Genomic DNA, 68,805 nt, shown 5'->3' on the forward strand with positions numbered 1-68,805 from the left:
CGAGATATAAGAACAGTAGGAGGAACAATTTATGCTATGTATAGAGATGCATGCTTCACCCTTGGCCTCTTGCAAGATGACAAAGAATTCATTGATGCAATTAAAAAAGCAAGCTCATGGGCCTCAGGATCATATGTTAGGAGGTTATTTGTCATTCTATTAATATCCAACAATATCTCAAGACCAGAACATGTCTGGGATAGATGTTGGTATGAACTCTCAGATGATATTTTGTATCGACAGAGAGCTGTGATGAACATGAGGGGTGAGTTTTTATTAATTACAATGATAAAAGTTCTTCCTTATTGATCATTTTTAGTTTGATTGAATTTTTACAGTATCGTATAATATGCAGAATTAACAATGTCAGATGATGAGATTAAGCAGTTGTGCTTAATGGATATAGACAAGATCTTACATTCCTATGGTAAAATCTTGAAAGACTATCCTCCAATGCCTTTAGCAACTGAAGTTGATAGTTCTTTGTTAACCGAAAGGGTTATTAGGGAAGAGCTAAACTTTAACAGGGATAATTTAAAGAAAAATGCCTCAGACATGTTAGCCATCACAACAATTGAGCGGAGATATGCATTCGATAAAATTGTTACAGCTGTGTATTGTGATGAAGGGGAGTTTTTTCTTTGTGTATGGTCATGGGGGTACTGGAAAAATATTTCTCTGGAACCTTATGTCTGCTGAGATTCGCTCAAGGGGTGATATAGTGTTAAACGTTGCTTCGAGTGGTATTGCATCTTTACTTCTTCCCAATAGAAGAACGGCACACTCAAGGTTCAAAATACCGCAACTGAGGATTCTGTATGTAACATCAAACCTGGTTCCCCTCAAGCAATGTTGTTGTTGAAAGCCAAACTTATAATTTGGGATGAGACTCTAATGGTTAGTAGGTACTGCTATGAAGTGCCTGATAAATGCTTGGGTGATATCATGAGGTGTTCTCCAACATATAGCAAAGATTTGCCCTTTGGAGGAAAAGTGGTTGTACTAGGTGGAGACTTTAGACAAATTCTTCCTGTCATTCCACGAGGATCGAGACAAGATATCGTTCATTCAACCGTGAATTCGTCTTACCTTTGGAAGTTTTGTCAGGTGCTCAAACTAACAAAAAACATGAGACTCTCTGTAGAGACGACTGCTTCAGATCAAGATGAGATAGAGCAATTTGGTGAGTGGTTATTGAAAGTTGGTGATGGTCTAATAGGTGACAATATGGATGGTGAATATGAGATATGTCTTCCAGGAGATATTTTTATTCCTTCTTCGGACCAGGCATTTGATGAGTTGGTTTATTTTTCTTATCCAAATATTTTGGAAAACATGTCCTCAAAGGATTCTTTCAAAGTAAGAACTATACTGGCTCCCACAATAGACATCGTTGAAGAGGTCAAAAACCATCTGATGGCTATCATTCCTGGAGGGGAAAAATTATATCTTAGTTCGGATTCCATTTGTATGGATGAAGGAAATATGGAGTAGAGTCAACTAGATCTCTATGGTCCTGAATTACTGAATAGCATAAATTGCTCTGGTTTGCCTCCACATAAATTAATACTCAAGATTGGTGTTCCGATGATGTTACTGAGGAATATTGACCAATTCAGTGGTCTTTGTAATGGTACAAGGCTACAAGTTAGGAAGTTTGGAAATCATGTCATAGAATGTGAGGTCTTAACGGGTAACAATGTTGGTCATATTGCTTTGATTCCAAGAATGAATATGGTACCAACAAATGAAACCGTCCCAGTTAGATTCCAACGAAGACAGTTTCCTATAATAGTATCGTTTGCTATGACAATTAACAAGTCTCAGGGACAAACTTTATCTCATGTTGGATTGTGCTTGTCCAAACCAGTTTTTACACTTGACCAATTATATGTGGCACTTTCAAGAGTTAAGAGTAAGAGAGGTTTAAAAGTTTTACTTATGAATCACGTAGGAATATCTGCAAATTCAATCATCAATGTTGTTTACAGAGAAGTCTTTGAAAAAAATAGTATTCTAATGTAAATATTTTAATTTTATTTTAAATTCTGTATCAGTGTATAATTATTTGACCTTAAAAAATATAAAATAATTATTACTCACTTTTTTTAAGTTAAACTTTGATTTTAATAATAATTATTTTGTACTTTTATTTTAAATATCGAAGCATATAATTTTTTTTTACTTTTATAAATTTTTCCGTGCTGAGCACGGGGTCATACACTAGTTTGATCAAAAATCTATTTTCAAGAAATATTCTACATTAAAACTTGGGAAGCACAACAAAATAAAATATCAATCAAAAAAGAAATAATTTTTCATCAAAATATTTTAAAAATATAATTTATTTAAAATATTATATATGATACATGAAAATATTAACCTTTTTTATTTTTTAAATTTTTTTAGAAAAACGAAATAAAAATAATATAATTCTAAATACATGCCTATCACATTATATATTTATTTATATTAGTAAGGCCTAAACTAATCAAACTTACATAATTAAAAATATAAAACATATAAATACAAAAAAATAAATTTTTTTATTTATTAAAATTAACATTTAAATTTTTATATATATATAATATTTTAAAATTATATATTTATAATAAGATCATTTTTTATTTTTATTATTTTCAAGTATTTTTTATTGTTTTAATTAAATTTTTTATTCTCTAACTCGACCAAATATATATATATATATATATGAAAAATTAGTGTAAATGTCATAATATTTTCAAAATATTTTTATTTTTTTTGTATTTATATGTTTTATATTTTTAATTACGTAAACTTTTTTAGTTTAGATCTTACTAATATAAGTAAATATGTAATATGATAGGCATGTTTTTAGAATTATATTATTTATTCTGTTTTTAAAAAAAATTGAAAAAAATAAAAAGGTTAATATTTTTATGTATTATATATAATATTTTAAATAAATTATATTTTTGAAATATTTTGATGAAAAATTATATTATAGAATAATATCTTTAATAAAATTAGTTAGATAATAAATTTTGAATATAATAATCTAATTATTTGTCAAGTAATATAAAATAAAATTTTAATTATTTTATATTTTTATGTTACAGTTTAAAATTTTATTTAATATAATTGTTTAATATCATAAAAATTTCTTGCATAATAATTAATCTTATTAAATAAAAAATATTTATATTTTTGTATTTATATGTTTTATATTTAATTTTTTAAGAATAAAAGATTTTGTTATCCTTTAAAGTATTGTGTATTAAAGTATTACCATTTAAAGCATTTATTTATGTACTAAGATATTCTGTATTTATTAGAGTCCATCAATACTCTTCTTTCATATTAGCCTTTGATTTTCATCTAATCAAATCTAATAATTTATATAAATATAGCGCATCCGATAAGCACATAATTATTGTGCTCGTTATACCCCTTCAAACAATTTATTTTGGTAACTTGTCCTTTTACGTATCCTTTTCCTAAAGGAGAATGAATTTAATGTGTGATTCTAAAAGAGACAATTTTTTTGGAACTCATCAAATATGTAGGAATTAGAACTGAAAGCTCCACATATAATTAAAATTCTCATTAACCCACTTGATTAAATTATGAGAGTATGTCTAAAATGAGCACAACAATTATGTGCTAATTGGATATGCCACATTTATATAGACCATTAGATTATGTTAGATAGAAATTAAAGGTTAATATAAAAGAAGAACATTGATAGACTCTAATAAATACAGAATACTCTAGTACATAATTAAATGCTTTAAATGACAATATTTTAATACATAATATTTTAAATAGCAACACAATCTTTTATTTTAAATAATTAAATATAAAATATATAAATATAAAATATATGAGTATTTTTTATTCATTATGATTAATTATTATGCAAAACATTTTTATAACATCAAAAAATTATATTAAAATAATATTTTAAACTGTAACATAAAAATATAAAATAATTAAAATTTTATTTTATATTATTTGACAAATAATTAGATTATTATATTCAAAATTTATTAATTAACTACTTTTGTTAAAGATATTATTATATAATATAATTTTTCATTAAAATATTTTAAAAATATAATTTATTTAAAATATTATATATAATACATAAAAATATTTATTTTTTTATTTTTTTCAATTCTTTTTAAAAAAATAGAATAAATGATATAATTTTAAACATATGCCTATCACATTATATATTTGAAAAATTATCAGGTATGTATTTTCTGATAAAAAGCAGAACATGATATTCTATGATACTATCAAGTTACCCAGAGTACTTTTGTCTTATAGTGAATTATGAAATGACGAAAGTGTCCATCATTGTACAAATGTATTAGCGTAATTAATCCATTGAAACATAATTAAACGGCTAAATACAAATTTAACACAAAATAATATTAGAATAATTTGTGACTAAATAAAAATATTGAAAAAAAAGTACATTTATCTATTTTTTAAATATAATAATTGTATAAATGAACAAAAAAAAATATTTTTTGAAGTATACTTCCATATCTGACAAATTTTGTATTCATAATTTAGTTAATTTTAGAGTATTGATGATTAATTGCTAGTTGTTTGAGAGATTTTGTACAGAAAAAAAAAGTATTACAAAAAAATTTTAGTTATTATGCTTTTTTAATACGCTGAATTTGTATCAAATTTAAGAGTAAAATAATATTAAACTTGTTTAAAAAATTTTTTGAACTAAAATAAAATATTTAAAATATTAGATATCAAATTAAAATTTAGCCTAAATATTAAGACTAAAATAATAATAAAAAAAGATAGAAGACAGAAGGGACCAAGAAAAATTGATACATATACTCAGGATAAAAATTTTTAAATAATTATGATTGATGATATTTTTTTAAAGGGTAATTATTAAATTATTTTTTAATAAATTTTTATGTGTTAAATTATTAAAAATTAAATTAAAAGGGTATATTGTCACTTCTATTTTCTTATTTTTTACAAATTATGCTAACATATAATAGAAAAATTCATATATCACATTATAAGAAAATTACTACTAATATATATTATTTAAATATATATTTTAAAAACAATAAAAATAAAATAAAATTATATGAATAGAGTCTAATTCAGATTAAAATCAAATTTGTACTGGTCTTATTTGACTTTTCTTCCTATAAAAAGATAAATAATTTTTTTATTAATAAAATTGTCATATTTTATTTTTAAAATATTTCTTATTTATTTATTTATATTATGACAAAATTTGCCAATTACGACATTATATAAACACTGAGAGAGTGATAAATGATATTCTTATTAAATTACCATAAATAAGATTCTTTTAATGTATTCATGATCACTAAAAAAAATTTTCTTGCATGCATATAAAAAATGGCTAACCCAACAAAATAATTTGGCTTTAAAGGTTACTCCTTCAAGCAGCTACCTTTCATTGCACATGAAAATATTACACGTTTTTTCAAATATTATATAATAATTAATTTTATTAGAATAATATTATATATATTATTTTAAATAAAATGTATGGTTATAAATATTTGAATAAAAATTTATATTATATAATAATATATTTTTAATAAATTTAACTATTAATAAATATTTTTTAATAAATAATCTAATTATTTTTTAATAATATAAAATAATTTAATTATTTTCAAGTAATATAAAATAATTTAATTTTTTATATTATGTAATTAAAAATAGTATTATATAATAATTAATTTTAATAAATAAAAAATATTTTTATATGTATTTATATGTTTTATATTTATTTTAAAGTAAAAAATTATACTTGCCATTTTTAAAATAATCCGTATTAAAATGTATTTATGTATGTATGTACTAATATATTCTATATTTATAAAGTCTATCAATACTTCTCTTTCATAACATCTTTTAATTTTTATTTAATAAAATCTAATGGTTCATAAAAGATGATGCATCTAATACACACAAAATGGTTGAGCTGATTTTAGACATACCCAAATTATGATATTATATACTAGTATTTAAAAAAAATACTTTATTAAAATGAGACAAACAGTTGGAATATGTTATGAAATACCTAAATAAGAAAGATAAAATAAAGAAATATAAATGAAAGACTCTAATATTAATATTCACTAATATTAATATCATCCTATTATAATAACTATGATTTATATATTAATATTATATTTGTAATATGAAGAGAAAGAAAAGCTTCGTAGAGAGAGAAGAAATGCTTTTATTGATGTGTGTATTTGCCTGAGGCTTAGGGTCCTATTTATATGCATACAGGAAGGTAACTTTTTCAACCTTATTAAATACATTCTCTCTTGAGAATGTGAGCTTCACATGAGAATGGGCATCCACGTCTCATTCTTATCATAATACTCCCCCTTGGATGCCCATTTAGGATAATTGCCTCGTTAAAACCTTACTAAAGAAAAATCCAGTGGAAAAAAAACCTTAGTGAAGGAAAAAGAGTACAATATCCTTTGTGATGGGGACTGCCTCATTAAAAACCTTGTCAAGAAAAACCCAATGGAAAAAAAACCTGACCAAGGGAAAAAGAGTACAGTCTCCCCCTCATGTCGACATCATTTAATGTCTCGAAATCGGCACATCCCAATCTCATGTACCAATCTTTCAAATGAGGATTTTGGGAGTGACTTTGTAAATAAATCTGCCAAATTATCACTTGAGCGGATCTGTTGGATATCAATTGTCCCTTGATTTTGAAGATCATGAGTGCTTAAGAATTTGAGAGAAATATGCTTTGTTCTATCACCTTTGATGTATCCGCCTTTAAGTTAAGCAATGCATGCTGTATTATCTTCAAACAGGACAGTTGGAGCTATCTTATGATCAATCAGTCCACATGATAACAAAATATATTGAATCAGACTCCTCAGCCAAAAACACTCGCGACTAGCTTCATGAATCGCCAGTATTTCAGCATGATTAGAGGAGGTTGCTGCTATCATCTGTTTCGTGGACCTCCATGATATAGCTGTACCACCATATGTGAACAGGTATCCTGTTTGAGATCTCATTTTATGTGGACCAGACAAGTATCTGGCATCTGTATAGCCAACTAGTTGTGACTTGGATCCATAGGGATAAAACAATCCCATATCAACCGTTCCATGAAGATATCGAAAAATTTGTTTGATTCCACTCCAATATCTTCTGGTTGGAGAGGAACTATATCTTGCTAGTAAATTCACCGCGAATGATATGTCAGGTCGCGTATTATTAGCAAGGTACATTAGCGCTCCAATGGCACTAAGATATGGTACTTCAGGACCAAGGATATCTTCATTCTCTTCTTTAGGACGGAATCGATCCTTTTCCACATCCAAAGATCTTACGATCATTGGGGTACTTAATGGATGTGAATTATCCATATAAAATCTCTTCAAGATATTTTCTGTGTATGTTGTTTGATGAATAAAGATCCCACCTTTTATATGCTCGATCTGCAGGCCGAGACAAAACTTAGTCTTTCCAAGATCTTTCATCTCAAAATCTTCTTTTAGAGTTTTTATAATTGTTGGAATCTCTTCAGGAGTCCCAATGATATTTAAATCATCAACATACACAGCAATTATAATGAATCCAGATGCGGTTTTCTTTATGAAAACACATGGACAGATATCATCATTCTTGAATTCATTTTTGGCCAGATACTCAATAAGACGATTATACCACATTCGTCCAGATTGCTTTAAACCATATAAAGATCTTTGCAATTTAACTGAGTATAACCCTTGTGAATATTCACTGGATGGTTTAGATATCTTTAGTCCTTCAGAGACTTTCATATAGATATCCCGATCTAATGAGCCGTATAAATAGGCTGTTACCACATTCATTAAATGTATATGCAGTTTATGATATGCAGATAAACTGACCAAATAACGCAATATTATCGCATCCACTACTGGAGAATATGTTTCTTCATAATCTATACCGGGCCTTTGTGAAAAATCTTGTGCCACAAGTCAGGCTTTGTAGTGCACAACTTCATTTTTCTCATTTCGTTTTCTCACAAATACCCATTGATATCCAACAGGTTTTACATCTTCAGGTGTACGGACTACAGGTCCGAAGACTTCACGTTTTGCAAGTGAGTCTAATTCAGCCTTCATGGCTTCTTTCCATTTTTGGCCAATCATTCCTTTGTCGACATTCTTCGACTGATCTTGGCTCAAGATCCTTACTTTCATGCATGATATTTAATGCCACATTATATGCAAATATTTCATTGACAATTGTCTTATTTCGGTCCCATTTCTCTCCTGTAAAGACATAACTTATCGAGATCTCATCATTTTCATAATTTTCAGGTACCTGAACGTCTTCTGGCGTTATATCAGAATTTTGGACAACTGCAGGTGTCTTTACAATGTCTTTTTCAACAGGAATCGTATTTATCTCTTTTCTCTTTCGAGGATTTTTATTTTTGGAACCGACAGGTCTGCCACGCTTCTGGCGTGTATTTGCTTCAGTGGCTATTTGTCCTATTAGGATATCAATTCGAATTGGGGCATTTTCCGCCCTGCCACGCTTATGGCGTGAATTTGCTTCAGTGGCTACTTGTCCTACTGGGACATCAATTCGAATTGGGGTATTTTCCGCTGGTATATAAGATTTGGTTATCCTCTTTGTATCAGAAAATGCATCAGGCAATTCATTTGCTATTCTTTGCAAATGTATAATCTTTTGAACTTCTAGTTCACATTGCCCTGATCGAGGATCTAAATGCATCAACGATGATGCATTCCAATTAAGTTCCTTTTCAGGAAGCTTATTCTCTCCCCCTAATGTTGGAAATTTTGATTCATCAAAATGACAATCCACAAACCGGGATTTAAATACATCTCCCGTTTGTATCTCAAGACACCTCACTATAGAGGGAGAATCATATCCAACATATATCCCCAATTTTTTTTTTTGGGTCCCATTTTGGTGCGATTAGGTGGTGCAATGGGAACATATATCGCACACCCAAATATTCTTAAATTGGAGACATTTGGCTGCTGGCCAAAAGCTAGTTGCATAGGAGAGAACTGATGGTAACTCGTTGGCCTCAAACGAATAAGTGCTGCGGCATGTAAAATAGCATGCCCCCAAATCGAGGTTGGGAGATTTGTTCTCATAAGCAAGGGTCTAGCAATTAATTGGAGGCGTTTAATAAGTGATTCTGCTAACCTATTTTGTGTGTGAACATAAGCTACTGGATGTTCAACACTTATTCCATTAGCCATACAATAAGCATCAAAAGCTTGGGAAGTAAATTCATCAGCATTATCAAGACAAATTGCTTTAATTGGATTTTCTGGAAATTGTGCGTTTAATCGAATAATTTGAGCTAGTAATCTCGCAAACGCCAGGTTGCGAGAAGATAATAAGCACACATGAGACCATCTCGAAGATGCGTCTATCAGGACCATAAAATATCTAAAAGATCCACATGATGGATGAATAGGTCCACATATATCACCTTGAATCCTTTCTAGGAATTCAGGGGACTCAAATCCAATATTTATTGGTGATGGGCTTAAAATTAACTTCCCTTGAGAACATGCAGCACAACAAAATTCACTAGATTTAAGAATCTTCTGGTTCTTTAGTGAATGTCCATGAGAGTTTTCAATAATTCTCCTCATCATGGTTGTTCCCGGATGACCCAATCTATCATGCCAAGTTATGAATTCATTTGGGTTAGTAAACTTCTGGTTTACAATGGCATGTGATTCAATTGCACTAATCTTTGTATAATATAACCCATATGAAAGTGAGGGCAACTTTTCTAATATAACTTTCTCATTTGAATCATGAGTTGTGATACATAAGTACTCATAATTTCCCTCATTCATAGTCTCAACATGATATCCGTTTCGGCGAATATCTTTTAAACTCAACAAGTTTCTCAGGGACTTGGTAGATAATAGTGCATTATTTATTATAAATTTTGTTCCTCCAGAAAACAAAATTATAGCTCTTCCGGAGCCTTCTATCACATTGCCCGAGCCAATAATAGTATTAACATATTCATCTTTTGGCACAAGATGGATAAAATATATATTACTTTTAAGAATAGTGTTCGAACTTGCACTATCCGCAAGGCAAATATCTTCAGAATATGTCCTTACCATTTTTCTTCAAAAACAAATGATAATTATAAAATGAGTAGAAGTACATGCACAGTAAAATTATTCATATGAATAGTTAGCAAACACACATATTAAACTATTCCATCATTGATCAAATAGCCAATATTTTTTTTAGAATCCTTAAAGAAATTAGATACATCATAATGAGTAGTGAAATTTTCATTATTTGAAACAAAAATTGTTTTCTTTCCTTTGTCATCCGGATGCTTGATAAAGATCAACTAGGTGCCTTGGGGTACGACAGGTACGTGACCAATAGCCCTTTCCACCACGACGGAAGCATTTATCCTCAATTGATTTACTTTACCCATTATTTCTTTCTTTATCCCACTTCTGGTGAGATCCTTTCTTGTGAACATAATTTCTTTTCCTTCCATAATTTTTCTTGTTATCAAAATCTTGCCATTTACCTCTTCTGAGGTTATAATTTGCCGCATTTGCTTCAGGAAATGGGGCGGCGCCAACTGGGCGCGCTTCATGATTTCTTAAGAGCACCTCATTGTTGCGTTCGGCAACAAGAAAGTAAGAGCTCAAAAAAATTTTAAATTCTTTTTCTCGATACTGCTGCTGCAGGAGTACATTCGAGGCATGGAAGGTCGAGAAAATTTTCCCTAACATATCGGACTCGAGGAAGTATCACATGATTGTAACTTTCTTCAAGGTCTTTCCACAGATCTGCAGGATCTTTTAATGTGGGATATTCATTTTTCAATCATACTTCAAGATGATGACGAAGGAAAATCATGGATTTGACTTTATCCTTCTGTGATGTATTATTTTCAACCTTAATGGTATCTTCAAGATCCATTGAATCAAGATGGATTTTAGCATATAGTATCCAGATATATCAAAAGCATTATATTCAAGATGAAAGAGCTTCGATATAATAAAAATTTGTTACCTGGAGTCTTCCTAAAATTTCGTTAGAGCTTCGTGCTAATAACGTGTTATGAAATAACTAAATAAAAAAGATAAAATAAAGAAATATAAATGAAAGACTCTAGTATTAATATTCACTAATATTAATATCATCCTACCATAATAACTATGATTTATATATTAATACTATATTTGTAATATGAAGAGAAAGAAAAGCTCGTAGAGAGAAGAAATGCTTTTATTGATGTGTGTATTTATCTGAGGCTTAGGGTCCTATTTATATGCATACAAGAAGGTAATTTTTTCAACCTTATTAAAATACATTCTCTCTTGAGAATGTGAGCTTCACATGGGAATGGACATCCACATCCCATTCTTATCGCAACATAATACTACTCACTAGCACATCACAAAAAAATTATAAAAAGTAAAATTAAAATATAATATTCTATTTGTTAAAACAAATTAATTTTTATCTTTTAATATTTACCTCGTAAGAATATCAGTTTATTGTATTTATTTCTATTAATAAAATTTTGTTATAAATGTTTCATGAAATAATTTTAAATTTTATAATTCATTTAAAAGTGATTACGAGTGCAGAACTCTGAATCACTCCCCTTTCTCGAACCCTAGCTGTTGCCCCCGCCGGTCCGTCGATCGACTGCCGCCGTCCGTCCGTGTAGCCACTGCCCCCAAGTCTCCAACTCCTGCTCTCTTCTTCAGCGAACTCTCGGCCCATCCGTCATCTTCATCTTCTCGCCGTCGTCTGCATCTCGTCTGGTTGGCTTCGTCCGTCAATCAACGGTCTGTCGGCGTCGTCTTCAAAGGTCAGTGGCTCGGTCGCTTGTTCTTCACTTTGTTCTTTGCTTCTTTTTTTTTTTTTATTTACTTTTATATGCTCTGTGGTTCGAAGCTTGTGTTTTTAATTTTTGGTGAACGATTACTTGCTTATTGATTAGCTTTGGTTCTGCTACGCTGCTGTTTTGGGTGTCACTGTTGTGATTTTATTATTTTAATTTACTGATTATGATCATTGAATGTGTTGTGATTATTGATTAGCTTTGGTTCTGTTATGCTACTGTTTTGTGTGTCACTGTGTTGCTGATTATAATACCTCAGTCAGTGCTCAGTGTTTGTTCTTGGTTGATTGGCTTTGCTCACTGCTTGATGATAAATTTTTTATTTTGATGACTCTGTTACTGGGTTTCTGCTTGATGATAAGTTGCATTGCCTGTATTATTGATTCACTGCTCATTCTTGCTCTTCTATTCCCATAACTACAGTAATTTATCACTTTCACAAAAACTGTTTTCTAAATAGAAATTATTCTAGACAAGAAGAATGATTTTTTGAAGAGCAATAATCATAAGAAGCTGCTGAAGTGCTAACTATTGCATATGTGAGATAAGTTTCATTGTGGCAAAAATATGGAGGTAATTTGGAGGACATAAATAACTTTAGTGAATTCTTATTTGATTTCTGAAGATATGTTGGAATTAATTCCAATCTTTGACAATAAATCTATATATGCTTATAAATACATGGACCACAATAAATTAAAACTTTGTAAAGATGAATTATGGCATGATGCTGATCAATATGGATTATCTTGGTTTAATGTTGCTGAATCAAAATTGTGTTGTTTTACTAAGATTTTGAGGATCACGCTCTAATAATTGACCTTGCATATTAGTAAACTGAGTTTTTAATAGAATTTATAGGTGCTGAAATTTGGGTTGGCAGGGTTAGAAATTAGAATTTACCTGTAACTTTGTTTTGTGTTTCGAGCTCTGTTCAATAGCAAAGTAGACAAGTGTAGGGTCAAAAGAACCTAAGTTCAGATTGTGGATCTGTCACTGTGATATTCAGGAAATGCATATGTAGGGAAGTAGTAGTTTTGTGTATTTAAAAGAACTATATTTTAAGTTGAAAATTAACTCCAAGTAAGTTTGTGCATTATAATATGAGTAAGTTTGTGTATTTATAAATGACAACTTTAGGCACCAGTTTTATAGATTTCCTTGTTTTTTGCAAGTTTTTCAAATTGTTTTAGATATATAAGGAGAGATGGTCGATGACATAGTTTCGAAGTCTGAATCAAGACTTCAACTCTTGTCATTTCCGTTCTAAGTTGGAGTATATTATCATTTATCAATATCAACAAGCTTAACAAAGGTTATGTTTTAGTATATTTATTTATTATTTTATTATAAAACAGTTATTTCGGTTGAACTACGATTGAATCGGTTGAACCAATAAACCAGTAACTAGAGTGGTTCGATGACCGGTCCGGTTTTCAGAACCTTGGTTTAAAGAATTATTACCTATTCTTATTCCTAAACACACTAAGTGTTCATACTCTCCCAAAAACCCTCTCACAACTGACAAGCCATTGCGTGTTCATACTCTTCCAATCGATGCTCACAATCGCTGTTTCCTTTGAAATCAAGAATGAAAAAACTATTCTCCATCACAATCTCTTCCTCTCTATTTCTCTGGATCGTGATTTATTCTCCTTCGAACCTTTCTCAGTCAATCTAATTCCAGGGTTTGATTATTCTCAATTTTGATTGTTTCTTTTTCGTTTCATGCTTGTTCCAATTTCGTTTTAATTTTGTTCCAAAATATTGCCTGCACAAGAAGAGTAGCATTATTCAATCTGATCGTAGTGTGCGTGAGTGATTGAATCGAAACTGCAATGAGAAGGGGGAAACTCAAGAGCAAGCCCACCGGTTGCCACCAGTTCTCCACGCCGGAAGATCTCTGTAAGCACAAATCTCAAATCCTCTTATTCTTTTGATCTGTTTCCTGTTATTGCTGTTATTACCGTTTGTTCACAAAATCATTTAAATCCTATTCAGCTGGTTGCAAATTGTAATTTTAAGCTATGTTTTTGTTCAACTGATTTATTGATTCAGAGTTCAAAAGCAAGGTATTTCTTAATACAAATGTTTATTGAAAAACTTCGTTTATGGAAGATAGCTTTAGTTATGTTAGGTATTATAACTTATTATCATTATGTTTCTTAGCTTGTTATAACTTATTACTACTCTTTTCCACCAGGTTGTGTCACTAAGCTATGGGATTCTCATCTATGATGATCTATGTCAGCTAAGGTTCACACTTTTTTTTTTGGCATACATTAGAAAATAATGGCTAAAAAGGGACAGCACCTATTTGCTCAAATATATAGCAGTTGTTATGAGGTCTACTACTACAATGTAAGTTTATTTTATAAAGAGTAGTATTAATTGAAACAATATTGACTCACATCTTTCCAATCTTGTAAACTAGATTTCCATTCTCTTCTTTCTTGTTTTCTTCAATTTGGGAGTTTAGGTCCTTTCGAGTAAGCAAGTTGATTCTGCTGTTATTTATTACTGGAAATTGAAACAATTTTGACACATCTTTCACCTACGGCACTATTTTGACCTACTGAAACCTAAAACAAGCAATTCAATTCTTATGTTCTTTTTTGGACATTTTAGATCATGTTTTTTTCTAATTAATGCTGATTTTACATTAAATCCTGCATCGGACTGATATATATAATTCAGCTTATAGAAATCCAGGTCTTCAAAACCATACATGCTTGAGACTAATGTATGAATGTTCATTTGATTTCTAGTTCCGATGAAGACAGTGTAGTGGTGAGTAATGAGTTGTCAGAAAAAAGAGAAAGCCACTCTTTAGGTATCACTCCTGGCTGACTATTGTTTGAGAATCAGTTGGTATTTGCTGAGTTTAGATTGTTTCAAATATGTGTAAGTAATATTCATGTGACAAATCTTTTTATTGCTTAACTGTTAATTGTAAAGTCGAGCCACTTTTCTCATTTATTTTCAAATTATGATGGTGCTATTTCAATGTTTTTGGAGTTTCATTAGATATACTGTTCTGTCTCAAGATTTATATACTCTTGTTTTCTGATATTCAAGTTTTGCAGTCAATCATGCTGGAGTCTTATTTTTCATTACCATTTAATGTATTTTTCTATGCTTAATTCAACTTTTTATCTTGTGTATAAATAACCATATTGTCTTGTTAGCATGAAAGTCTTTTGACTTCTAATCACATTCCTGCTAGATTGCAGTTGCCCTGGCAGTTGCAGCGATTCCTGAAGGGCTCCCAGCTGTTGTTACAACGTGAGTCTAGGTCTTTTCTTTATTATTTCTATTAGCAATGCTATCTTTCAGATGTTTTAATTTTGATTTCTATAGACTTTTTTCATGGGATTTCTTATTAAATTTAGTAGGAGAATGCTGTTGTGTGTTTTGTCATAGAATTCTCCTTATATATTTGAACTAGTGGAATTACTTGGTAACTGAAGGGCTATCCTTAATCTGAGATGCTATGCTATCCTTTTGGAACAAGATTTACAAATTAAAAAAATCCGCAGAGTAACTTTCTTCTATTCAAAATCTATTTATCCTTAGCTGTTTGGAACTTTTCTTAATTAAGCATGCAAAAAAATAAGCATGCATTTCCTAATTAATTTCATTTCATTCTAATTAATTTCTTAATTTATATATTTCTTTTCTTATTGTTTCGTTTTGCTAATGTCAGGTTATTTGAAGTTCAAATAATAACTGTCTCGTTTTAGTTGCTACTTGAGCTGGATTTGGAGGTATTGTCATCTGGAAATCATTAGGAATAAATGTACCTAAGCAAGAAGTTTGCTTTGCTTTGCTGCTTAGACTTCGCTGTTCTATGTTCTGAACTAGTATTTAACTATTTTTGGGAGTTTTGAGGTTGATTAGGGGACAATATTCCGAGACAATATAAATTAGTTACTTCTTTACAATTCCTTTTTCAGCTTCATTTTATTATGAGCGAGTAGAATATTGGTTTTATTTACATTGAAACACTATCTTTTGTTGGATTTAAAACCATATGATTTGCTTCATAAAAGCCTTTTTGCAGAAGTAGTTTATGATAGCTATTATATCTTCATTTGATCTTCTTCAATTAGTTTATCAAGTTATTCATATTTATCACATCCAATTAGTTTATGATAGCAAAGATGGATAATGTAAAAGAGATTCAGCTACCTTTCTTCACCATAGCTCTTTTGTCCCCTTCTGAAGAGAGATTAGGACTATGGGCAATTGGGAATGAACATATGATCCTCTTTAAAACCTAGTGAGGGCTTATATTTTTTCTCTTGTTTTTCATTTCATAACTTAGATATGATAGATTACTGAAAAATCAAGTAAAAACATCTGTTTTTCCATCAAAGTAGACTACATATATGTAGAAAATATAAATGTATATTAATTAAGGTATTATAATGCCTCCATCATTCATCAAGTAATAAACACGTACGCAAAACGAAGACAAATAATAATGTTCCACAAACATAGAAATGCTCCTCGAATGCTATGGCTATCTCCAAGCAACATCATCTGGAAAAAAAGGGAAATGATAGAAAGAAGCGAGGTAAGAAAATTCAGCAGGAAATGGTACTTATATGATGATGATGATGATCTGCAAATTAAAGTAACCACAAGCCACAGCTCCCAGGTCAAACACAACAAATAAGCAAACCATCGATAGTTTACACAACAGCTAATAAATAACCATCAAATAAATCAAAAACTGCATGTATGTCTAGATATGATAATGTGCTATATATATGTACCTTTACCACAAACTTGATGCATGCATTTTATTTTTTAAAATACCTTTTGTTATATACCTTTGATGATGACCATGCGTCCATGTGATGCTTTCATATATACATTAAAGCAAACAAGGTAGAAGCCAAATATCTTGTGGGTATAGTCGTCCACTCTAGGCCATGTGTTAAAATTATTCTAGTAGGAATTAAATTTTTTCAACAAATATTAAAAAAAATATTAGAAATTTAATTTGATATATTCGATGATCTTAAACGTACATATAAACATTTAAACTAAACTCGTATCTATGATAAAATTATATATATTCTAATCACTTTCTCGAGTCACCAAAAAAAAATTATATCACTTCTCGGAATTTATTAAGGAACAAGATAAGATCATCAAAAGAAATTAATAAAGGCATGCATCTTAGAACTAAGTACATTATTAGGATAATAATAAATCCAACACCAGTCATAAGAATCGGCAGTCTTACCTTCAATTTCATCTTCAATAGTTGGTATATATGTGTGGTGTGTGTCCTCATTGCCATTTAGTAAAGTACGAAATCTGTGAAGGAAATTTTCACAACTTGGGACAAATCCCTTGTTCACTAAAAGTATTAGCTCTCCTTGATAACTATAGGATTGTTTCTCAAGTAAATGGTTAAAATTGAACAACCTTAGCATCTCCCTCATTGAATGTTCCGTGACTTTCTCATTATGCTGTTTGAAAAAGGCCAACAATTCAGTCGGATTCTCCCGATAATATTGTTCAAAGCACTGTTGAATTTTGGACGCTTGTTCTTTGAGCCAACCATCTTTCTTAGTTAATTCAAATCCAAATTCGTAAGCCTTCTTTAATATGTAGTTAACATTAGCCATGATAGACACTCCTTGCAATTCATAAATGTAGGTCTTCTTCAACGTGGACTCTAAGGAGGCCTCAAGTTTGTTGATATTCCAATCTATATAGTGTGAAATCAAAGACCATTCCTCCCGAACTTGAACTTTGGAATTGGGGTATGTTTTGAGGAGTGGTTCAATGATGTCCCTGTCTTTGAAAGCAATATCGAGGCGGTTCAATACTTGGATGGTAATTGGATGAGGCTCACAGGAATGAGAGTTTTCAATTTCGGGAGGAAAGTCGTCATCCCTGAAATAGTAATCTCTCGTTGCTTCTCCTAGTTTTTTTGTGAGATCAATCATTTCGATGGTCATGGATAGATTATGAGGAAACAGTGAATGGAACTCTGGAACAATTAAGTCACGTACTATTCTGAACAGCAGGGCAATTTCAGGAGAACTCATCAGTTCAGGGATACCTTGAATGAAACTGAGCAAATCTTGTTTGACTTGTGAGCAAAACTGCTCAAAACACTTGTTGGAGATGGGAGAGAATTCGCCAAAGACTTGTTGACAGAGTACCCGTTCGTTGGGAATTAGTATCTTTAATACTATGTTGCAATATTTAATCCACTTCTTGATCCTACTCACCTGGGCCGTCGAGTTGTCCGATTTCAGCTCGGATTCGCATGTCAGCAGGAATTGTTTTCGACTTCTAATGTACACCATCACCAACCAATTGTCCATTTCAAAATGGTCCCTTGATGTCATCTGATTCACTATTAAGTGAAGAGTCTCAACTTCGCGCCGAATCCTGTCCTTAATGAAGTTTTGGTCTTGCATTATTCCCTCCGGAATCTGGTCACTCCAATCATTGATGTAGCCAATCAAATGACGCCGTAAATTTTGGGAAAGTTCCAAATCCTTCTTGTTAAGATTTAGTAGCGCAAGGGTGAAGAGATCTTGAGTTGGACGTACAGTAGACAAAGAATCCGTTCTAATATCTAGGAGGAGAGTAGTGTTGTTGTCAATTGGATCTTGATGCACATCTCCTTCGGCATGTTTCTCTTTACATGAATGGAGAATGATGAGGAGAAAACTGAAGAGAGCTCCAAAGAAGCCGTACCACCATCTTATCTTTATGAGCTCCACCATAAGTTCTTCTAAAAAGAATTTCATAAGTTCTCCAACAAATCCATAGTTAGTTTGTATTGATAGAGCAAAAGCCATCACAACAAAACCAACAAGGGATACTATACCAGCAACTTGTACGTTATTTGGTGTATCATTGTGTCCTTTCCGTTGTTGTTCTTGTTCTTCCCCTCTTCTGGAAAAGGTGTAGATAAAGATCACCAACAGGGCCAGGAATACACCACACGCTTTGAATTGGCGACGATAAGGTAACACCTTGGCTGGACCTTTCAACCGATGAAGGACAACTGCAAAAACAACAACGGAGACACAGAAAAGAGTGTACCCAACGTTTTTCCATGGTTTTGGGTCTCCCAATAGATGCTTTAAGTTGGAGCTTAGACCAAAACCTATTAATCCGACAACAGCTCCAACAATAGAAACTATCCACCAGAAAATTGGGCGCTGCAACACTCTACTTTGAACCCATATTTCAAACGTATTGGGTTTATTGCGGTCACCGGAGGTCAGGAAGGCGTCAACGGTTTCCATAGAGAGAGCTATATGCGAAGTTTGATAGTGGCGGCAAACTGATATTTTCAAGTGAAAAGCACTTCAATTTGTCTCGTGTTCTACCGTCTCCATCACACCAAGTTTTAAAGGAAGACTTTTCTATCAAAGACTTAATAAAGGTCTAATTTTGAGTTAATTGCTTTCTAATATTTAGGATATAATAGAAAATAAGTAAAAATAAGTAATTTTAATTGTCATTTATTTTATTTAAGTAATTTGTCCTTTATTTAATATTTTTTAATTATTATTAAAAAAATTGAATAATATTAGATATAATAAATATATCATTATAAATATTACATGCATTAAATTATAAATGTTAGGTGAAATAGAATAACTTTAGCATATTTTCTTTCTAACATTACCAATTAGTTAAGATCAAATTTTAAAAAGACTTACTAAATGTATTAGCTATATTAGTTAAATGCATAAAATTATTTATTAAAAATTAAATAGATATTCATTTTTAAGTAAAATATCTTTATTAGAATTTAATTAATTTTTATTTTTAAAATTATCTTTTTGAAAAATAAAAAATATAAATTCAATTTTTTAATATATTAACTATGTATTTATTAAAACTTTACTATTAAAAATCTTAATACATATTTTTAAAACACGTATGAATTACAAAGGTTTATAACTTTATATTTATATTTTTAATTATTATTTTATTTTTTATCTTTAATATTTATATCTTCTAAAGGTGGCACGCGCACCGAGTTATTATGAGATAATCTAAAAGTAAAATAAAAAATCTAATTAATTTATGCTAAATAAGCTAAAGTAATTTTATTTTAAACACCCTCGTTAATTAATAACGTTCCATTATAATTTTTTCGCGTGCACCTTTCACCTGCTCCCGTAGGCCCACAACATGAAAATTATGTATTATATTGCAAGGTTAGAGAATAGAGACTATCTCGGTCTGTTTGTCTGTTACTACCTTCACAGTGTTTTCTTCATTGATTTTCTTTACACGCTGTTTGCTGAAGTTGGTCAATCTAAAGGGTTTTTGCAGATCCGTGTTTTCCAACAATCTTGCCACAATTTATGATCCACATTGTGTCCCACCACACGACGGGGGAAGTAGTCTGGAAAAAGCGTTGCATGAGATTTTCTAGAATGTAAATGATATCTTGCCTAGTGGGTTTACTTACTCCAAGAAGACGAGGTTGCTAAGAGCCCTTCCTGTATGAGTTATGACAATTTTGCCCCTGCTTCTCGTACCCGGGTCGAGGGGTATCCGCATTGTCCCTTCTTTTGTGGGGTTACTTTTGTCAATGCAAATGTCTCCATTACCGAGACGGGCTCCCAACTCTGCGATCAAACCTATATGGCTATATGTCAATCAACTTGTCCAGTCGTCGTACTCAGTATTGGAATAGCACTAGTGCGGGAAATGGTGCGAATTCCCCGTTCGGAGTCGCGCGTCAACCATAAACCCCAATTCGACATTGTTTTGTCCATTGTACCGCGTCAATCATGAGTATTCACCTGATTTCTAATCTAACCTATAGACGTTGACGAAACTACATGATATTTCCATAAAATTTTCCCAAAACGACATAGCCTTAACCATTACACATGTGACTATGTGTCTGTGAGCCACCTCCAATGACTTAGACCGAATGGATGCGAGACTTCCCTGATCCTACTAAAATAATTAACAAATCGAATATAATTTTCTATTATGAATAAAACCCCATGCCAGTCTTCCATCTTTTGGTTTGTGTATTTTTAATCATTTGTTCATGTTTTTTGTATTGTTCAGAAACTTAGTGGCACCCTATTAATGAAAGTATTTATTTCTCTCTTACTACGAATAAGATTTACATTTAGAATCCGTCTAGAATAAATCAATGACTAATTTTTCAGGAGCTCGTAGGGTTAAAATTATTTCTTTTTTATTCTTCATTCTTCATACTATGAACCTTATTTCCATAGACAATATAAAAAGTAGGTAAATATTATTATAAAGATTTTATAATTGTCTTTATATAAAGATGTATATTTTTTATTATTAGATGATAAATTGTAGAATTTGATTTGATATGCTATAAAAGTATTATTATTTTTAAAGTGTGGTCAAACAAACAAAATACATTGTTAACATAAAGCTCTTCATAAGAAGATATTTTTATCATCTTTATTTGAATAAGTGCCTAAAAAATATAGGTATCTCAATATCGTAATTATAACATCAATAGAAATTTAAAAAAATGAAATTAACAGATAAACAAAAAAATGTGAGGTATTGGAGACAAAATAAATGGTAGAAATTAAAAGGGATAAGTACTGTTTTGGTCCCTAACGTTGAGGGTCAGAATCGAAACTATCCCTGATGTAATTTTCGACTTAAAAATGTCCTTAATGTTGCATTTCATTTTAAAATCGTCATTTCTAATAAAATTTTTTAATTTATTCCAAATTTACTCTTACTTTAATAAAAAAATATAAAATTAAAAAAAAAAGAAAACGCGTTTTGTGAGGGGGGGAGGCAAAGGGTATACGAAGGGGGAGGGGAGGGGGAAGGGGAAGGAGGGGAGAAGGGACGCCGCCAGCGGCGAAGCTTGGAGGGGAAGGGGAAAGGACGTGGGGTTCGGGGTTGGGGGAAGGGGAAAGGCGGAGGGGGGAGGGGGAAGGGGAAAGGGGGGAGGGGACGGCGGTTGTCGCTGTCGCCTCAGCTCCCACCGCCGCTGGATCCGTCGCCCTCGTCGTTTCCCTTAGAGCCGTCGTCATCGAGGGCTAGCAGAGAGAGAAACGCGAGAGTCAGGGTCACCACCTCGCCGCCTCTGCCTCGCCGCCTCTGCCTCGCCGCCTCTGCCTCTGCCTCGCCTCTACCTCTGCCTCGCCGCCTCTGCCTCACCGCCTCGCTGGCCCCACCGCCGTCCGCCGCTTCTTCTTCTTCTTCTTCTTTCCGCCACCGCACCGCCGCCCGTTTCTTATTATTGTTGCTGATTTGTTGCTGATTTGTGGAATATTATTGTTGCTTTTTGTTTTTGATTTGTTGATTTTCGATTTCTGCTTCTCTGTGTGGACGGGTGGGGACGCGGGGTGGGGGGAAGGGGGAGACAGGGAGGGGGAGGGGACGAGTGGGGACGCGAGGTAGGGGGAAGGGGATAACGATGATGTTGTTGATTTTCTGAGTTTTGGTTGGTGTGATGCAGATGGTGATGGAGTGGCAGTGGGTGGGGGTGGTGTTGGTGTTGGTGTTGGTGGTGGTGGTGGTGGTGGTGCTGGTGCTGGTTGTGGCGGTGGTGTTGGTGTTGGTGGCAGTGGTGGTGGAGGAGGTAATTATGTTGGTAGTGGTGAGGGTATTTTTGTCCAAAAAAAATTAAAAGGACGATTTTAATACGAAAAAAAACGTTAAGGACGATTTTAAATCCAAAATTAGAAGAGGGACGAAATCGATTCTGGCGCTCAACGTTAGGGACCAAAACAGTACTTATCCCAAATTAAAACAAACAGAAAATTAAAGAGATGATGAAGAAGAAAAGATAAATGTTAAAGAGGAGAACAGGAATAAAGTAAAAAAATTTTACTAATAAAAATTAGAAAAAAGCAAATTATAAGTATTTAAGTTTAAATAAATTACTTAATATTTCTAATTTTTACTCTATGATGTCAAAGAGCAGAGAGTGTTTTATTAAATGACGGTTACACTTCATACATTATTGATACATAATTTTTTTAAAATCACAACTTGGCAAGTGTACTGAATTGTATTAAGTAATACCACGGTAAGTGGGTTATCATCCCCACAAGAATTAATGGACTAAGCAACAATGGTTAATTGATATTCTAATTATACAAATCAAAATAGAGGAATGAGGAATCACATTCAAACAGAGGACAATAAAAAGGCAAAGTAATGAATAAAAACAATGATGATGAGAATGTTAAGGTTTTAGAGATGTTTACTCTCTAGGACAATACTTCTTATGTTCATTTATTTGAGGCATGCAGAGATCAATCATGACAAAATCATATATAATTGAATGACAACCTAATTTCTTCTTAATTAGTTAATCGTCAATTCCTTAGTCAATTAATTAAGAAAAGAGGTTAAGCACAAATCTGATTTAGTTTCAAATAGGGTTAAGTATTTTTTTCATCTCTAAGGTCTTGGGTCAAAATCAAAATCGTCACTGACATTTTTTTCTTATTAAAATCATCCTCAACGTTATAAAATATTATAAAATCATCCTTTTGTCCATAAACAATATTTTTCAAAAAAATTTGCCCTTAAACAAAAATGAAAAAACCTTTCCCACCTTACCACTAACCTCTGCATCATCATCACCATGGCTACGCATCTCTCTCTCCATTTCCTGCCTTGCCGGCTGCACCTTTCGACGTCGGTGCTGGCTTATGGACACTATCGTACGACGTGATGGCGAAGATAGCGGCGTCGGCGGTGTGCCGGTCATGGTGGGAGGCGTGTGGCCACTAAGGGAGGCGATGATGTTGCTCCGATGGAGAAGAAGTTCAAGCATGGAAGCCCATGGGTGAAGCAAAACACATAAAAGGCACTCAAGTCGTTCGAGAAGGTGGCAGCGTGTGGGTCTGCACTCGTCATGGTGGATGCCGGGATCATATATTGAGAGAGAGGGGAGAAAAGCAGAGAGCCCTCGATTTGTTCCTGAAATTTGTGGAGCTCAGAAACGATGTCACACAGTGCAATTTAGAGATTTCGTATTTGCAAGGTATTTCTTTTCTAAACTAATTTCAAGGTTGAGTTTCTAATTGTGGATATTGGATAAATCATATTTGTGTTGTTCATAGTGTGTTGACTTTAACTCAAACTAGATTAGTTCATATTCAATGACTTAGAATACACCAGAAAGAACACGGGAATAAACGCAAGAAGGTTGGGAATTGCATTATTTCTGGATTTGGGTATGGTGCACGAAACTGGCTCCACACGTTTCGCACAGATAGACCAGCAAGTATATTGGGTCGTCCAAGTAATACCTCAGGTGAGTGAGGGTCGATCCCACAGAGATTGTTTGTTTGAGCAAGCAGTGGTTATCTTGCAGATCTTAGTTAGGTGGATAGAAATTATAGTTTGTCACGAAAAATGTATAAAATAGATAAAATAAATAAAATGTTACTAGATAGGTGGAAAATCAATGGTATGAGAACGGTTGAGACTTCGGAGATGCTTTGTCTTTTCGGATTAACTTTTCTTACTGTCTTCTTCAATAACTTTCTGATTCCTTCAATGGCAGCCGTAAGTGATTAACTCATGTCCTCTAATCAAGTTAACCTCCTCCACTACAACAGTCCACCATGTTGTAAGTGACTCATGTCCTCTCATCAAGCCACCTCTAGGTTTCTCACTATAGTAGAAGATGAAGTTCTAAGCAATCCACTCCCTTTCACGATCCTACTCAAGGTGCCACAGACAAGGCAGATCTTTCGGATTAGGGAATGCTGCTTCTCAGACTCTAGCCTTAGCGCCACAGAGACCTCACTTACCCACGGTCAACGGAATTTCATGTCACATATCCAAAGTTGCCCAGGTACTCTATTGGAATCCACAATGTAATCTCTAGTTTTGGTTCAACGCTATCTGGGTCAGGACTCGCATGGAGCCCATGTAGAACAAGGATGGTTGTCACAGGTCATCCTCAATTCATAAGGTGAAGAACGAGAATGCATAAGAAAATAGAATCAGACATATTGAACTAGAACAGTAATATTATTAATCCATAAAACTCAGCAGAGCTCCTAACCTTAACCTTAGGAGGTTAGTAACTCATAATATTCGAAAATACAAAATGGGGGAGGGAGAATAATGGTCGAGCCCTAAACAAGGGTGATCTTCTCCTATAAAGACTAATATGCTAACTAAGAATTACAGAAATAAGATAAACTAAGTTGATAGTGCAAAAATCCACTTCTGGGGTCCACTTGGTGAGTGTTTGGGCTGAGCTTGAGTGAAATTCACGAGCTAGTACCCCTTAGGGGCATTGAACGCTGGCTTGGGACTCCCTTTTGGGCGTTGGACGCCAGCTGCTCCCCTGTGGGCGCTGGACGCCAGGAATGGGGTTGCTGGCTGGCATTGAACACCAGTTTTAGGCCTTCATTTTCAAAGCAAAGTATAAACTATTATATATTTCTGGAAAGCCCTGGATGTTAGCTTTCCATAGCCATTGAGAGCGTGCCATTTGGATCTCTGTAGCTCCAGAAAAGATCCTTTGAGTGCACAGAGGTCAGATCTTAACAGCATCTGTAGTCCTTTCTCTGTCTCTGAATTAGACTTTTGCTCAAGCTCCTCAATTTCAGCCAGAAAATACCTGCAATTACCATAAAACATACAAACTCAAAGTAGAATCCAAAAATGTGAATTTTTCACTAAAACCTATGAAACATAATAAAACTTAAACAAAACATAATAAAAACTAGATGAAAATGATGCCAAAAAGCGTATAAAATATCCGCTCATCAGGGTACATTATCATTATCATTTTAGGCTTTTGCTATGGAACAAACCATTGAACACGTAATTCAGCTCACAGGTGCCTTTGTTTGCTTGACCAAAAGGTATTTGGTTCAGCTGTTCAAGGCTTGGTCAGATATGAAGCTATGTTAAAACTTGGAAGGCGAGGTCGGCGTCAATGGAGGAAGGGTTGAGGTTGGTGATGGAGAGGGAGAAGAAGGTGGAGAAGGAAGCGGGGGCAGAGGTGGTGGGGTGGCGAAAAGGGAGAGAATAGAAGAGTAAGAAATGGTTTGTTTAAGGGCAAAATTGTCCAAAAAATATCATTAAATGGACAAAAGAATGATTTTATAACATTTTGTAATATTGAAGATAATTTTAATAAGAAAAAAAGGTTAGGGACGATTTTGATTTTAGGGACAAAAAAAGTATTTAACCCTTTCAAATAAGATTCAAAAGTAGTTCTTAGGTTGAATTATATCTCACGTACTCAACTAGTTTTAGATAATCAAAACTTACAAGAAAGAATAATTTTCAAAAGTTTTCTAATCCGAATTATGTCACTTATTTAAATTAGAGCAATTGAAAATCATAAAGTGTCTCACACTCTTTGAAACACTATTCCTAGTTAAATAAAAAAGTCGTGAGAAAGTTTTCTAGCTAATTCCAATATTAAATTTTTCAAAATAATATTAGAATCCAAAATAGAGTTAGAATATTTTCCAATAGTTCTAATCCTTAGAGATGAAGAGTAAAAACTCAATCATGAAATAGATCAAAGAATAAACCTCAAATAAAGTAAAACACTTAGATTAAGAATCCATAAAAGAGATAAACAGATCTCCTAACCTTAACAAAGGAGATTAGTTACTCATGGTGTGGAGAAAACAATAACGATGAATTGAAATGGCTTCTGAAAGAGTGTTCACGTGTGTGTTTCTTATTCCTTATATATGCTAACCCTAAACCTAAGATTTAGAAATCAAAACTAAATCAAAAGAAAACAGAATCAAATCATGGGCTCGTGCAAGTTAAGCTAGAGGTGATTCTTTTCATAATTAACAACTAAAACTTGATATCATGGGCTTGTGCTTAACCTTGGATAATCAAATTAATTACTTGAAGTTTAGAGAGATTAGTGAAGGATTATGAAGACCATGGAGCTGGCCCATAAGTTGCGTTAAACGCATAGCTTGTCCGTTGAACATAGGGCCCAAAATTTAGGATCCTTTAGTCTCTATGTATGGTACGTTGGACGCATGAAGAGCCACGTTGAACGCATGAAAGATGAGTAGTCCCTGGAGGTACAATTGAAGGGTGCGTTGAACGTACAGGGGGCCATGTTGAACGCATGGCTCTGGCACGTTGGACGCATGCCCTGGCACATGGGATGCATGCTTTGGTGTGTTAGACGCACCATGAAGGTTGTGTTGGCTGGGCTGTGTTGGACACAGGGGCTGTGCGTTAGGCGCATGGTGAAGTGGAGGGAGGCTGCGTTAGACACAAGTGGTGGTGCGTTCAACACAGGGGGGTGCTTGGTCGTTGTCCTTGAGCTGGATACCTGGGCTGCGTTATACGCAGAGAATGGTGCGTTGAACGCACGAGTTGCTGTTTGGTCCAAGAGCCTCTTTGCTAGGTCCAGGAATCTCTCTGTTTGGTCCAGGAACCTCTCTGTTTGGTCCAAAAATCTCTATTTGTCTCTCTTAATCTTTGCTCTTGCTTAAAATCTTTCACAATTTTCTACACATACCAAAACTCAAAGCAACTCCAAGAAATATTTATTAAAGCATGAAAATCTCAATTATAATAAGGAAATCACTAACTTTATTCAAATAATTAATAAAGAAAATAACTAAAGATGCTCACACATTACAATATCAAACTTAAGATCTTGCTGTCCCCGAGAAAGAAAACAACTATGCACAAAAGATTCTCTTAATTGGAGTGGGTTGAAGAATTGCTTGTGATATTTCAGTGAGTGAAGTGATCAGCGGGATAAACTCCAAATTATGTGATCATGTATGGATTCCTGGGCTTCCTAAGCCTACAATTGAAAGTCTCAGAACTTAGGAATTTTATTCGAATGATATTATAGAGGTCTCTTTATAAGTTTTCACCTTGAAAATAGCTTTTCCCTTTCTTTCTCTTGTTGTGCTCATTATTTTCTTTTCTCAGCTATTTTTTTGGGTAATTGTACTTAGTTTTGACTCTAAATGTTCTATCTTAAGGCGACTTTTTAAGATGAGTTTTCAATCGACACTCTCGAACTAGTTGGTTCAAGGTATCGGGTGTTGAAGCACCCCTCGGATTTACTTACTCAAGCCTCTCTCATTGACACAGCAACACCACAAGCACTTAACTAGGAAAACAACTCTTTGAGTTTTGTTTTTTTTTAACCTTCCTAGTCATTGGTACTCAGAGCCTTGAGCCTTGCTCTTTGTTTTTCTTTCTCTTTTCTTTTCTTGCTGCTTATTGGTTTTATAAATTTTTGAGAACCTCCACAATATTTCTTTAAACTTCATTCTATGTCTTAGAGCTTCCATGCAGGTTTTCACAAACATGTAACCATATTACACAATCATATTTTCAGACCTCCACTTTTTTTAATCTTACTTGTCCCAAAATTAAAAAACAAAATTTCTTCAACATTTTCTATTCAAAAGCTCTTTGTTGAATGCTTAAAGATATTGGATACAAGTAATTTCAAAAGTAAGGTGAAATGAAGAGGAATGAATCATGATTATCAGCTAAGAAAAACAGATGTAAGATATAAGAAATAAAAGCTCAAAGATAGAGTTACTTCCTTCTTCATCATATTCTAGGCTTTGTTCTACATAGCCTCCAACACCTAACTTAGAGTAATTTTTTGTCCCCAAGCACAAGGAAAAACAGTGGTGATAGAATTATGAATAATCATGATTATCAAGTGAAAGCAAATAAGTGATACAAATTCTTATTCAAATAAACAAACAAAATTAAAGACAAAATAAAAGGTTACCATGGTTGGATTGCCTCCCAACAAACACTATTTTAATGTCACTAGCTTGATGGTTGGTACTTGCTAAGTTGGAGGTTGATCGTGATGCTTCAACTCCTCCCCCCTCACTGTGAATCTTCTCCCTTTTTCTTCATCTATAAGCTCAATGTGTTCAAAGGAGAGAATCTTGTTTACCGTGTAAGGGCCGTCACTTTTTGTTGAGTTCCCATGGAAGTAGTGGATATGAATGTAGCACCCTTTGTCCCCGTGAGAAGTCTCTTATGGGTATTTTCCTGTTCTTCCAATCTTTGGTCTTCTTCCTATGAACTTTCTTTCCTATATTTGATGATGCACACTCAACACCAAACTTAGGTTTGATATCAGGGGAAGTCTCGTTGATTTCCACAAAGGGAAGCTTGGGTTACAAACTCTTGTTAGCTTCTTTTGTGTCTTCAATTTGTTGCACCACTTCTGTTTCTTCTTTTTCCTTCAACCATGGAGGTGAAACTTCTAGAGGCATGTTAGTAGGAGATTCCTTCACATTTTGATCAATTGAATTAACCCTCATGCAATTCTCCTTTTCACTTGAATGATGCATGGTTTTGAAAACATGAAAAACTAAGTGTTCATCATGCACCTTCAACATTGATTCACCCTTTTTCACATCTATCAAGGCTTTTTCAGTAGCTAGAAATGACCTTTTTAGGATTATGGATGTATTTTTATCTTTTTCCATGTCAAGGATCACAAAATCTGCTGGGAGAAAAAACTTTTCCACCTTTATCAAGACATTCTCAACTACTTCATGTGCATATTTCATTGATTTGTCTGTCATTCGTAGAGCTATCTTTGTTGGTTTTACCTCCTTTATTTGTAGCCTCTTTACCTCAGACAAAGGCATTAGATTGATACTTTCTCGTAAATCACATAATGCTCTCTCAAAGGTGGTGCTCCCAATAGTGCATGGAATTCGACAACTCCCTGGATCCTTCATCTTTATTGAAAAATCTCTTTGAATTATGGCACTACATTTTTTGTTCATCACCATGGTTTCATTCCCTTTTAAAGACCCCTTTTTGGACAAAATCTCCTTTATAAATTTAGCATAAAGTGGCATTTGTTCTAAAGCTTCTATGAATGGAATGTTGATATGAAGCTTCTTGAACACCTCCAATAAGTTGGAGTATTGTCCATCAAGGTGTTGTTTCTTTAGCATTTGAGAGAAATAAATTCTTGGTTGATAAGATTTCACTGTTTTCTTCTCTGTTGGGGCAATAATTGGTACATGAGCCTCTTTTTATTTTCTTTCTCCTTCTTTGTAGCTCCTTCATCATGTACTTCATGGCTTGTGGCTTCTTTTCTCACGACTTTTCCACTTCTCAACATAATGGTCTTGCACTCCTCTCTTGGATTGAGTATTGTATCACTTGAAAAAGTGTTAGGTGGCCTCTCTGTGAGATGCTTAGCAATTTGTCCCATTTGTACTTCTAGATTTCTAATGGAGGCACCTTGATTTTGGAAGTTGGTTCTTGTCTCATCCATGAAGCTTTTAGTTTGTTGCATGAATGTGGAGGTGAATTGGGCTAGTGTGATAGTGGATTGGAATAGTTTTTCAATGGTGATTTCAAGGGAAGAAAATTTGATTTCAAGAGAAGAAAGCCTTTGGTAAATTTGTGGTTGTATGGGATGAGATTGTTGTTGACGAGGTGCATTGAATTTCTTTAGCTCTTGATTGCTCCAACCAAAATTTAGGTGGTTCTTTCATCCAGGATTATAAGTTTTTGAGAAGGAGTCATTATGTGGTGGCTTTGAGAAGTTTCCCATGTAATTTACTTGCTCCATGGATGCTTGTTCTTCGTTAAACAACCCATATTCTTCATTCCTGTGAGCTCCTCCACACAAGTTACAGACAACAACTTGTGTTTCCACTACAAATACTTGCATGCACTCTAATTGCTTTGTAAGCGAGGAGATTTGTTGGGAAATCATCTTATTTTGTGTCAAAAATGAATCCATGGTGCTCAACTCCATTACTCCTCTTTTCATGGTTCTCTCGGTGGAATATATATATTGGTTGTTAGCCACTATATCAATAAACTCAAGAGCTTCTTGTGGTGTTTTAAGATGCAAAGATTCCCCTGCTTAGTTGTCAAGTGAGTTCTTTGAGGCATAGGAGATTCCATCATAAAATGTTTGAAGTTAAAACCAATCGAAAAACATGTCATGAGAACACTTTCTCAACATCTCCTTGTATCTTTTCCAAGTTTCATAGAGGGACTCTCCATTCCTTTGGGTAAAGATTTAGATATCATGTCTCAATTTGACTATCTTTTGTAGTGGAAAGAATTTGGTCAAAAACTTATTAACCAAATTCACTTACGTTGCTATGCTTTCCAAGGGTTAAGTTTGAATCCATTGTTTAACTCTATCCCTTACAGATAATGAAAGAAGCCTCAACTTGATGGCTTCAGGAAAGATTCCATTGCTTTTAATAATATCACATATCAATAGAAAACTAGATATGAGTAAGTTTAGATCTTCTTAAGAGCTTTCACTGAATTAATTTTGTTGCATTAATTGAATGAGTTGGGACTTCAATTCAAAGTTATTTTTCTCCACATTAGGTCTCACTATGCTACTCCCACAACTATCACTTGTGGGGATAACAAAATCTCCAAGAGTCCTCCTAGCATTAGCATTTTTATTGTTATTTGCCAAGCTTTCTGGTTTATTTCTTAATTGCTGGAGTGTTGTTTCAATTTTAGGATCATTGAGGAGTGGTTCTTTGTCTTTGTTGTCCTACATGCTAAAAAATACACACACAAAAAAAATAAAGAGAAAACATGGAATTTTCAATATCACAGTGGAGGGAATTTCAGTGAGTAGCAAAAGAAAATAAAAAGATCTAATTTAGAGAATCAATTAATGTGGTAGTTGTTAATCTCAATTAATACCCGACAACGGTACCAGAAACTTGATGCAGAATTTTTTAAAATCACAACTCGGTAAGTGCACCGAATCGTATCAAATAATACCACGACGAGTGGGTTATCGTTTCCACGAGGATTAATGGACTAAACAACAATGATTAATTAATTATTCTAATTAGATAAATTAAAACAGAGGAGTGAGGAATCACGCGTTCAAATAGAGGACAATAAAAAGGTAAAGTAGTGAATGAAAACAATGATGATGAGAATGTTAAGGTTTCAGAGATTTTCACTCTTTAGAAAAATAATCCTTATGTTTATTTATTTGAGGCATACAAAGATCAATCACGACAAAATCATATATAACTGAATTTCAATTTCTTGACAACTCAATTTCTCCTTAATTAATTAATCGCCAATTCATTGGTCAACTAATTAAAAAAAGAGGTTGATCACAAATCTGATTTAGTTTTAAATAAGATTCAAAAGTAGTTCTTAAATTGAATTTTATGTCACGTATCCAACTAGTCCTAGGCAATATGTCACTTATTTAAACTAGAGCCATTGAAAATTATAAAGTGTAATATACTATTTGAAATATTATTTCTATTTAAATCAAAAAGTTGTGAGAAAGAGTTTTCAAGCTAATTCTAATATTAAATTTTTTAAAGCAATATTATAATCCAAAACAGAATTAGAATGTTTTCAACAGTTTTAATTTTTAGGGATGAAGAGCAAAAACTCCATTATAAAAGATCAAAATATAAACTTTAAATAAAGTAAAACACTTAGATTAATAATCTATAAATTTTTTTAAAATATTTGTTGTCTGTGTATATAGATACTGAATAACTCATGTTTAATAAGATTAATTTAAATTGTATGAAGTAAAAATACATGTTAACATATTTCTTTATTTGACTGATTCTATTAGATAATATCTCAAGTGATACAAACTCAAAGTAGTATTAGAAAATGTTCAAATTTAATTCGTTAATTTCGTTTACAATGATTGTGAGGATTATAGTATGTATATTTGAATGTACCTAATAACAATATTTTGTTGCGCCAAATTCAAAGTTACTTGTAGGAATCTTCAACTAATTGTAAGAAAGTTTATAAAACGAAGTAAAATAGTGATAAGAGTCTTTTCTATGACATATAACTAGATGTTAATTGTTTTAATTAGTGTTTTATATTTTTATTAAATAATAATAATTAATAAATTTACTAATTATGGAGGTAATAATTTTAATTGTTTTCTACATAATTTCTGAGATACGATAACAAAGATAATAAATAAGTTTTTTATTTTATAGTTAGGTCTAAAATAATCTATATAATTCTTCAAATAAAAAATTATATCGTAAAAAATTTTATAAAATAATATAATGATATAATATAGTATAATGAAACCTAATTCTAACAATGTATGAGAGAGAGAGAGAGAGAGAGAGAGAGAGAGAGAGAGAGAGAGAGAGAGAGAGAGAGAGAGAGAGAGAGAGAGAGAGAGAGAGAGAGAGAATTTTTTGATTAAATATAGAAAACAGAATCAATTTTTTGTCAATTTAATTCTGAGAAATGACATTTAAACAAAAAATTAACATATAAATACAAAAATAATACATTGACACTTAAACAAAGTTTAACTCATATAAATTCTATTTCGAAAAATATTTCTTTTCGTCCAATTAAATTTTACATTCATTTATATAAGTTAAAAAAATAAAATTATAAAAAATTAGAATAAATCCAAATATTTGTAATAATTCTTTTTAATATTATTAAATATTAATTAACTTCACAACTTATAATTTAATTTCTAAAATTAAAGAATCTACCAAAAGATATATGTACGTTATTTGTTTTATAACATATATAAAATATATCAAAATATAATAATATTTTAATAAACATAGTTAATGATAAAGAAATAATAGGATATTTTTTTTATAAAATAATTTAATAGTCATACTAAATTTATTAATTAAAGAATAATACTAATGGATATTATTGATCAAATTTATTATTAATATTAATTAGAAGGTAATATTAGTAGAGACTTTTAAATAAATAGAGACAACTAAAAATAATTTTTAAATTTAGAAAAATTACAACATATAGAAAAGACTATGTGGCAATCGAGTAATAGATGATATGTTAATTTTTAGGGCAAAAAACCCATATATACCAAGGAGAGATCAAAATTACCGAAATCAGCCAAACCAGAAATTCATACCTGAATCAACCAGGACGAATTATTATATAATTCGAATCAATAAGATTCGAATTATACTCTCAAGTAATTCGAATTGATATAATTCGAATTATCTCTATGCAACAAATGAACGTAATTCGAATCAATATGATTCGAATTATAGTCATCCAAAAAATCATGTAATTCGAATCAATACGTTTCGAATTTACATAACCTATTTTGAATTTAGTTAACTCGAATTACTAGGAGAAGTTTATGATAGAGAGGTTCGAATCAAGTTGATTCGAATTAGGGTTAAAACCGATTTCCATAGTAATTCGAATCAAGTTGATTCGAATTACAACTGTTTCGGCTATAAAAGGAGTTCGAACCAAGTTCATTCGAATCAGTTTGTCTTTCTCTAACCCCACCAAATCCCAGAGAAAACGACCAACCTTTCGTACGAGTAAGAGGAGATCGCCTTTTTTTGTCGATGGGGGACGATCCGGGAAGGCTTTATCGTTTGGATGGAGTTGCGCATATCGCCGGTGTCATCAACGACGAGGTTAGTGGTTTATGGTTTAGCGTTTTATGATAACGGTATTTGTTAATGGTTTTTGATAATGGTTTATGTTACTGTTAGTGGTTTAGGATAGTGGTTTAGGAGAGTGGTGCAGGCTAGTGGTTTATTGTTAATGGTTTTTTATAGCGGTTTATTTTAGTGTTAGCGGTTTAAGCAAGCGGTTTAGGCTATTGGTTTTTGTTAGTGGTATTTGAAATTGGTTTTTTTAAGCGGTTTGTGCTAATTGTTTTGGATAGTGGTTTTAGTGATGGTTAGCGGTTTAGGGGGTTTTTTGAGTTGGTGGTGTATGGTAGTGGGTTTTTTTAATGGTTTTTTATAGCGGTTTATTTTAGTGTTAGCGGTTTAAGCAAGCGGTTTAGGCCAGTGGTTTTTGTTAGTGGTATTTGAAATTGGTTTTCTTAAGGGGTTTGTGCAAATTGTTTTGGATAGTGGTTTTTGTGATGGTTAGCGGTTTAGGGGGTGGTCTGAGTTGGTGGTGTATGGTAGTGGGTTTTGTTAATGGTTTTTTATAGCGGTTTATTTTAGTGTTAGCGGTTTAACTAAGCGGTTTAGCGGTTTAGTGGTTAATGGTAGTGGTTTATGATAAATGTGATCATGCATCTGTTTTTGTTAATGGTATTTGCACTAGGTTTGAGTGAGCGGTTTCTGTATAAAATGTTGGTCGTTTGTTTCATTTATCTTTTACACATGACGTTTTATTTTCTGGTTCCTTATGAAACATATTGTTTATGTTAGTGGGTTGTGCATCTCTTCTAATTATGCAGTTTATGTACTGGCCAGCCTCGTCGTTGCATATCCAGCGTTAGGCGGCAGCAGGGGATGCGTCTTGATGAGAGGTACGTTCCGTACCTGCAGATGGCCGGATTGTACCATTTTGCGAGACTGAATGACAGATGGTTCCGACTAGACGAGCCCCTAGTCAGCGCATTCGTCGAGAGGTGGCGGCCTGAGACGCACACCTTCCACATGCCTTTCGGAGAGTGCACCATCACTCTTCAGGACGTCGCATACCAGCTGGGGTTGCCAGTGGACGGAGATTACGTTAGTGGTTGCCTGACAGACTTTCACCTTTATATTGAGGGTGGGAGACCTGCTTGGCAGTGGTTCCATGAGTTGCTCGGTGTTTTACCTCCCGAAAACCAGGTGCAGAAATTCGCAGTCAACTGCACCTGGTTTCAGGAGACATTTGCAGAGTGTCCAGACGGGGCTGATGAGGAGACAGTTAGGCGCTTTGTCCGGGCCTATATCATGATGTTATTGGGCACGCAGCTCTTTGCCGACAAGTCCGGCAATCGTATACACATCAGATGGCTACCTTATGTTGCTCGGCTTGAGGAGATGGGTCGCTACAGTTGGGGGTCGGCGGCACTTGCATGGTTGTACAGGTGCATGTGCCGAGTCGCCAACAGACATGTGGTGAAGTTAGCTGGCCCTTTACAGTTACTACAGTCTTGGATATTCTGGAGGTTTCCCACTCTTAGACCATCTGGGTATGATGAGATTAGCTGGCCCCTTGCCTCGAGGTACCGTTGTTGTTTTGTATTATATATTCTTCTCGTATTTATTTTCGATTATGAAACCAATTTTAATGTTTCTCGTACGCAGATGGTCTGGTTACAATCCTGGGATTAGCAACAAGGGACCTCGGGTACAGATGGCTCGCCTGAAGATCGACTTGTTACAGCCTCGGCAGGTAAGTACGCAGAACATGTGTATTTCAAGTCATTGTTTCAGTTTATATTGTCCAACCCTTTTAATTTTTATTTTTCCAGTTCATATGGATGCCCTATAGCGCACTAGACGTCATCCAGGTTGTACATCCGGAGGTCTTGGAGCCTCGGCATACGATGTTATGGCGGTGCAGGACGTCCCTGATTTACTTTGCGGTTGTGGAGTGGCATCAGGTTGATAGAGTTTTACCTCAGTTTGGCGGCGTTCAGCCTATACCGTCTCCCGCCTTGAACATCGACTTCTTGATGTCGAAGGATGGGAGAGGAGGTGACCGTTGGTTCCCGGCACAGTACGCTGACTGGCACGTTCACTGGCAGGAGCGTGCGGAGCACATTCTACAGTTTGACATCGTCCCCGACCCCGGTCCGTCACACGATTTCTTGACATGGTGGTATCAGCACGGAAAGAGGTTTCTGTCGCCGGAGATGTTATTGGGGGATCCGAGAGGTATTCCTATTCCAGATGAGGCTACGCAGAGGGGTTCAGGTCGACTTCCAGATATGGACCGGGTCGAGGACGTTCCCGACAGACGTCGTATTGAGCGGAGAGCTCGAGTTGGGACACGTCGTAGCCAGCGGGAGTGGATCGGGGCGGATCTTGCTATGGATGACGTCGAACCCCCAGTTAGGGGTGGCGGGAGAGTTCGTGGTCGTGGAGGCAGGAGGAGAGTGGGTGCTGCTAGAGAGGGTGCCCAGATGCCTATGGGAGGTGATGTTGCGGGGGTTGATAGGGCCCATCGGGGCGGACATGAGGGTGGGTCGCGTGGATCTGGTATGGGAGATCCGACGACTCACACTGATGCTGGGCTTGGTGGTGGAGGTCTTGGAGATTACTTCGTAGGTGTTCCCGGTGATGATCATACCCTCCAGGAGAGTACTCCATGGGTGAGTCCGAGCTCGATGTTTGGAGACTTGCTTGCTAGTGATGGCATTGTGGCCGAGTTTGGTGGACCGCATTTCCTTGACGATATCCGGACCATCATGCAGGAGGATGAGGCAGCAGCCGGACGGGTTCAGACGACAGGGACACAGCCACCCCTGGATGTAGATCTGAACGAGCCTGCCACGGTAGCTCCCCCGCATCCTTTTGCCATGGGTGGGACCCCAGCATCGGCCCAGACTGTTGGGTCACATTCAGTTGCCGGCCCGTCATCATCCAGACCCGTGCATGCTGCGCGTGTGACCCCGATACAGCCAGTTCCGGATGACAGCGACGAGTCTATTGAGGATGAGGAGCCACTTATACGGAGGAGTTTCCGGACACGGGTGCCACGCCGTTGCGGCACTGGATCGCACCTATTTAGATGATTTATGGATAGTGGTGTATGTCATGTTGTTATATTTATATTGTCTACCTTATTGGTTGGTTATCTTTGTTATGGTATGTACGTTGTAGTTATGTTATTTGATGTTATGGTATGTACTTTGTTGTTTTGTTATGTCATATACTATGATGTATTCCACTTTTCTGTTATGATATATAGTTTCATGTTATGTTATTCATTATGATTCATCCCTCGCGGTAATGTTGTTTGTTTTAGAAACTAATTTCAATCATTTAAAACATATTCAGCAGAAATATTTGGTACGAATAACAAGTTTCATTACTAATAGGAAACAACTTAGTACAAAGGAGCACAATGGTTGCTAACTTACGTAGAAGACAAGTGCTAATAGATTAAGAAATCTCCTATTGATTTCCAGCAGTCCCGCTGGGGCCTGCGCCTTGTGGACAACTACGCCTGGTGTGACCTGGCTGCCTGCAGAGGCCACATCTCTTTGGCCGGTTCGGATCTGCTTCATCCATGTTGGTGCGGATTCTTGTGGATCTTGGACGACCCTCCCGCGCACGCCTCATATTCGGATCCGGTATAACGGTTGGCCCTGCATAAGGTGGCCAGAAACCCTCTGGAATGGGAGGTGTAAATCCCATCTGATAGACACCGAAAACGGAACTCAGGCGATAGACCTCGTGGACGTAGGGCTGCCATGTAAGTCGTGAATAAGCACAACATGCCAGTGCGTGTGGACAGGGAAAATGAAGTGCTTGGAAGTATCCACAATCACAAGTCTTAGAACCTAATGAGACCCTGTACGTACCAAGGGAGAATGAACCTGTCGGAGTCGTCTCAGCAACGGTGTATTCCGAGTTATCCCTGTCGTAAACAGTCACCGTGAAGCACCTGGCTGTCTTCAGGTTGGCCTCGATACACTTTACTAGGTATTGACTGAATTGTTGTCCAGTACCCATCTGAGCCTCGGCCTCCCTTCCCTTACGGACAAATAGCTCAGCTAGCCTTCCGTATGTGGCCTTCACCAGCGAGCAAACAGGGAGGTTTCTTACCCCCTTCAGGATTGAGTTGACACATTCAGAAATATTGGTCGTCATGTGCCCGAATTTCCGACCCGCATCACAGTACTGTGTCCACAACGAATACTCGATTCGGTTCGCCCAGTCACACATTGCCGGATTCTCAGAGCGCAGAATGTCAAACCAGTAGTCGAACTCCACTTCAGTCTTCGCATATGCGGCGTTAACAAGAAGCCTCCGGGCATCTTTTCCCTTGAACGTCAATGCAAAGTTCGATGCAACGTGTCGAATGCAGAACGCCCGGTACGCAGCTGGGGGTAGCCATCCCCCATCCGGAGCCTCGAGTGCTGCCTTTATGCCATTATGCCTATCTGAAATAACTAACAGACCCGGCTGAGGTGTCACGTGCTCACGGAGGTGGGAAAGAAAGAAAGACCATGACTCAGCATTCTCACCCTCGACCAGTGCAAATGCCACGGGGAGGATGTTCGAGTTTCCGTCCTGTGCAATGGCGACTAGCAGTGTTCCCCCATACTTCCCATATAGATGGGTACCATCAATACTCACCAGAGGCTTGCAATGACGGAATGCCTGGATACAAGGGGGGAAAGTCCAGAACAGCCTATGAAAATAAACCTGAGACTCGTCAACCTGTCCCCCAACTCGAACAGGGCAAGTCCTGAGGACGGCTACAGTGCCAGGCATCGTCAGCTGAACTCCTAAAACCCACCTAGGGAGCTCGTTGTACGACTCGTCCCAGTCCCCATATATGACGGCAACGGCCTTCTGCTTCGCCATCCATACCCTCCTGTACGTTGGCCTGAACCCAAATTGTGCGGCCGTGGCATTTTGAAGCACCTTGATGTTCACAGCTGCATCAGCCATAACCATCGGCATAATGAAGGTGGATATCACATGGTAGTCCAGACTCCTGTGGTCGCTGGAGATGGAGCTGGCGAGACATGTATGAGGACCGTTGTATCGCTTCACTTCCCAGATACCCTTCCGCTGTCGGAGACTCATCCGAATGAGCCATGTGCACCCATTCCCAAACTCAGAACACTTTCCCACATACCTCCGATAGTCAGACTCAACGACCTTGTACTGGACCCCTCGGCGGATACTGTACGTCTTCACATTGAACAGCGCCTCATCTTTATCCTGAAATTGTTGGCCAACCTGAAACTCGTTCACACCGGCAGACCCCTCGGTATCTCTAGCGCCAAATCCTGAGGGCAGCAGAGCATTTTCGTCCTGCCGCATGGCAACCAGGTCCAACGAGGAAAAATGGGGTGGATACTGCTGTGTGCCAGAACTAGATCCACCTGTAGCCCTTCTCGGAACAGTAGTTCCAACATCATCGCCGCTTTCATCAGCGATCAAATCCGGCTCCACGTCATCGTCATCTGGATCATCAAACAAACCATCACCAACACCAGCCGGTGTGGGACAATGTACCTCGGTGGGAATATGTTCCCCATGCCGAACCTCATCTCCAACATTCCCGCCCAGATCGACGGCAAACGAAGGGGACGCAACAGGCTGCATTGGTGGCTCATACACAGGAGCAGAGGACGAAGCAACAGCAGGTCTCGAGCTCGACCCGGCAACTGCGGCTATAGTATTCGCATTCCGGTTTGAACCACCCGAGCTAGATACCACATCAACCAACTTAGCCAACAACTCTGGTGTCCTTACCTCGGGAAACTGCCTACGACAAAGAAACATAACCTGCAAGTCCTCGTTACTGCCGATTGTGGAACAATCAAACTTCACGGTGTCATGGAGCACCGCTGTTGGAATGCGGTAGAAAAACTTCTTGACCCTTTTAACTCCTTCGAGACCAAGCTTATCCAGCACATAGCTAACAAGAGCATCGTAGGTGGTTGTTGGCGTCACGATAATACATAGTGGATCCTTATCAGTGAACTTCACCCCGGATCGAGTTTTTCTCTTAATCGACCCTCTATAATGTACCAACACTAGGAAACTCTCCTCACTAGCCATCTCCCCACTTTGTTCACAGCATCATGAGTTCACAGCATATATATATAGCCCTGGTTCGTGCTATATATATATAATTCGAAACAATTTGTTTCGAATTATCACAACCTAGCCTAGTAATTCGAACTAACTAAACTCGAATTTGTTACTTATAATTCGAAACAATTTGTTTCGAATTATGTTGAAACACAAACTAACCTAGTAATTCGAATTAACAAGACTCGAATTCTTCATATATATTTCGACACAAGTTCATTCGAATTACCTTATGTTCTTACCTTCATAGTAATTCGAATCATATTGATTCGAATTACTTTAACTCTTGCATGCATATAATTCGAATGAAATCAATTCGAATTACTTGAGATCATAATTCGAATCTTATTGATTCGAATTACATAATAATTGGTCCTGGTGGATACAGGTGAAGATTTTTGATTTGGCGGATTTAGGTAATTTCGAATGCTCCTTGGTTTATTTGGGTTTTTTGCCCTAATTTTTATTTACAGACAAATTTATGTATCAATGAATAATAATAAAAAAGAAAACACTGTCTAATATAGGATACAATAAAAATAAACATTAATAAATTAAAAAATAACAAAAAATAACTTAAATTTTTAAATATAAAATCTAAAAAAACAATTTTTCATAGAGATCAACAGTTTTTGATTTATAATTTTTTTTTGTTTAAATTAAATACGATTGAAAAAATAAATAAAACTAATAACATTTTTTTTCCAAAGATAATAGGTTATATTTCATTAATTATTAAAAAATGAAATACAAAGATGTCCAAAAGTAGAACAGCATAATAAAAGGTGGGAATTTCCCAAAGACACTACACTGAAGGTATTCATCCAACGGTGCATGGTCGAAAAACGAAGAAAAATCTTAAAGAAGAAATAATGATAAATCAAATTGAATGCAACTAAGAGCTTGTCTCATGGAGATGACGACCTAAACTGGGAGTTCTTTGGATTTCACGGAGCAACTTGACAGAGCTTGCTAGAATGGCAGACGGCATAGAAGTAGAACCTTCAAAAATCAACTGGTTGCGAGCTTTCCAGCAGTTCCAGCAAATGATGGCAAGCAATTGAGGATTACGGTCAGCATTCTTCAACGGGTTAAGTATCTCTGTTGATGCAGTCCACCATGTCCAAAAGTCGTTAGAACTCTGAGGGGGAAGACAATCACGAAGATAACTCTGAGACCACACGTCTTTAATTCTAGAGCAATCGATCAAACAATGAGTGACTGTTTCCGTTGCTTCATGACAGCAAGGGCATATTGGTGATATAGATGGGATGCGGTGATGAATCTGAGCAAGCACCGGAAGTCGGCCATGGAGAGCTTTCCAGATAAATAGCTTAATTTTGTGAGGCAAGTTCAACTTCCATAGATCAATCCACGGCTTTTTCTGCTGCATATAATTAGGGCAAAGCTCCAGAGGCGGATGGTAAAATAAATAGCCAATTCTGTAACCTGAAGCTGTATCATATTGCTTGGATTTGTTCAAATCCCATTGCAATTTGTCCCTACTCTGCTGAATTTTAACTGACAAAATCCTGTTTGCAACGTCTTGGGGAAATAATTCTTGAATGAGATTCTGATTCCAATTTCTATCTTCAGTAATTAGATCTTTAACCCTTGGAACCAACTCAGAAATAGCCTGTCTATTTGGCATGTCAGAAATCATTAAAGGATACGGAGGAGGCAGCCAAGGATCCTCAAAGGTTCGGATATTCTCACCAGTACCCACAGCCTAATTAAGACCTTTTTCAACAATCTTTCGGCCTTCCAGTATGCTCCTCCATCCCCAAGAAGCTAAGACTCCAATTTCTGCCGTTATAGCATTACCATTGCTAAAGTATTTACCTCTTAAGATTTTGGATAATAAGGAAGTAGGCTGTGTTACAAGTCGCCAAAACTGTTTGCCTAAAAGCGCCAGATTTTGGATTCTGAGATCTTTAAATCCAAGGCCTCCTTCTTTTCGTGGGCAGGTCATAGTGTCCCAGCTAATCCAAGCCATCCTCCTTTCAGAACCTTTTTGTCCCCACCAGAATTGAGAAAGTAGAGAGTGAATTTCTGAAATTAAATTATCAGGCAACTTGAAGCAAGACAATGTATAAATAGGAATAGCTTCTCCCACTGCCTTAAGCAATACGTGTCTACCACCTGACGAAAGAAGATTGCGCTTCCACCCTTGGATTTTTTTCCGAACCTTTTCTTTGATCATACTAAAAGAAGCCTTTTTCGATTTAGAGACTGTAGAAGGCAAACCAAGGTATTTATCCTGAGCCCCAATATGATTAATATTCATAGAGTTAGCCAGTAGTGTACGAGTAGTGGACGGAGTGTTGTGGCTAAAGAATACAGCAGATTTATTAAGATTTACCCTCTGGCCACTGATGCTTTCATAAGAATTCAATAAATGCAGGATATTTAAACATGCTTCAGGATTAGCCTTACAGAATAAAATAGAATCATCAGCAAACAGAAGATGGTTGACCTTGAGACATCGCCTATGTATCTGAAGACCCTGAATTAGTCTATTTTGTTCTGCCTTGTGTAGCAAGAAGGAGAGACCTTCTGCACAAAAAAGAAAAAGATAGGGGGATAGAGGATCTCCTTGTTGAATACCTCTATTTGGTTTGAAGAAACCATAAGGTTGTCCTTCCACAATAACAAAATAAGAAACGGTTGTCACTAATTCTCGAATCCACATGATCCATCGGGAGTCAAAACCAAACTTCTCCAATATAAACCAAAGAAAGTGCCATTCCACCCTATCATATGCCTTACTCATATCTAATTTTAGCGCCATTTCATTTTCGAGACCCCTTTTTTTGTTCTTCAAGTAATGCATACACTCATGAGCAATTAGGATATTATCAGAGATTAATCTGCCTTTAATAAAAGCACTCTGCGTAGGGCTAATTAGTCTATTCATCATACCCTGAAGCCTATGTACAAATACTTTGAAGATAATCTTGTAAAAGACTGAAGAGAGGCTTATTGGTCTTACCTGAGTCATATCTTTAGCATCAGAAATCTTGGGAATAAGACAGATCTGAGTGTGGTTAAAACCCTTCAAGATTCTGCCCCCAGAAAAGAAGCTCTTAACTGCTCGAAACACATCACCACTAAGTATGTTCCAGAAGCTTTGAAAAAATTTTGCTGTCATACCATCATCTCCTGGAGCACTTTGAGGATGAATGCTAAATGTTGCGCGTTTCACTTCCTCCATAGTCATTGGTCTTTGAAGCCTACGGTTCATGTGAGCTGTGACCTTAGGTTCAAAATCAATAAACAGAGGTTCAGGGTTCTCATGACAAGTGGAGGAAAAGATGTCCTTGAAATAAGATTCAGCCACAGAAGCAATACCAGCATTTGAAGTAGCCACTTCACCATCACTGCCAGTTAGTTGCCAAATTCTATTCCTTTGAGTTCGATTTCTGAATTTCTGATGGAAGAAAGCTGTATTCTGATCACTAGATTTGAGCCATTTGACTCTAGACTTATCTTTCCAATAAGATTCCTCATTTTGCAATGCTTTTTCAAGTTTGTCCTCTATTTCTGAAATGATGTCGCCTCCATGAATTCCTGCTAAACGAAGTTCCTCTAATTCCGAATGTAGTAAATCAATCTCCACCTTCAAATTAGATCTATGTTCTTGCTGCCATCTGACAATCTTATGTCGACAACGCTATATTTTTTGAGCTAGGATATACATGGCCAAACCATCAATCTGTTCATGCCAAACCTCTCTAACAATCTGCCTTATTTCATCATTGGAACACCATCTTTCTTGGAATTTGAATCGGCGTTTAGATCTCTCAGTTCTCGGATTAGAGTCTAGGAGAAGAGGGGCATGATCCGAGCCTGATTCTGATAGTCTAAGAACCGTTGCATTGGGATAGAGTTGCTGCCAATCAACTCCTACCAGGAATCGGTCCAGTCTTTCCTGTATCAACTCATCACCCCTCCGTCTATTTGACCAAGTGAATGGTCTTCCGACCATACCAATATCAATCAGGGAATTATCATCAATAAAACTATTAAAGGTTTCAATAGAAGAAGGAGATTTAGCACCCCCACCTTCTTTCTCCAATTGATTAGAAATGGCATTAAAATCACCCATTAACACAACCTTACCATCGAACTGTCGGGTGACTGAAGTTAATTCAGAAAATTGAGCCATTCTATGTTGATTATTTGAACTGAGATAAACACCTAGAACACCATAGGGATCATTAGAACCAGCTGTCAGAACTGATGCCGCAATGAAAAATCTACCATGCTGTAAAATCTGAACAGTGCAACCATCCCTCCATGCCATTGCCAAACCCCCTGATAATCCATCCGGATCTACAATAAACCATTCCTTGAAACCACAAGATCTTAGTTTTCCTTCAACTTGTCGAGATTGATTTTTTGTTTCACAGATAAAACCAACCTCGGGGGAGTAGGATTTGCAAATCCCTTTAAGATTGTGGATTGTTAGGGGTCTCCCCAAACCCCGACAATTCCACGAGAGCAGTTTCATATTTCTTTGGGTGCCACTTGAAGGCTGGCACCCTCCACCATCATAGCAATTATATGAGGGTTCTGAGTCTCTGATTTGTTGCTCATGGTGTAGAGAAAATCAGAATTGGTATTCAATGATTTCAAAGAGACATAAGATATATGGAATGAGTGAATTAGAAAACGGAATGAATTAAAAGAGGAATGAATTGGGAGATAAAACGAAAATTAGGGAGCTAAGTGGAAAAGAAATTAAGAAAAGAAAGTAGAAGAAGATGGAAAAGAGTTTGACGAAAAAAAGACAAAGAAAGGTGTAACCATGAAGGCGGCGCAGTGAAACCCTAGCAGAGCGTCGGGCGCTAGATGAGGAGTACGTACTCCCACTAAACTAAAATTTGGAAAGATAGGAGACTCGAACCCGCAACCTCTTAAAAAACTAATAACATTTATTCTTAACTAATTCGTAAATTTTCATCTTTATTTTATCGCACACAACAAAAACAACGTATTAATTTTTTTTCTCTTTAGATATAACAATGTATTCTTTTTTTTTTCTTTTTTTTTTCTCTTTAGATATAACAATGTATTCATTTTTAATTATATTTAAGGGTTTATCCATACACCCATTTTTTTTAGAACTAATAAAAACAGAATGTTGATCCATCTTTCAAACAATTGAAGGCCCGTTATTGTTTTTGCAGCAACTATTGCCCAATCAACAAAATTATACGCCCAATAAAAGTGGTGACCCACATAAAACATAAGCCCATATCCATCCCTTCAAGCCAACAAGGAAGCCTCATGGCTCACAACTAAGGGGTGGAAAAATGTCAGACAGTCTGCCAGGTCTTGCATTTTAGTCTGTATTTGATCTGATTTGGCTTGGTATGTTATAAAATAAGGACAGACTTAGACTTTTGTAAAAGCTTTAATATGTTAATAGGTCAGATCCAAACTCACTAATTAGTTTTATTGGCCTGTCAGACCTATCTAAACCTGTTAAAATATAATTAAACATATAAATAATTTTTTATTATTAACAAAATTATAAAATATTTTAAATTTATTATATTTTATTATAAATATTTTTGTATATTTTAAATACTTTAAAAAATAAAAAATTCTTATAAATATTAAATATGGTATATTACATATAAATATTTTTATTAAAAAATAAATTTTTAAATAATATTTTAATTTTTATAAAAAAAAATTATCAAGTCTTTTAATAGGTTCTAAATCAGGCTGAATAAGAGGCGATACCTAGTACTTTATAAAGAGCCTATAGCAGGCTACAAGGCTACGGGTCATGCTCATGCCAATTAACTATATGACAGGCCAGTTAAGAGTAAACTCTAACTTGACTTGTTTCCATCTCTACTCACAATCAAAAAAAGTAGAGAAAATCGAGATTTTACGTGAAATCAAAAAAGTAAATTACATATATAAAACATAAAATCTTAACAAGATTTAAATCGTAAAATTGTCATACCTAATAAAAATTTGATAAAATCAATTCACTCGTTAAAAATCGTAATATTAAAAAATTTTAAAAGTTAAGATTCTAACTACTGTACTTCATCCGACTAACAGCAATTTCACAGCCATTGCCTCAACCTCTCTCTATACCAGCTTCATTTTTACCCTATAATTCATCTTTCTTCTCTAGACTTTTAATTTCGTGAGTAGCTTTGATTTCACTATCTCGTTGCCTAAGAGATTTGGATTTAGTCCAGAACAATATCATTCTTTTATATACATATATTTATTCGTGGAGCTCAAGATTAAAACAAAATAATTATTTAACTTGATTTAATGACCATACAGATTATTGCCCTATTATGGACAAAATCTAACAATAAAATTACAGAAGAAATAATTTTCAATAAATCATGTGCTTCTTTAAGCCCACACAAGAACCTAATTTTGGAGTAGGTAGCTAGTTCATTAATTTGTGACATACACCTAATAACCATATAAACTAAACTTTTCCCACTAACCAATTATAAATTATTTAACAACAGATCATGAATTGAATGTTGTACAGTCTCTTCTAATCTCTCCATCATTACCAGTCTTGACACCCACCCTTCCAAGCTTCCTCATGGCCGCAACAAAGGCCACAAAGAACTCATTCTGGTTATTCGCAAACTCAACAACCGTAGCCTGCGACTTCGGGTCCGTAAACAGAGTCTGGTCCGATCCCAACAGCCCTTGGCCGGAAACCAAGCTTTTGTAATACAAGTTGTCGAAAGCGAAGGATGTTTGGGGATCCAGAGCTATGACCACGCTTGGGTCAACGCTTTGAGGGCAATCTGATTTAAGTTGTTGTGCATAGCTTGGATCAAGGGTGGGGTCCACGTGGGACGAGGATTGGAAGGAGTACAAACGGTTTGAGAATTGGTTGCAGTGTGAGAAGCCAACGGTGTGTGCTCCTGAGAGCGCAATCATGTCGGTTTGGGTGAGGTTGTGTTTTGAGAACATTTTGTTTAGTTGGTTAAGGTTGAAACTTGCTTTCGGAAGGTTAGAGTCCACACTTGATGCCTTGGAAACAAGTCCATCTCTGCGTCCAAGTTCTACTCTGTATGAAGGGCCACCAAGCTGTGACAATTGCATGCATAAGAAATCTAAGATCTCTAATAAATAATAATTTTGACCTGGTAAAAATTTAGGTTCAATTATTTTCGGGTGAATTTGATAGTTAAAAAATTATTAGATAATTTGATATATTTAATTAAATTATTATTTAATAATTTAAAACTAATTTTATAATATTTATTACTTGAGAATTAAATTTTTTTTACTTATTTTTTAGGAGAACACTTATAGAATTATTTTTATGTGAAATTATTAATTAAAAATTATTAAATAATTAAATATTTTTTATTAAATTATTATTTAATTATTTTTAATTATTAATTTTATATAAAAAAATAGTACCTAAATTTTCGCTTATCTTTTAAATAAATTTTAAATGTTTAAAATTTATTGAATTTTATATTCTTAAATCAAATATTAATTATTTAATTCTTTTGATAATTAAAGACCATAACAAACGCTTAATTTTTAGGTGAAAATTTAGTTGTAATTAATTTTATGTGAAGTTGATATTTGAGAATCATTAAATAATTTAACTGATTTAACTAAATTTTCATTTAACGACGTTCAGTTATCAACTTTATGTGAAGTTAACTGGAAGTGAATTTTCACCTAACTTTTAACTATGAACTTTATAAGATAGTGAGTTTTGATTACCAAGCCTATAACATCTCTGGTAGCGAGTGCCAAAATGTCTGCGCAAGAAACAACGCCGGGACATGAGGCTTCAACGGCGGCTTTGGCCTTAATAACTGTATCAAAGCCATCTCCTGCCAGTGAGAGATTTTCTGAGGCATCCTTTTCTGCATCCCCATTTGCCGTCGCTATCATCACTGACGCATCACAACCCTGTGCATAAATAATCAATTCAATTTTAATTTGCCACCAATTGAGACAGATTGACTCAAATTAAGTACTTCGATTCTTTTCGATTATCTAGTTACTTGTAATACAATTTAACATAAATTTATCAAATCAGTTTTTTTATATTTACGAATAATTTAATGTGAAAATTGATTTATCTAATAAAATAAAAATTTAAAGACTGATTTAGTAATTAAAATTTATTAAAAATTAAAATATCTAATTGAAAATTTACTAATAAGAATTGATTTGAGGTATTATTATATATTCACTATACAAATTAAATAAACGATTATTGGATTGGTTTTTTTTTTTTTCTTCACGTTTCCAAATACAACCTGATAGTTGGCCAAAAGTTAATAACACGTATTTCTACTTTTTTTTAATACCTCTTATAGTCAACGAGTTTTAAATCTACTAGTCTAGGTTGGAACCTGGGAAGTATCCATAGCATATCATTTAACATATGACAAGCTTAAATATTTATAATTATATATTCATGTTCGCCTTTTGTGACTGCGGCTTAAATTATTTATAAAATTGTTATGTAAATGTACATTATAGTTGATAATTAGTAATTACACATAAATAAGGAATTAACTGTCTATTATATATTAGAGAAAGTGGATTTATTATTTATAAAAAAAAGAAAAGAAAAGTGAGAAGACACCACATACGCTATTGCAACGATATATATAGAGGATAAGAATAAGGCAAAAGAAGAAAAAACCTCCACCAACCATAGAAGTCAACAAAAACGAAACTATTTTAGATGTTCAACGTTAATAAATAAACAAAAAACAGAGCAAGCTAAGAAGCTGCTGTTAATTAGTTTCATTTCATGATCAAAAAATATATCAGAGGAAGGATAAAATTACATGAATGTATTGGTTTATTCTATTTCGGCAAACAAAAACACTTAAAGCATATATAAATACATTATTATATACCCTTTAGTGACATATAAAGAGGGGGAAAAAGAATAAGGTACCTGAACAAAGCAATCATGGAAGAACAAACGCAGAGTTGCTTGTCCTGTTGTGATAGTTTGATGAAACTTAGTGGTAACTGCCTGTGTCACAATTGATTCAACGTTTGGACAAGTTTGACCATAAAAATTCTCCACTAATTTCCCTTCTCCTTTAGACACACTAATCATGAACATAGCCACTAACACAACCCATATCTTCTTCATCTTCTCACTCTCTCTCTGGAATAATTAGCAATGTTAATAATTATAATTAATGTGTATATGTTGTGTACTTGTGTTATTATGTATTCACAACACTCCTATTTATATCTATGGACTATAGCAATAAGCTAAGGTAGATAATTGATGTCACTATGTATTAAAAAAAAAAAAAAAAAGAAAGTAATACATTAAAAAAAGGAGACTAGCTTAGGACAAATTTGATTAATACTCGGTTATTACATTCAAACCATGTGTGCCACACACACAGAGAACTTAGCTGGAAGCTACCCTAGTACAAGCCTATGGTCATTATAACTTGCAAAATTAAAATAAAATGTTGCTCTTCAAAGTTTACACACTCTAATAAGATAGTTTTATTATCTATAGGGTAAGTTTCAAGTTTGTACATATGAATGGGTCACAAAATTGGAAGTTGAGAGAGGGATTATTCAGATTCATGGCATTGGATGCTGCTTGGAAAATGCACTCACATTTAGAAATACATCCTATTTTAAATTATATATTTTGGTATGGAGAGATGGAAAATAATGTTAATATAAGGTACTAAGATTCTCTTTGTCTAAAATAGGAAATAGTATTTTAAATTTTGAATAAACATTTTTAATGATTTAAAAGTTTTTGTATTGGGTTAATAAGTCAAATTAATTATTCTTGAAAGATGAGATGTTTTTAAAATTTGTTAAAAAAATTTATCAATCAAATTGGTCTTTCAAATATTATAAATTAATTATGTTTATCTTTCAGTTACTCCATTAACGAACGATTTCTGTGAACGATTGATGTATGGAATTTTAATTGATAACATACATAACATCTAACATGTCCAACGATGACTGAATATGTTTATAAAAATTTATTAATTTAGATATGCTAAATTATATTGGGAATAAGATTTATGTAATTGGAGTAAAAAATTAAATTAATATATTTTCATAAATATATTTTGTTAAAATTCAATTAGACATCTCAAGTATTATGTTTGTTGTCAATTAATATTATACAACATCAACCGTTGACAAAAATTATTAATAAAGTGATTGAAGGACAAATATGGTTAATTTTAAGGGCAAAAAACCATATTAAGCCACATGCAGAAAAGTTTAACCAAAATACGCCAAACAGAAATTTGTTTCAGCAATAAGCCAAGAGGCATTTTTATATAAATCGAACCACCATGGTTCGAACTGTATTAACTAGTAATTCGAACCAACTTGGTTCGAACTACTACTGGAAAAGTTTGAATAATTCGAACCAGATTGGTTCGAACCAAGAAAGCATGTAATTCGAACCTGGTTGGTTCGAATTATGGGGAGAGAGCTTGGTTGTAGTAATTCGAACCAGGCTGGTTCGAATTACATGCTTTCTTGGTTCGAACCAACCTGGTTCGAACCAAAGAGAGGTTGATTGTAGTAATTCGAACCGGCTTGGTTCGAATTACATGTATGATGGTTCGAACCAGGTTAGTTCGAATTAGTAGGAATCAGAGCTCTATATAAACGCTGTAAACGTGAATTGCTCTCATTAGAGGACGTAAGATGGCTAGTGAGGAGGAGAGTTTTGCTGTTTTGGTACACCACAAAGGATCCATCAAGAGGAAAACTCGGTCCGGAGTGAAGTTCACAGATAAGAATCCTCTCTATATTGTGGTGAATCGAACGACAAGCTATGATGACCTGGTTAGAGCTGTGCTGATGAAACTTGGCCTGGAAGGTGCGAAGCGGATTAAGAAGTTTTTCTATCGCATTCCAGTCACGATCCTGCACGATACGGTGAAGTATGATTGTCTGACGATTGGTAGTGATGAGGACCTCCAAGTCATGTTTCTTTGTCGGAGGCAGTTTCCGGAGGTCCGCACACCAGAGTTGCTGGCAAAGCTGGTTGATGTGGTATCCAGCTCAGGGGGTTCGAACCGGAATACCGCCAATGTAGCCACGGCAGCTGGCTCCAGTTCGATGGCTGCTGTGGCCTCTTCCTCCGTACCAGTTTACGAGCCAGCGGCCCAACTTGTCGCCTCTCCGTCATTTGCTGTTGATTTGAATGACGGCGTCCGCGACGAGGTAGGATCCTTTGATGTTCTGGCAAACGCTTTACAGGGCGTTCCACCGGTTGGCGTCGGAGACGGAAAATTGGGTTATCCTGATGAGGACGACGTTGAGCCCGAAACGATTGAGGATGATAGCGGGGACGAGGTTCAAGCGGCTGGGCCTGCATTGGCTGGCGGTGGTTCTAGCTCTGGCACGCAGCAGTATCCACCATATTTTTCTTCTCTGGACCTGGACGCCATGACGCATGAGGGTGCGCTAGGTCACCCTGTTGGATTCGGAGCTAGAGATGCGGAAGGAAATGCTGGTCTCACAGAGTTCCAGGTTGGTCAGCAATTCCAGGATAAAGATGAGGCCCTGTTAAGTGTGAAGACTTACAGCATCCGGCGAGGGGTACAGTACAAGGTGGTGGAGTCCGATCACCGCCGTTATGTGGGCAAGTGTTCGGAGTTCGGGAATGGGTGCACATGGTTGATTCGGCTCAGTCTCCGGAAGCCCAAGGGCATTTGGGAGGTCAAACGGTACAATGGCCCTCACACTTGCCTGGCCACATCCATATCAAGTGATCACAGAAGTTTGGATCATTCTGTGATTTCGGCGTTCATTATGCCAATGGTTAGGGCTGACGCATCGGTTAGCATAAAGGTGCTCCTGAACGCCACGGCAGCGCATTTTGGTTTTAGGCCGACTTACAGGAGGGTTTAGATGGCGAAGCAGAAGGCCGTTGGCCTCATCTACGGTGACTGGGATGAGTCATACAGCGAGATACCTAGGTGGGTGTTGGGTGTCCAGCTGACGATGCCTGGTTCTGTTGCGGTCCTCAGAACGAGCCCGGTTCTAGTTGGAGGACAGGTGGACGAGTCTCAAGCTTATTTCCACAGACTTTTCTGGACTTTCCCTCCATGCATCGAGGCATTCCGGCATTGCAAGCCGCTAGTCAGCATTGACGGCACACATCTATATGGTAAGTATGGGGGAACGTTGCTAATTGCGATTGCACAGGACGGGAACTCCAACATTTACCTGTCGCATTCGCACTAGTAGAGGGTGAGAATGCGGAGTCGTGGACATTCTTTCTCTCGCACCTTCGGCAGCACGTGACCCCGCTTCCCGGTCTGCTGGTTATATCGGATAGGCACAACGGCATCAAGTCTGCGCTTGAGGCCCCGGACGGAGGTTGGTTACCACCTTCTGCGTACCGTGCATTCTGCATACGACACGTAGCGGCCAATTTCGCCCTTACCTTCAAGGGCAAAGACGCTAGGAGGCTTCTCGTGAATGCAGCGTACGCGAAGACTGAGGTTGAGTTTGATTACTGGTTTGATATACTGAGGTCTGAAGACCCGGCGATGTGTGAGTGGGCGAACCGTATTGATTACTCCTTGTGGACGCAGCATCGCGATGAGGGGAGGAGATTCGATCACATGACGACGAATATCTCCGAGTGTGTAAACTCAATCCTCAAGGGTGTAAGAAATCTTCCTGTAGCATCCCTGGTGAAGGCAACATATGGTAGGCTGGCCGAACTCTTTGTTCGCAAGGGGCGAGAGGCTGAGGCCCAGATGGGCACCGGACAGCAGTTCAGTCAGCATTTGGTGAAGTGTATTGAGGCCAACTTGAAGACGGCCAGGTGCTTCACGGTGACGTTGTATGACCGTGATAACTCCGAGTTCACCGTAGCGGAGACCACTCCGACTGGTACTTTCTCATTGGGTACTTACCGAGTATCGCTTGCCTCCCAGACATGTGACTGCGGGTACTTTCAGGCTCTTCATTTCCCGTGTCAGCACGCACTTGCATGCTGTGCCTACGCACGTGTGAGCTGGAGCTCCTATGTTCATAGCGTCTATCAGATTAGCTCGGTGTTCAATGTCTATCGGATGGGATTCACACCTCCAATCCCGGAGGGCTTCTGGCCACCCTACGATGGGCCCACGGTGATTCCGGACCCAAACAGAAGGCGTGCGAGAGAGGGGAGGCCTAGATCCACAAGGATACGGACGAATATGGATGAGGCAGATCCAAACAGGCCAAAACGGTGTGGACTTTGTCGCCAACCCGGTCACACTAGGCGTAGATGCCCACAGGTAGTAGGATCGTCTCAGACAGGGCGAAATTAGTTTCCATGATGTTATTGTTAGTGTTATTTACATTTAAGTTGTCTTGTTATATGCATTGCTTGAGCACGAATGTAACTTGTTGAGATTAATTCTTTGAACTTTGGTATTTGTGAGTAGTAATGAATATGTTGTCTTTCATTTGAAGTTATGCTATAGGACTCGTTGATTCTCATTTTAATAACTAAAAGAAATCGTTATACCTTATCATGTTTCATTTAATACAAATAGTCAACGTCCCCGAACACAAGTTACGAACAACATACATAAACACAGCACTACATAACAAGAAAACTACACCTAATTATCATACATGACTGAAATACAGGAAACAAAATACATGAAATGTGACTCATCTAAACAGATGCGAACCAGTACCACAGCGACGTGCTACCCGTGCCCTCTGACCACGACGGACATGCGGCTCCTCATCCTCTATCTCATCCTCCTCCTCCTGCGGAGCAGGCTGTACTGGTGGCGCAACACGCAACGGTGCTGCAGAGGATCCTGCGATAGACTCAGATGCAGCGGTGAAGGCGGATGTAGGGGTACCTCCAAGACGAAACTGCTGACCAGCGGATGAGGATGGAGGCTCGTTCAGATCAACATCTAAGGGGGCCTGGATCCCTGAGGTCTGGCCAGCTCTGCGGGGGGTCACCTCACCCTGCATGATGGCGCTGATCTCATCTAGGAAGCGTGGACTCCCGAAGTCCCCAACAAACGAGTCTGACCCAACAAAGTCTGCCCACTGTGATCCTGATATGCGCCAAGGTGTACCACCCTGCTCAGCCTGATCATCCGCTGGCACACCAACGAAGTAATCTCCAAGCGGGCCCGGTCCAGGTCCAGCGTCACCAGTATCAGCCCCGTCACCGAGCCCTGTGCCATACCACTCACCTCCATGACCGCCATCGTGTGTACTAGTACCTCCATCGTGTGTGCCTCCTCCAACGTGGCCCGGCTGGTCGTCATCGTCGTCCCCAAGGTCAGTACCACTCCTCGCCGTATGATCCGGCCACCTGAACTGACGCTGGCTCCTCCGTGTCCCTACACCCATCCTCCTCTCAACCCTGCGCCTGTCAGGCACGTCATCCGGAGCATCCATGTCAGGCACTCGCCCCGGACCCCGCTGTGAGGCCTCAACTGGTATAGGAACTGATCTCGGATCCCCCAGGTCAATGTCCGGGGCCAAGAACCTCTTCCCATACTGACTCCACCACTGAAGGAACTGATGAGACGGTCCAGGGTCGGCAACAACGTCGAACCTCAATACACTGTCATGACGAGCGTCCCAGTATGCATGCCACTTCGGCATGGAAGAGGGGAACCATCGATCGCCGCCTCTCCCGTCCTTGGACATCAGAAAGTCGATGTTCAAGGCGGGCCGCGGAGGGGCCTGTACCCCTCCAAACTGAGGAAGAACACGATCTATCTGATGCCACTCTATGACAGCAAAGTAGATCAGCGCGGTCACACTGCGCCACACCGCCATGTGCCGAGGCTCCAAAACCTCCGGGTGCAACACCTGAAGTACGTCGGGGCTACTGTACGGCATCCATATAAACTGCAGAACAAACCGACCCTTATCAGGGCAACTGTACGACCCAAGTGTAAAATATTTAACTAAAATGCATCAGTTATTAATTAGCAGACTAACCTCCCTGGACTGTAACCGGTCTATCCTAAGCCTCCACGACCGCACTCTCGGACCCTTCTCGCTACCGGAAGGGTTGTAACCTGCCCATCTGCACCATACACATGAGTTACATATACTAATATCTGTGTTTACATTATGCAATAGAGTATTAACATACACGCAATTCTCTAAGTCATATTGAAAAAGAATAGGCCCAGTATAGTACCTCGACGCCAACGGCCAGCTAAACGTCTCATGTCCTGCAGGCCTAAACTGAGGAAACCGCCAAAAGATCCAAGACTGCAGTAGCTGGAGCGGGCCCGCTAACTTCACAACATGTCTGTTTGCCACTCTGCACATGCACCGGTACAACCAGGCCAGTGCTGCCGAACCCCAGCTGTACGTACCCAGCTCCTCCAGCCTCGCTACATATGGAAGCCATCTAATGTGAATCCGGTTGCCAGACTTGTCCGCAAACAACTGCGTGCCTAGCAACATCATGATGTACGCACGGACATATCGGCGAACAGTGTCATCATCTGCATCCTCAGGGCACTCACCAAAGGTCTCCTGAAACCAGCTGCAGTTCACTGCGTACTTCTGAACCTGACTGGGAAGAGGTATAACTCCTAGCAACTCCTGGAACCAGACCCAGGGTGGACGGCCTCCATCGATGTATATATGGAACTCTGACAGGCACCCGCTCACGTAACGGCCATCGACTGGCAAACCCAGCTGGTATGCCACGTCCTGGAGTGTGATCGTGCACTCTCCGAACGGCATATGAAAAGTGTGCGTCTCGGGACGCCATCTCTCAACGAATGCACTGACGAGCGCCTCGTCTAGCCGGAACCACCGGTCGTTCAGCCGTGCAAGATGGTATAGCCCTGCCATCTGCAAGTATGGAACGTATCTGTCATCAAGACGCATGCCCTCCTGCCGCCTCATGCTCCTAATGCATCGCTCGGGCTGCGCATGAAAAGAACCCCATACTGAGATATATAACTACACAGGTTTTACAGTAAACCGGTTCACATATACCGGTTCACAGTAAACCGGTCTACGTAAACGGGTTTACATAAAACGATTTCCATAAACAGGTTTACATTAACCATTTTTCTAAATTAAACAGCATAACATTACATGAAAGATAACTAACTGGAAAACAAACCCTAAACCACACAACTAAACCGCTAGCATATACCACAATTAACGAGACCCATTAACAAGAAACAAATTCAATAAACCGGCTTACTTAAACCACTTAGCATTAAACAACTACCATAAACCACATAAAAAAACCGCTTGCGAAAACCACTAACAAAAACCGCTAACATAAACCACCAACATAAACCACTACCAAAAACCACTGACTTAAACCACTAACAAAAACCACTACCCTAAACCACCACCCTAAACCACTTACATAAACCACTAACTTATACCGCTAGCTTAAACCACTATCATAAACCACCTACATAATCCCCTCACCTAAACCACCTACATAAACCACTAACATAAATTACCGTCTAACCAAGATACAAAACCACTAAGGCACAACTAACGCTTGAATCAAAAAAAATTTCCGTACTAACCTCGTCGTTGATGACCCCGGCTATGAGCGACTCCGTCCAACCGATATAACCGTGCCGGATCGTCCCCCATCAGCAGAGTAGTCCGTTCAGGTCTTTCTCGGAGAGAATCTGGGTCGTTTTCTCTGAGATTTTGTGGGGTAGGGGGGAGGGATAATGGTTCGAATGAGGGTGATTCGAACTCCTTATATAGTCGAATCACACATAATTCGAATCAGCCTGGTTCGAATTATGAAGGAGTGCATTAGGAGTAATTCGAACCGACCTGGTTCGAATTACATGGACTCGAATACAAAGCATAATTCGAACCACCCTGGTTCGAATTATGCATGAGAGAAGTTCGAACCTTATTGGTTCGAATTATGTGTGGGAGAAGTTCGAACCATCTTGGTTCGAATTATTCAAAAACGTGGAACACTAAATCGAACCATCTTGGTTCGAATTATGAAGGAGTGCAATTCGAACCAGCTTGGTTCGAATTGTATTAAAATACACTTTGGCTCATTGCTGAAACGAAATTGGATTTGGCGCATTTTGGTTACAAGTTTCTTGCTCTGGCTCAATATGGTTTTTTGCCCTAATTTTAAATTTTGATAGACCAATTGGATTGAGAAATTTTTTCAGGAACGAATTTAAAAAATATCTTATTTTTTAAGGATTAATTGGACTATTAATTTTTTTTAATCTCTTTTTCTTTTTTTTTTTTCAATCTGATCTACTACTGTAAATTTTAATTGAATGAAAATATTGATTTTTTTTCTCATTCGTATTTGGTCTTCTAATAATCTTGCAATTATGTATTTGAGCATAAAACTTTCTATTTTTACTAAAAGTACTGGCTCTCTTAGCATTTCCGATTTTATATATCTTCTCAATAAAAGTTTATTATTTAAGTTACTTGTATAGCTAAGTTTACGTTACATAAGCCTGATGGTTATGTACTTATGTTAAATTGTATTCCTTCTTTAATAATTATTATCAATATAGATAGAGTACAGGTTTTATATACCAATAAATTTTAATCAGGTCATCAAATATATAATATTCGCAAATATTTGAATATATATTAGAAGTTCGATGATACAATATGATTACTTTTTAAATTTTTGGACAGGTTCAATTATTTGTTAACAAATTTTTGGATACAATAATGACCATTGAGCCCTTACCTATTGGTAGAGAAGAAGTGAATTAAAGTTTTTCAAAAAAGAGGCCAGGATCCGGGTTCAAGCTAGTTTAATTTGGGAGAAGCAAGCTCCTTGACTCTTAGGATGAATCAAAACACAAGAAGGTGACAAAATTAAAATTCATCCATCACCTCACTCGTCCGATTAAGTAAATGTTGATGAGTTCGAATACTGCTTTGTGTATATAGTAATTTATTGATCAAATTTTTAAATAAATTTTCGATATGTGACAAATTAATTATAGACTTGTCATGAAAAAAGAAAATTTCCGTATCAATGATAATAATAAAATAAATAAATAATGATGAGAGATGATATTGATATGATTAAGATCTATGCTTGTTTACACAAGAAGTTCCTGTGACAAAATTTTGACTTTCTTTGTTAATTTGTTTTGGAAGTAGTTCCAGTTAGAGTATGATATATATAGCATTAGCATGCACATACAACAATGTTGATTGTTGAGTGCCGCTAGTCAAATTGATTCTCTTGTCTTGCATTCAATTTTCCAATTTGGCCAAAAGATGCTGCAAATGCGTGCTGGAAATAAGATAACAATGGGACCCAATAGGAATGTTCAAAAGCGTGGAAGTAATAGAGATGGCTGCTTCAAATTGTTAATAATAAGCATAAAAATTAACCACAATATATAATCCATTTATCTTGACTGAATCAACGTGAAGATTGTTTGACAGAGATTGGTATATCTTACAAGTTACAAGGTGCTGGCTACTACTATTTTAAGGCAGCTAATAGATTTTTTTTTTATAAACATTAAGTAAATACTTGTAAAAGAAATGTAAAATATAATCATTTGTAGGATTAAGTATTATTTTAGTTTTTATGACTGTGAGTGAAAATCAAAATTATTGTTGACGTTATGTACATAAGTGGATATACTATGTATAATATGAGTATAAAAATTTTACTAATTTATGTATGTACATGTGTGATGAACTTTTGATAGAATATATCAAAATTTTGGCGAATTGATCAATTATTGTTAGGTTTGGCGAAAAGTTGTTTTGGCCCGTTGAAATTTCTATTACTTTTTTATACTTGACAATGATATGTGATTATAAACTTATAAAACTAAATGACAAGTGTAGTGTTATTTTTAAATTGGTAAAACTTTTTCAAAGCTTAGCTAATATATCCATTTTTCACTACTTCAAGGAACGAAATATGATTATTATAACTTAAAACAAACAAAAAAAAATAACAAATAGACGGTCATTTTTAAATTGGTTAAACATTTTCAAATGTTAACTAAATTATCATTCTCTTAATTATTAACTAATTAAATCATACTACTTAGCACCAGATAATTAATATTACTCTACTTTATTAGATATGTATGTGTATTAAAATATCATGCATACTTAATTAACTTCATTGACCAATAGTGGAGTTTAAATTGAAATTGCTAGTTGTGAAAAAAAAAGATTGAGTCGTGCTTAAATATAATTTAATTTGAATAGATTTAAAACAGCTTATCAAAATTTTTAACTTTGTGAACAACGGGAATAATTATTAGTTCAAAAAATATTATTATATACTTAGATCACAACTGATCTAAGAACTATTAGATATTATTATTTTAAGTTTTTCATGTTAAACTAGACTTATATCATAACACAGTAATATAAAAATATTAGATATTCTTAACACTTCTCATAATGACTCAGATCAATTAAAATGATCTAAAACCCTCAGATATTCTTACATTAATTTTTTTAGGCTAAATTTGATTTAATAGATGATATTACAAAGAATAAGAGTTGTGTACAAATACACTTTACAAATTAAATTATGAGATTTTGAATCAAGTATACAAACTCAAATTGTGCTTATACAGATCTGATTTATAATTAATTACTTAATTAATGAAATATTCTTGTACTTTAGGCAATGAACAAACCATTAGTAGTGAAATAATAAAATTTTAAGATTATATTATATATCATTTGTTAATCATCAGAATTTTCTCCTAAATATAAAAGCTACCATAAAAAGTCTAGAGAAAATAAGTGTCAAGGACCTTTAAGAGACTTTAGTTAACAAAAAGGACTGATTATATTAAAATTATTAAAAAAGATTAAATAAAAATTATATTAAGGATCAATAAATAAAATTTAAAATTATAAGAGATTATTCTATTATTTTTTTCTTCTTTTACGTTTCTTATTTCCTATTTTCTCCTCCTTCATTGTCATTGTCGTCGATGTACATTCTCTTCCTCTTTCTCGGCATATTTTTTTTTCTATTTTTGTCGACTTCATCTTCTTATTAATTGTTTATGCTTTTATGGTCATGCTTGATGGAAATGGATATGTGTTGTTAATTTCCTTAATGATTGAATTACTCATTCTAGGCCTAATGTTTTGGCAACCGAGTTTTATGTCAATTCTTAGTATGTTAATTTATTTTTTATGTTTTCTCTTTAACTAATTATTTATAATACTCAAAATCAGGACTTTATTTACAGGAAGTAGAATTTACAGGAACTTTGTCAAAAGAACTCATGTAGACCTTTTCTCTTCTTTTTTTAGAATATTTTATTTTAATAAGTTTTGTTGGGTAAACAAATGTCTTAATTAATGATTACTATACTCGTCAAAATGTTTCTATACAAAATTCTTATTATGCATGCTTTAGTTTGAAGGTTGCATGGGTATTATTAAAACTCATTCTTCATCTTATACAATAAGAAAGAGATAAATAAAACTGTAATTGTGATAGTGGAGATGCAATCATTTCTGAAATTATAAAATCCTCTTTCTTGCAAGAATTAAACTTTTTGTGTTTGGTCTATATGCCTACTTAATTCATTATCATGCTCCTCATTGTTTTTATTGTTCTTTGAAGATTTGCTTTGTGATAGCGCGCTACAAGACACACGGAGGTTTGCGGCGGTAATTTGGGGGCGGTTTATCAAACAACTGGAAGAATTGGGGCGGTTCAACTTGAGGTTTTTGAGTGTCCAGCTAGACAATTTTAATTTGGGAGATTTTTATCAAACCCCCACCCGTTCTGTCCCTCCCTAATTGAAACATGGTGAATAACTTCTAAGGGTTCTCTGCCTTTCCCCTGCATTCAAAATCGCACCTTTCTCATCTTATCGAGTTTTGGCGTTGCTCAATCTCCTTGCTTCGCCATGTATGTGTATCCTCTCTCACTACCAGTTTAGTCCACCTCTACCTGCGAATCCCGCGAACAAATCTCAATTCAATCCGCCACCCACGCACTGCCCTTCGATTGTTCTGGTTGCGACCTAAGTTTCTGAGATCGAGAGAGAAAGCGCGTCTTCCTTCAACACATCTCCTCCGCCAACGACGTCGTTGCTCTCTCCGTTAGCAAGCTATCAATTTTTTCACTCTCTTCTTCTTTCCATTCGTTTTCAATTTCTGGTGCTCTTTCTCACAGAAGTAGCTAGATTTGGAAATATATTTAAAGATCCACAATGGCACAATCTAGATCAATATTTCTTAAGGTTCGTTTGTTTTACATGGCCTATCACATGATTATACATTTAAACTATTTTCCATGATTGACTTCTTAGAATATTAATATTTTACAAACATTTCTCATTAGAATTTTGTGCAAATATTTTTAGATTAGACTTGGACCATGCCTTGGGTGATATGCAATCCACGGAAGAAGCAGAAAAGACAATGTAGGAATGTCTTTTGTACAATGTCTGTCAATTTCTGTTATTGCAATTTCTTTTGTCCATTTTCTATTGTTGTTACTGATTTTTGTCTTGCAATTTGGGTCTATTTGCATTCTGTTGAAAACCTCGAAGAAAAAGAAAAAATAAAAAAGAGATAAAACGATATTTAGATCGAAGCGGAAGCAACAAAAATGGAGAAGATCTGCATCGCCGTTCGTCTTCGCCCTCTAGTTTTCGAAGACTCCTCTAATGGAGCTTCTGGAAGGTCAAAGAGAATCGTGTTTTGCTTCACAGGATTCATGATACACCACTCTCTAACTCTTTTTATGCTTTTTGGTATATTCTATTTCTTCTTCTTCTTCCTCTACTTATTCACGTTACTTCGAGGTTTTTGCAATTTCAATTTGATTTTCGTTACCTTTTTTTCATGTTTCTATGCTACTTGCAGATCATGTGTTCAATGAAACTAGCACTCATGGCTTCTACGAGCTGCTCGCCAAGGATATAATTCATGCCGTGCTCAATGGCTTCAATGGCATGTTTCTAATATATGAACAAATATAAACGCTAGGAGTAGCAGAATGTATACAATATTTAGAATGGTATACCTTAAACCTATATGTTGATGTTACATTATAATGGTTCTGGATTTTATTATGCTCCTTTTGAATTTCAGTTATTAGTATATTGTGTTAATTGTAATAATTTTTTCATTCTATATAGATTTATATTGATGTACAAGAGAATGATGCCCAATTTTCTACCTAAAATAAATACCATCTTAAAAACTTCTACATTTATCACTAATAAGAAATCAAAGAAAAGGTATGATATAGAAGAATAAAACAATAGAAAAATAATATGCCGCTAGTACATATTAGTAAGAGTTGCCTTGTTTTGCCACCATGATTGCTTAAATTAATGTGTTACTAGATATTAGAGGATAATGGACTTTGAAACTGTCATTTTTTTTTATGAAAGGTTATGAAAGCTAGAATTTGTAAAAATCATATTCTAGTTTAAAATTGTCAGTTTTTTTAAGCTCATACATGATAATTGCGGCGGTTCAAAACCGTCGCATTTTTTTAAAAAAACCTATCCAAATTTGCGGTGGTTTTAAAACCGTCGTAGATTTTTTTTTAAATCCACTTACCAAAATAGTGGCGGTTTTGCAACCGCTGCAAAATCAATTATCTGATTTGCAGTGGTTTTGCCAGCGGTTTTTCAAAATCGCCGCAAAATCAAATCTCCACCCCTTAACAGACAACGCTTGTGGAACCGTTGGAATTTCATTTCGCGGCGGTTAAAAACAACCGCAAATCCCTAAAAAAACCGCCACTATTCGACGTGTCTCTTGTAGTGTGACTCTGTTATGCCTTTATCATTGTTGGACTCTTCCGACAAGTTCTTTTCCGTTCCTAAATTCTATGAATCTATTTTTTTAGATACATTGTATAACTTTTGCCAAAATTACTAACTTGTTCTTTATGTTATGAGTTTGATGAATTCTGAACTTTATCACTTGTTTGAATTTAATACAAGTAACTAGGTTTACTTGTTTGTCTATAATTAACAGAGATAGGTTTCACCAAAGACTCATATATATTCTATTTTAATTTTATTTTGCTATTGTAAGAAATAACTAATTTACTTTGTTGAGTATATTATCTGTTCATCTTGGTTACTAATTGAAACAAACACTTGACTCGAAGCCAAAGCAGAATTCAATAAGAAGTGTTTCGAAAGGTCCTTATGTCCAGTGTTATGTTAGAAAAATTTAACTTTCAATTTCATGTTCTGTATTTTACCTTTTTTTGTATCGATAATTTCTTACCCAAATTGAAAAATAGTGTCTTAGTAAAAAAGTTTGCATAATTTTTTACTTTGTTTGATATGAATAGTGAATTGTAACTTCATACTTTTGTTTTCAAAATTCAAGAAATGAAAAACTTTTTAACATAAGAAAATTCTTTATGCAGTCTAATAGATATTTTCATGCACTAGATAATCATGGCTGCTTCAACTACAATTCAAGTTTAATTTATACTTAAAAGATCATTTTTATTTGCATAATGTGGAATGATCAATTATTGTATATATTTTTATTGTTGGCCTAATTATTTTATTTTGAATTTAATAAAATCTTATTCTATTCATCATCAATCGGCTCTTTACTCTTATTTATTGATTGTCTTATTTTTATTTTATCGTTGTCTTTGAAACTTAGTTGTTATGCTAATAAGTTAAAAAATTTATGGATAATATTAAGGATAATAAATATTCAAATCAAGATTTAAGCTCAGCAATTTGTAAAACTTAGTAATAAATTATGTTTTGGTTGTAGAAAAGTTACATTATTGACGATAACATTCTCTTCGATATTTTTAGACGTAGCCTCACTATGAGCAAAATATATACTAACTACATAACTAGCTCAAGGATTTAAAGCAAAATTCTTGGTCTTAAATGTGAATGAATTGGTGACTATGATTTGAAGTTAACTATTTTTAATAAAAAATGTTAGTAAACTTTGACCGTAGATAATGTTTTCTTTAACTTTAATTAGTAAAATTCTAAAATTTAATTGTTACAGGTATTTTATTAATAATGATATGTTTAGTTTATTTTTCAAATTATGCATATCTATATGTATTGTCAAGATATGCCAATGCCAATATCAATGCCATATTTTCTGTAATAAATTCCAAAACTTTTCAAATAGTTGAATTTGAGCAAAATGATACTAAGCTAAAAAAAAATGATATTGAACATGAAAAATTTGAGTTTGACCAAGGTGATGTCAATGCCATATCCTTATTATTTTTCACATTTCATTTGATGAGCAAACAATCATTAGCCTATATATAGTATTTTACATCACAACTATATCTACACAACATGAAAAAACCTAGTCTACGGGTGTTATAGTGTTTGACACTATATTATAACAAATACAAAAAATCAAGAAATTGATTGCTTCGGTTGAATTAAGTAACATCTATCTCTTCTTGGACATTAACTTTTAGTTATTTTAACCATGTGTAGAGTATGTAATATTTGACAGAAAATATATATCTTAGTTAAAATAAACAATCCTATAAATTAAAAAGATATTGAACAACTATTTATGATAAACTAATGATTGATGTTACATACCAGGAATAAAAGAAGCACGTAATTTTTTGCGGAAGATAAACAAAAAAAAAAATATGAATAAGAAGACTTACTAATGATAAATTAAAGATTAAAAATTTTATTAACAACAAATTATTGTTACAGATGAAAGTGTGTAAATAAAAATTTGAATATAATAAAGATTCAAAGAAAATATGTTTACAAGAAATAAATAAATAAATAAATCACTTAAAAGATATATTTATCTTCCTAAACAAAGATTTAGTCTTTTTCTCTAAATATTATAAAAATAATTTTTTAATAATTTTGGTATTAATAATTTTTTAATAATTAAATCTCCCCGTATGGTCTTTTAATTTATAATAATTTTTCCTAAAATCAATATAATAATGGATGTAGTATGTTATCTATGTCCACATATCTATATTAGGAGTTTATTTTTCTGCATGAGAGATTATTTCACACATGAAATTTGTTTTTTTCATCATTCATTGTGACATCACACCCTACTTTTTAGCATCTGATAATCGTACTAAAAGTTTGAGCGTTACTTACTTCTATTTCTTTAATTATATACTATGTTTATTTAATATTGAGCCTTCGTAAATACGAATAGAAACTTTAGTCAAGAAAATGAAAGGTCCTTACTTTACTTTAAACTACTTAATCACAAATTATATATATATATATATATATACTTATTTCAAAGAGCCTCAATTACAAGTCCTATCCCTCTAAAAATCAAAATAACAAATGACGAGGAGAAAATAAATTCTAAAAACTTAACTTATGAAAATCATCTTCTATGTTTCTGTAACTCCGCAATAAACCTTTACACCTGTAGCTGAAAGAGGTAGAAATAGGGGGTAAGAACTGGAGAGTTTTTAGTTGGGTCGGGGTTAAAAGTTAAGTTCATTTTGCTATTATTAACCAACCGCAACTAAGTGTAGAACACATATAAGCATAAATAATAAAAAAACACAGAAGTCAATCAGTCATGCAACACACACACACAATCACAGAGTTATATAGCACAGAGATATGCGCAAACAAGCATGATGCATGTCTATCTCTGGTGCAGGTAATGACCTCATTTGTCGGTTTCAACCCGCACCCGACGCAATCCGACTCGCAAGTCAGATAAGGCATTCCAGCGGCATAACCTCTGCAAGGTTCCAAACTCTTGCAGGCGCTGATTCTCCAGCTGAAGTATGTCGAACATGACCTCTGCAAGTACTTGTAGGCGCTGATTCTCCAACTAAAGCATGTGCCCCTTAGCTTTCTCCTGGAAGCCATTCCATATTTACGGGAGTCTCCGCACAATCATTCACATACAAAGCCCACGGGTTAACATTTTTACATCGGTACTATAACTATTTACTTTCCGTCACCCTCTCGTAACCTTTCAATTATTCTCATAATCACACGTGCCGATATATCTTCTCTTTTTCTTTTAAAACCAAAACCACCTCTTCGTGACATTCTCCAAAACCTTTGAAATAATTTCACTTAAACCAATTCTTCTTTCAAAAGACAAAGAAAAACCATTTATTAGTTAAACATCTCAGTAAGGCCTCTAGACTTTAGGGGAGCGACAACTAATCTCATTTTCTTAAGTTCATTAGAAATCCTTTACAATCATTGTTTTCTTAAATTGAATTTAATCAAATAAAGTTTCTAAATCAAATCAAAACCAAATCATACAAATCAGAAGTTTCAAACCAATTTAAAAACCAAAACCAATCCCAATTTCGTCTTTAAAACTAATTCTTTAACTTTTTCCAAGACATCGCAAAAGGAAATCATTCAATCAAAATTCAATTACCTTTAAAGTTTACTAAAACTCCTCCGAATGAAATTCTTAAGTCAAATTCAAAACATAAATAAACTCTTTTCATATTTAAATCAACCTTAACACATAGTACTTTTCTTAAATAATTTAAAATCATAAAATAATTCTTTTCTAAATAAATCGAACTCAAAACATATACTTTTCTTAAATGAATTAAACTCGAAACATAACTATTTTATTAATAAATCAAAAATCAAATAATACAAATTCTCAAATCCAATCTTTTTCAAAATAACATTTCAAACAAAGCCTCAGATTTTATAGAAATTTCGACAGCATCTCCCCTAAAACTCGGACTTTGCCACAACAAACAAGTGGGAGAGGCAGGATTCGAAACCTCTGCCTCTATCGCTTGATTGAAAGGATCAGACACAAATCAAATGCATCTTAGTTTGTTAGGAAACATTTCTACCTCTACACTCCGAATTGGATCGGTCTCTCCTCAACAAATAATTGCAAAAATCTCTAAATGATAGACAACGATTCCCTAATGAGAATCCGGGTATTTGGAGTTATGAAGGTGTGGCTGGAGCACATATTGTGTTTTCGGGCTTGTGCTTTTGAATCACATCCCAAGCCCATTTCATCTATTCCCGGGGATTCCCTTCTATAGGCCTCGAAGGTGAACTTGAATTCAATGAGCGTACTGTGATCTACCGTTGCTAGAAATGTTAGAAAAAGTGAACGAAAAGAGTAATAAGAAGTGAAAAGAACAGACAAACTTCCCAACCAGAAAGCAAAATCCAATTTTGGGCCCCGACGCCGCCAGAACACCCTGCTTCAGCGCCGTCCAGATTTGCCGGCCGTCGGGGAGGTTCCACCCTCTTTCCTCTTAATAGGAAGCATTGATGGAGGGGTTATTTCCCGGATTTTGTCGGTAAGACTAGGAAGGTGGGAGGTAGCGATCTCATCCAACAATCCTCTCCTCATGTCGAGGCTTCGGACCTCTAGGAATGGGGTCTTCTATTCTTTTCCTTGGCGCAGCTGGGCCATCCTGGACTTGAACCAGAGACCTCGCCCACCCTTCTCGGGTCCCATCTAAACCATTTCTCAAACTATTTCAAATCATTTTCACTAAATCAAAAACCATTTCTAATATCAAAACATTTATAAAATCAAACCAATTAAAAATCAAATCGCTTCCAAAATCAAACCATTTTTATATCTCAAATCATATCATCAATTCATCAATTCATTTCTGATTAAATCTCAATGTCATCATCAAATCTTACAAATTCCACTTAATCACCAACAACATTCTAGCCCCGAATTTCTCAAAATAATTCGGTTCTTGGCTGCACTTAAACTGACCGAACTCCAAACTAATTACAAATATCAATATATTATAAAAATTCAACATAAATTCAGCCAAATTCAATCATCAATTAATCACAACATCAATTCACTTATCCAATACCAATTTAACCAGTGAGAAATTATCAAAACCCTACCTCCATATGAAATCAAAACAACGAAAACTCTGAAGAAGCTTTTTGACCGAGCTGCTGAAGAAAAAAACGGCAGAAATCGTCTGTGTCTTCTAGAATTCCAATTGGCCGAACTCAAGGAGAAGGAGAGTTACGTCACCGTTAACTTCTACCGAATAAAAGTGATGCCAATGTGTAGAGAAGAAAAATACAAACATTTTTATTGGATTAGATTTTTTATTGGAGTTACGGATCGCAAGAAATTGAAACCACCAGAAGTTTATGGCATCCATGCAAACTAACGTTCTCTCTCTATTTTTTCTTTCTTAACGTTAAAAGAAGAAATGAGATGCTGATGATGGTGATGGTGATTAAATGATAAGGATGGTTTTGAATAATTTGGTGACACGTAGGGGGTTGGATGTCACGAAACTAAGTTGTTGAGCCAACGATTTAAGTTATAAATATCCTAAACGAATAATTATGAAAATTGGATATATTAAAACACAAGGAATAATATATATGAGTT

General features: G+C 35.4%; 4 protein-coding genes, 1 long non-coding RNA gene and 1 other non-coding gene across 6 annotated transcripts; 4 read left to right on the forward strand and 2 right to left on the reverse strand.

Annotated features, from left to right (window-relative positions):
• The first annotated feature begins 1,590 nt into the window (after nucleotides 1–1,590).
• LOC140180251 (uncharacterized) lies at nucleotides 1,591–2,025 on the forward strand. Its single transcript, XM_072220704.1, has one exon. The coding sequence runs from the start codon at nucleotides 1,591–1,593 to the stop codon at nucleotides 2,023–2,025; it is 435 nt and encodes a 144-aa protein (XP_072076805.1).
• Nucleotides 2,026–11,936: 9,911 nt separating this feature from the next.
• LOC112755081 (uncharacterized) lies at nucleotides 11,937–14,297 on the forward strand. The gene is made up of 2 exons (XR_003178903.3): nucleotides 11,937–13,831; nucleotides 14,130–14,297. It is a non-coding gene; the product is annotated as an uncharacterized lncRNA (long non-coding RNA).
• Nucleotides 14,298–16,291: 1,994 nt separating this feature from the next.
• LOC112755080 (exocyst complex component EXO70A1) lies at nucleotides 16,292–19,338 on the reverse strand. The gene is made up of 2 exons (XM_025802978.3): nucleotides 17,184–19,338; nucleotides 16,292–16,471 (listed from the first exon to the last, which is right to left on the reverse strand). The coding sequence occupies exons 1-2, from the start codon at nucleotides 19,213–19,215 to the stop codon at nucleotides 16,452–16,454; spliced, it is 2,052 nt and encodes a 683-aa protein (XP_025658763.1). The 5' UTR covers nucleotides 19,216–19,338; the 3' UTR covers nucleotides 16,292–16,451.
• Nucleotides 19,339–30,876: 11,538 nt separating this feature from the next.
• Nucleotides 30,877–30,980, forward strand: LOC112762002 (small nucleolar RNA R71). Its single transcript, XR_003182365.1, has one exon. It is a non-coding gene; the product is annotated as a small nucleolar RNA R71 (small nucleolar RNA).
• A 2,755-nt stretch (nucleotides 30,981–33,735) lies between these two features.
• On the forward strand, nucleotides 33,736–37,425 carry LOC140180380 (protein MAINTENANCE OF MERISTEMS-like). The gene is made up of 3 exons (XM_072221246.1): nucleotides 33,736–35,891; nucleotides 35,974–36,061; nucleotides 36,141–37,425. Exons 1-3 carry the CDS (start codon nucleotides 35,188–35,190, stop codon nucleotides 37,404–37,406), a joined length of 2,058 nt encoding a protein of 685 aa, XP_072077347.1. The 5' UTR covers nucleotides 33,736–35,187; the 3' UTR covers nucleotides 37,407–37,425.
• A 9,299-nt stretch (nucleotides 37,426–46,724) lies between these two features.
• On the reverse strand, nucleotides 46,725–50,147 carry LOC112755082 (peroxidase 55). Its single transcript, XM_025802979.2, has 3 exons — nucleotides 49,394–50,147; nucleotides 48,196–48,387; nucleotides 46,725–47,541 (listed from the first exon to the last, which is right to left on the reverse strand). Exons 1-3 carry the CDS (start codon nucleotides 49,595–49,597, stop codon nucleotides 46,966–46,968), a joined length of 972 nt encoding a protein of 323 aa, XP_025658764.1. The 5' UTR covers nucleotides 49,598–50,147; the 3' UTR covers nucleotides 46,725–46,965.
• Between the last annotated feature and the right edge of the window lie 18,658 nt (nucleotides 50,148–68,805).

This window comes from Arachis hypogaea, chromosome 16, assembly GCF_003086295.3.
Source record: "Arachis hypogaea cultivar Tifrunner chromosome 16, arahy.Tifrunner.gnm2.J5K5, whole genome shotgun sequence".
Lineage (NCBI taxonomy): Eukaryota > Viridiplantae > Streptophyta > Magnoliopsida > Fabales > Fabaceae > Arachis > Arachis hypogaea.

Coding starts and splice junctions, on each gene's coding strand:
- LOC140180251 (XM_072220704.1), top strand. CDS start 1,591: ATGTTACTGAGGAATATTGACCAATTCAGTGGTCTTTGTAATGGTACA.
- LOC112755080 (XM_025802978.3), bottom strand. CDS start 19,215: ATGGAAACCGTTGACGCCTTCCTGACCTCCGGTGACCGCAATAAACCC. Junction 16,472..17,183: donor TATTGAAGATGAAATTGAAG/GTAAGACTGCCG, acceptor CTTTTTTTCCAG/ATGATGTTGCTTGGAGATAG.
- LOC140180380 (XM_072221246.1), top strand. CDS start 35,188: ATGCGTCTTGATGAGAGGTACGTTCCGTACCTGCAGATGGCCGGATTG. Junction 35,892..35,973: donor AGCTGGCCCCTTGCCTCGAG/GTACCGTTGTTG, acceptor TCTCGTACGCAG/ATGGTCTGGTTACAATCCTG. Junction 36,062..36,140: donor ACTTGTTACAGCCTCGGCAG/GTAAGTACGCAG, acceptor TTATTTTTCCAG/TTCATATGGATGCCCTATAG.
- LOC112755082 (XM_025802979.2), bottom strand. CDS start 49,597: ATGAAGAAGATATGGGTTGTGTTAGTGGCTATGTTCATGATTAGTGTG. Junction 48,388..49,393: donor TCCATGATTGCTTTGTTCAG/GTACCTTATTCT, acceptor ATTTATGCACAG/GGTTGTGATGCGTCAGTGAT. Junction 47,542..48,195: donor CCAGAGATGTTATAGGCTTG/GTAATCAAAACT, acceptor CAATTGTCACAG/CTTGGTGGCCCTTCATACAG.